Source organism: Nymphaea colorata, chromosome 8, assembly GCF_008831285.2.
Source record: "Nymphaea colorata isolate Beijing-Zhang1983 chromosome 8, ASM883128v2, whole genome shotgun sequence".
Classification (NCBI taxonomy): Eukaryota; Viridiplantae; Streptophyta; class Magnoliopsida; order Nymphaeales; family Nymphaeaceae; genus Nymphaea; species Nymphaea colorata.
The window spans coordinates 5596456-5660177 of NC_045145.1; the positions used below are offsets into that span (position 1 = coordinate 5596456).

Genomic DNA, 63722 nt, shown 5'->3' on the forward strand with positions numbered 1-63722 from the left:
CATGTGATCGCAAAGGATGAAGTTTTCGTCGATCCGGCTAAGGTGTCGGTTGTACAGGACTGAAGGACCTCTTGCAGTGTAACTGAGGTTAGAAGCATTTTAGGATTGGCAGGATACTATGCAGGTTTATACAAGACTTTTCAAAAATAGCATCCCCATGACTAAGCCATTGAGAAAATGAGTGAAGTTTATTTGAAATAAATAGTGCGAAAAGAGTTTCCAAACTTTGAAGGACAAGCTTACCACCACTCTTATTTTGACGCTTCCATCGGGTCATTCTGAGATTTGTGGTGTACACGGATGCATCGGGAATCAGGTATGGTTGTGTATTGATGCAACATGGTCGTGTAGTGGCTTATGCATCAAAACAATTGAAGACATATGAAAAACACTATCCCACTCATGATTTAGAATTGGGAACGGTAGCGTTTGCACTTAAGATATTGAGACACTATCTCTATGGGGCAATATTTGATGTGTTTACAGACCACAAGTTATTGAAGTACATATTCTCCTAAAATGATCTCAATCTGAGGCAAAGAAGATGGATTGAGTACTTAAAGGATTATGATTTCAAAATATCATATCATCTAGGAAAAGTGAATGTGGGGGTTGATGCTTTGATCAGACATGCTAAGGCAACGATATGCAGTATGGTAATCACTCTTGGACTTTGTTGCAAGATGTGATACATGGCAGTCTCACTTATGTGGTGAGAACAAAGCAACAATGACTGCTTTGATACGATATCCTTTGTTGGAGGAGCTTATTTTGAAGGAAAATGAGGATTCTAATTTTGCTAAAAATATGAAAGAAAGTAAGAAGGCAGATTATCTTTGGTATCAAGATAAAGATGATTCATTGTGGTTTCGATAAAGATTGTGGGTCCCTAGAGATGAAGGGGTAAAGGGTCAATTACTTGATCAAGCTCACAAATCTAAATTTTTCATACTCCTTGGTAGTACAAAGATATTTCAGGATATGAAACGACATTTCTAGTGGCCTGGAATGAAGAGTGAAATTACAGAATATGTGGAAAAATGCATGTCAGCTGGTCAAAGCAGAGCATCAACAGCTAGGAGACTTGTTGCAAAGAATTGATATTCCAATGTGGAAATGGGTGGACATTACGATGGATTTCATGGTTGGTTTGCCACGCACTAGAAGACAACATGATGCCATATGGGAGATTGTTGATCAACTTATGGAGTCACTTGTTGATAGACTTTTCAGTCTGGAAGAAATTCAAAGCAGCCTTAGTGACATCAAGTCCTATACCTCACATATGATATGCCGCCCATTGAATCCATCAGGCTCAGGGGCCTTGTCAGCATTGATAGTCAATCATTGGAAAGTCTTGCAGAGTTATATATTGGCGAGATAGTGAGATGGCATGGAGTGCCAAAGTCTATTATTGCAGATCGAGATCCACGTTTTACTTCTACGTTTTGGTGGCAATTACAAAAGACATTAGATACCAAGCTTAAGTTGAGCACAACGTTTCACCCCCAAACTGATGGACAATCCGAGAGGACCATTCAGACCTTAGAGGACATGTTACGTGCTTGTGTTTTGGACTGGAAGGGAGAATGAGAATAAACATGTGAAATTGATAGAGTTCGCATATAACAACAATTACCACTCTAATATGGGAGATGGCACCTTTTGAGGCCTTGTATGGAAGACCACGCAGATCGCCAGCTTGTTGAATTGAAATAGATGATGGCAAGTTTCAAAACCTTTTGGTATTGCAATATTACACCGATCAAGTACAATTGAGAAGGAAAAAGTTATTGATGGCATAGAGTAGGCAAAAGAGTTATGGCCGACATTCGACGTAGAGTTGGCTTTTGAGGTTGGTGATCATGTGCTTTTGAAAATTTCTCCTATTGAAGGCATTTTTCAATTTGGCATTAAAGGAATGTTGAGCTCAAGGTTCAATGGACCTTTTGAGATATTAGAGAAGATCAGAGAGGTGACGTATAGATTGGCACTACCACCTAATTTGAGTCATGTTCATGATGTTTTTCATGTTTCCATACTTTAAAAGTATGTACCAAATCCTGCACATGTGATTGACTTTCAAGGTATTTAAGTGCAAGATGATTTGACAATGAAAAAAAAAACTATTAAAATTGTGGATCAAAGGGGGCAAGTACTTCGTACTAAGTGAATTCCTTTAATAAAATGAGAATGGCAACACCATAGGTTGAAAGAGAGCACACGGGAACTCGAGGATGATATGCAAAGGAATTATCCACACCTGTTCTCACATTGATGTATGATCTAAACTTCAAGGAGAAAATTTTATTTAAGGAAGGTAGGATGTAAAATTTTATTACAAGTCGGATTTGGATCAGGGTCCAAACCCGGACCCAAACCTCACCCGCATGAGGAGCGCGACGCAGGGCCCTTCTTCTCCATCTTTCTCTCTGCCTCCCTCTTCGTTGCCCTCTTAGCCCGCAAGTGACCACCTGACATAGAAAAGAAGAAGGTGGATGATAGTGCAGCGGTGAAGGAAGGAAACAGCAACGGCGACGGCACGTAGGTGAGCCGCCACTATCTTCCTCTGTCTCTTCTTTCTTCATCTTCTTCTCCCTCGCCCTCCACCGTACCTTTCACTCTATTTATTGTTGTTTGATCGATTTGCAACTTGGGAATGCATCTTTTCCCTCATACCATTGAAGTGAAGGTATTGGTGGCGAAGGCAGCGAGCAATCATTGGTGTTGGCACTTAGTCGAACACTTAAGGTGGCAGCCGGGAACACTACGACAGTTTGGACTCTAAGATTGGGGTGAGCGAGGCCTAATCGAGCGTAAATTATTTAATATTTTATGTTAGTTCATGTATAATTATTGATTGAGAATGCTATATTTAAAATTGGAAGAATTAGAATGCATATTAGCAATGTTGCTATTTTGGGGAAAGTCTAAGACTATTTTGAGAAGGATGAGGATCTCCATGTATAATTATTGGAACAATTGAAAAGAAAACTCCGAGCAATCTGGTTATGTACGCTATATGGTTAATGACTAAAATGCCTCAGGAAAAAAAAAATCTTGTGAAGACGTAAAGGACGTAGAAGAAAATTGAAAAAAGTAAAAATATATGCTTTTGGTATGCTGTGTGCACGGAGCGGCACAAGCAACACCCTAAGCGGGTAGCCTTAACCATATGTGGTAACGGAAAGTGTACACTTAACATCATTTTCTTATGAGGCAAAATTTGTTACTCTAATTCAAAATCTTCTGCATAAAGTCAAATAGGTTTTACTAATATATTGATCATATTGCTTGTTAGCAATGTCTTGAATGTACCTCTTTCTGCATCAGACTCAAATTCTCAATGACACACTACTTGGGCCACCTCCTTTTGGTCAATGGTCCATGTTGCTTATGTGAATAGGTCATACTAAAAGATCTCAGCCACTCATTCTCTCCATATGATTGATAAACTTTTAGTAGTTATGACAACATGGGAGCACTGAAGTTTAGTCTCTACTTTAATTGTATATGGACGCGTGCATATATGTATTCCTTAAGGCCTTGTTTGGATACACCTCTTCAAAAACTGGTTTTTAACAAAACTTGGCTTTGTAAAACCTTTTTTTTTAAGATAGAGAAAACCAGGGTTTCACTTTATAAAACCTAGTTTTTGTTTAGATGACCAAAAATTAGCTTTTGGAAGTGCCTTTGAAAAAATACTTCACCGTAATGGTAGTTTACAAACAGTTATCTTATCATAGGCAATATATTAGTACTTCTAATGGATGCACCCATTATGTCCCTCAACTATAGCAAAACAAGCAGTTCGTAAGTTGACATTGGCCAATATTCGGGTGTTCCAAAGATTTTCAACTGAGGGAAGTCTGTACCTTTTGTACTAAGAGACTCCTAATGGTCAGAACTAGAGTGCCTAGTAAGTCATTCAGCAGCAACCATGAATGAAAATCCGTTACTTGTGTTACAAAATAGAACTCTTCAAGCCACCAATCTGCTGTAACATAAGCCAGATCAGGTAATCAATTTAGCAGAAGTTGAATGCCTTAAACCTTGAGCCAGATGAAAATGGGTTGCTTTATATATGTTCGTAAACATTGTCATGAAAGATATAGATATACATCCTAAATCATGAGAAGACTCAAAATTACTCATAATTACCATTAAATTCTATTTTTAATTATCATTCAAATGTTCAAATACATGTGTTCGTCACTAACTAGCATCCAAAAAAATGATTGGAACAATTGCCTACATCTAATAATAAACTTACAAAACTGACATGGCTATGCAATTGAGGTATCAACATTTGCAATTACAGAAAATTGACTAACAAAACAGAAAAAAATTTCCTTCCCATTTCGTAGTATTAATAAACTGATTATTACATCATAAGAACATGAAAAGATCTAAAGGAATTGATGCCAAGGAAACGTTAGAAAGAAAAAAAAAACTCTCTCCACTACATACACCATAATGGCAAGTTATTCTTGAATAATTCAAGCATCAAAAGAGCAGATACTAAACCAAAGCAACTCCACCAAAGCAGACAACCATAGAAACAAATATCGTGAAGTGCACCCAAAACAGTTGAAGAAACAAATATCATGAAGTACAAAAACAATATCAAGTTCAATGGCATTTCAGTTTGCGTGTTTCAAATTGTTGCAGCTTGTGGAGCATAACTCAACATGACTTCTTGTATCCGTTTGAAAAAAAAAAAGAAGCCCGCCAAAGCATGTCATTACCATGACTACCTATCTCCTAAATTACCAACATCTCCAAATGGAAGTCAAAACAGCAAGAACAGAAAAAACAGGAACACGGCCAACCAATCTCTAAATAGCAAGAACAACAAGAACAGTGTACCATACATCCTATCTCACAATTTGTTTCCACTGACCACCTTGGTAACAACTTATAGTAGTTCCTTCATGCTTTGTTAGTTCATACTGTACTGAATAGTCATCAACAGGCACTACTAGACTGTAAATGGCAACAAGCTATGCAAGATGAGATAGACGCCTTCTTACAACATGGTACTTAGGAAAGTGTGTCATCTAAAGAAAGTAATTTATGGACTCAAACAAAGTCCTAGGGTGTGGTTCTACAAATTATCTGAAGTTGTTTCACAGTGTGGATTTGAAAGATCTCCTTTGAACCATTCTCTATTCATCAGGAAGACTTCTAAAGATATAGTTGTGTTGGCAGTATAAGTTGATGGCATTGTCCTAATAGGTGATTGTGATCAAGATATTTCGGTCACAAAAACTTTCCTTAAGAAGTACTTTGTCACAAAAAATCTTGGTCACTTACAATATTTCTTGGGATTGAGGTTGCTCATAACAAAGAAGGTGTAGTTTCGTCTCAGAGGAAATATGTACTTCACCTACTGCAGGATATAGGGATGTTAGGAGCCAAGCCGGCTAATCTTCCTATGAACTCATGTTTTCATCTTCATGATAATCAATCAGAGCTAGTGGATTCGTTATCTTACAGGTCTTTCATTAGCAAACATCTTTATGTCACTATGACTCGACCAGACATTATCTTTGTTGTTAGCATGATAAGTCAACTTATGAAAAAGCCTAGAAAAGTCCACTAGGATGTTGCATTGATGGTTTTAAAATATATAAAGTCATCCCCAAGTAGAGGCCTCATATTCAAGAAAGGTGAATCTCTAGAAATTGTTGCTTACAGTGACGTTGACTATACAGAGTTTGTTGACGACAAAAAATCCACCACATGCTTCTGTATCTTTGTTGGAGGAAACCTTATATCATGGAGAAGCAAGAAACAAAATGTAGTTTTTAGGTAAAGTACAGAATATAAGTATAGAGCAATGGCTCAAACTGTTGCTAAGATGATTTGGGTTAAATCTACGCGGACAAATATGAAGGTTCATGTTCCACTTCTTGTGAAAATGTATTGGGATAACAAGACTGTCACTTACATTGCAAATAATCCACTATTTTATGAGACAACAAAGCACATCGAGGTGGATTGTCATTATGTTTGGGATCTTATACAAGGAGGTGTTGTGTCTATGATTCATGTAGCTTCTAAGATATGTCTATGAAGGCCCTTCTTATTGGTGATTTACCTAGATGTTGTAACAAGCTGAGCATGGTTGATATCTATGCTCCAACTTGAGGGGAAGTGTTGAAATTAGAAAGTTTACATTTAAGTGTGGTAGCTTTCCAATTTTAAAAGAATTAGAGTCTTCTTTGGTCATTTTAAATATTCATGTGTGTCTCATATGTAAGGAGATATATCAACCCCTAATCTCTCTTAAATTAGAGATTAGGGTTAGCAAAGATAATACAAAGACTCTCTCTCTCTCTCTCTCTCTCATTCTCTCTCTTTTCTCCATCGTGTTCAACACCTGGTATAATTGGCATGACAATTATTTTGATGTTTCTCAATAGAAACTTCAGGAAGAACTATGATCTCTCTAATTTTTTTGACTTTTTGCAAATCATCTTGAACCTAAACTGGGTATACATCCAAGAAAGATAGTTCACTTTCACATGCACACATATATATATATATATCTGCATGTGTGTCTGCATGTGTGTGTGATTGGTCTACTTGATCAGTTGATTAGTAATATTGATGATGATGCTGATGTTAATAGGACGGGAATCTACTAAAGGCACAGAAGATTCATATTGAGTACTAGAATATGCTTAGCTAATAAAATGAAAAACTTGCTATCCTTGATTAAGTAAATCTATAAATGATGAAATGACTAGAACCAGCTTTTTTACTTGGAAAAGATCCTTCTTGTGAAAATCTAGTATTTCAAGCAAGGGAATTTCGGATATGTTCTGATAATCCAGATATGGAATCTTAAGCCTGATTTGGTGTGTTGAGAAAGCTCATGATGATGACATTATAGGACTCAAGTTCTCTTCAGATGGACAGACAATTCTTTCAAGAAGCATGGATCGTACATTAAAGGTAGTTCTTGCTCCCTCATGCACGTGTTACACTGTTCTTTAGCAAGTTGGAACTAGCAAATGCCTAGTTATTTCTTTTTGCTGCTTGCTAATTTTCTTTTATCCAAGTGCAGTAATTATAATCTCAGTTTCTTGTGATATCAATGTACTCAGGTTTGGGATCTGCAGCAAAGTTGGAAGCCTCTCCATGTTTTTGAAGAATCGCCAAATCATTATCCAGCCCTGATGAGCAGCTAATTTTCATGAGGACTTCCACTGAAAAAGGTGGAAATGTTGAAATCATGTTATGCTTTTATGACATAAAAGGGTTGGAGCTTGTTTCAAAAGTTGGAATATGTCCAACATGCAGTTTTGTGCGTTGTGCATGGTAATCAAGGCTTAATCATGTTAATTGTCTCTCTTGGGAATAATGATTCTTGTTGCTTCAGCCTGGTACTCTCTAGTTCACCTGTTCTCATTTTTTGAGGTGTTCTACAAAACTTCTCTAATTGTTTAATTGATATGTCCTGAAGGTTTTTTCCACTATTGGCACAAAAAGCAAGGTGGGACACGCGTTCTCTATGATCCCACCCAAGTTTGTTGGTGGCAAAAAGCTAGGGAAGCCCTACTTTGTGTTGCACGTGTACTTAGGAAAAAGTCTGTTGATGACTTTGAAACCAAACCTGTCATACACAATCCTCTTGCACTACCCTTGTTGCAAGACCAGCTAAGTCACAAACCGTTAGTGCGAGAATATATATTGAACCCCATGAAATCACACAACCCAGGCCTACCTATCACTGATGCAGGCTCTGATGGGAGAGTTGGTTGAACTATAGGAAGCCTATTAGTGCAATATCTTCTCAAGGTCTGTTTAACGGACCCCTATCTTTGCTCTTTGTAGCTTAGATGTTAGTGATTTATGGAGATAACTTGGAGCTTCTTTCTCATTAACCTTGCAGTGCACTTGTGGAAAGGTTGTACACTTTGTAGCTTTGCTTGCTTTGTTGATTTGGATTTTCATTTTACTTTGTTTTTTTGTGTGCAATATTTTATATCTGGTAGTGTTAGTATCATAAAGTTCAACTTAGTTAGTAAATATAGGTTCCCTTCTTCATTTTCTTTGTGTCTTTTTATTCCAATTTTTTTGTTTTGAATTGTTGAATTATTGAGCTTAAAGTGCAAGGAAGGAGAGATTAAATAGGTGGGGATAGAGTAGAATAGTCTACTTATGTTTGATTTTTGTTTTTGTTTAATTGAGTGTTTGTTTCAGTGTTTTTGAGCTATTAGCTTTCTTTTGGGGGAGCATACTTTTTTTTTATTTTAGGATCAATTTGGAAGTAGTGTAGGAATTGTAGTTGTTATTCTCTTTTTCTTGATAGAAGTTTCACCACATAGAGAACCACTAAAAATCATTTTAAAATATAAGACCACCTTCAAAATTTTGTTTTCTTATCTAGAACCAATTTTTGGATGGGTTGGTTTTATTTTAAAATTTCTAGTTCTAGTCTATTTTCCTGAAATTGTGTTCAATTTGCTTTAGAGAAAGGATGGATAAAATTGAAGATCATATTCATACAGTGAAGGATGTGTGTTCATTTTGTTTTGCTCACTGCACATTTTTACACCTCATGCTATGGGGGCCATTATGAAGGACAATCTTAGAAGGCACAAGGGTTTGAGAAATGGCAAACAAGACATGTGAGAGATAGGTATGGTGAATTCGTTGTCTTTTGGTTGCTTTGTTGCTATGGCGCCATTATGAAGAACAAGCTTATGCGGATCAAGGATTTGAGAAATGACAGGCCTGCCACGAGCATGGTGAAGTCCCACATTCCTTGCGTTTTATTGGTGAGGTGAACCCAAATAATTTGGATGCTTAGTGAAGAGAACACTCTCTAAAGAAAGAGAGTTGAGATTAGGGTTTGTGTGTGTGAGTTTCTTGATAGAATTCGGCTACCATTGAGCCCTGCCATCAAAGAGGTCAAACACTATAGAACATCAGGACATCCTCACTACACTCAAGGCTTGCAATAAGCAGGTCAATGACCAACAACATGCTATACATGTGTGTGTTGAACCTATGGAACTTCAAAAATGCCGATATGTTCTCTCTATAATAGCAGAATTGGCTCGGGTAGGTAGTGGACAAGCACTTGGATGCTTAATGAAGAGGGCACTCTCTAAAGAAAGAGAGTTGAGATTGGGGTTTGTGTGCATAGAGTTTCTTGTTAGAATTGGGCTGCCATTGAACCGTGCCACTAAAGAGGTCAAACACTTTAGAACATCAGGACACCCTCACTACACTCAAGGCTTACAATAAGCAGGTCGATGACCAACAACATGTTATATTTGCGTGTTGTTGAATCTATGGAACTTCAAAATGCCAATGTGAACCAAAAAGTCCAAGAGGTTGATCTTATGTGCATACTATTTGTTCATAGCAGCAGAATTAGCTCGGTTGGTAGTCGACAACCTAGTGATGGGAGCTCGTTATCTTGAAACCAACAAGCATGCGACCGCACATTAACAAGTACATGTCCCTCCACCTCTTCCACCTTAGTCACAAGCTCAACAAACGCCTAGCCAGCAAGCCTATGTCAATCACCCCAATGATACTCCCTACATTAAGACAACCAAGGAGGGATTTCACTTAGCTGGATCTTTTAGGCGGAGCGGTACCCTGACTGCCTGGAAATTTTAGTTTGGAAGGGCCGACTTATTAAATGGAATATCATACAGCGGCAACAGTGTTTGCAGCAGTGGCCAATACCGGAAGGTGGCAGCAAGGGGCCAATTGAAGGAGGATGAACGTTTGGAGCCTTTCCATGTCGGTTGCCCCATATCACCTTGTTGGCATAGGCATCCGTGACGTTGTTGGCATCCTTGGAAGGAATCTTTCATTTTTCAACTTCTTGTTTGGATTCATCATGTTTCGTTTCTTTGTTCTGGCTTTTTGAATTTCCATTTATACTTGTATATTATTATTATTTATTATTTTCTTCGATTTTTAACTTTTTTTCCTCTTTTGGATTCTGATTTTTTTTCTTGTTTGAGCAGCGGTTCAAAATAATTTTCTCTTTCTCAATTCTAGTACTTGATCGGATTGGAAGTTATGGTTTACCCCACTCTTTCGTGTTAGATTATATTGTTCTTTGTATTTTTGTCGGGAATTAATGTAGGCAAGGTACGTGAAGTTCCAAGGCCTTCTAGATGTGGAATGAATTTATTCTTTATTTACGTTTCTTATAATTTAGCACCCAAGTTGGTTATGCTTCATGTTTTCCGCTACAATCTTCTACAGTTTGAGGTAGTATTGGGGAGGATGAGATACTGCCAAACAATGATGTTAAGCACTTTTGTCTCAACGTGCTGGATTTTGTTGTTTCTCACATAGAAATTCAGGTTCGCCTGAATATTTTGGGGAATTATGAGTTCAAAGCCTGTGTTCTGCCTTTATATGTCCCAACAACAGGTGGCTCCTTTCAATTTGGCATCGATTTCAGGTTACAGTAGCTTTGCTTTGGTCGGCGGCTGGTTTGAGGGTGTTGTAGGGACAAATGAATGGCTCGTTTCCATTAGGCACCTGATTTTCAAATTTGGCATTGATTTCAGTCATAGGTGCAGCATTTTGCTGCTATCGGTGTCATTTCAATTCGAAAAATGCGATAAAAATAGAAATAGAATAAGATATGTGATTAAAAATAGAAAAATATACAAACTAATCAGACAGGGAGAGAGAGTTGACCGCACCTAATGCGTCAAATAACAATGGTAGTGTCTGCCGCTAAAGGCGTTTGATTAAAGTCAATATGCCGGTGGTAAAATGCATCGTTATAAAGAAATTGCAACATAAAAAAAAATTACAAAAAAATACCGGTGTATATACCTTGTCTTTAAATTAATTGCAAAATACAAAAAAAAAAAAAAAAGTTGCCATTCAAGTTCTTCATTAAAATATTTGGCAGTTGGCGTGAAAGCCAGTAACATAGTGAAATTGGAATTGTATAAAAAAATCTATTCGTGTCCTACTTTAATGTGTGCCATTCTTTAGCAAAGTCTATTTGGCTTACGAAATATGTGTCAAACTTGATGATATTATGTGATAATTAAACAAACATATATCCGTCGACATCTAGAAACTCAGTTTCTCCATTTTTGTTGCTGCTGCCGTTCGTTCAAGTGGTGATCTCTCAGTTCTTCCCACAATTTGATGTTCTTGGTTTTTGCTTGTACGTGACCGTGGGATTAACATTTGGTTGGTTGTATGCCCGTTTCTTGGAAACCTATGGAAGCAAACAAAAGTGGACTTGCAGAAATAGAGAATGTGGATGAGTTTGTCGAATCTCGATCCCATGAGACAACATGGAGCATCGGTTGCTTCTCAATTCCACTTTATTTTTGGATTATGTTGGGGATATCAACGTCACCATGGATTCGAGTGGATTGCCGTGGAAGCAGATTGATGATTTGGCAAATTTGTCTTATTTTGTTTTCATTTGTACAAAAATGTTCCTAATCTTTTCTTTTAATCTATGTTCTTCTATCTCATGCCTTTTCTAATTCTAGATTTCTTTCTCTCTATTTGTCAGGATAGAAATTATATCAAGGTTGTTCAATTTCCTATAAAATTTCTTTTGTAAATTCACGTGAGTTGCAGTGATGAACTAGTGGACTACAAACTAGAGAATGGGGCACTCTCTTGTTCACAGACAATGATAAGAGTTGTAGTCAGCTGAAAACATAGCTGTGTAGGTGATAATAACTCAGAGGGCAGGTCATGCATTGGACACCATGCTACCTCGTAAGATGAGAAACTCAGGGCCTATGATGGTGTTGTTTCTGCAGCAAGTTCCTTAATGTGATTCTGGACAGGTTTTTTCCTTTCAAAGAAAGCATGCTCTTAGATCTGGTTCTATATCCAGATTATTAAAACAAATACTCTATATGAATGAATATCATGAATATTTTATCCTATGTCACACAGGCAGTGCATTTTCAGTGCAGTACCCAAGTCGACATGACTTGGTGCGGCTCCGACACTCCCAAAGCCAGTCAACTAGAATCAGGTGCGGTTGACCGCACTCGATCAAGATTGTCTGATTTTGGTGTGCACCTGACTCAGGTCAAATGTGGGTCAGGTGCGGTCAACCATGTCAAGTCTACATTTGTATGTTTTTTATCACAAAACAAAAGGGAATTAGGGCTTTGACTTAGTTGAAAGTCTTTCGTTCGCCCTTGAGGTGCCTTGCTGTTGTGTTGTGTGTGTGTCCTGGTGATCCTCACAGTTTTCCGGCAACATGAGACCGGCATGTTAGCTTCCAACAACCAGCAGCAACCTTCAACACATCTCTAGCACATGGCAGTCGGTGCAAGACCATCTGGTCCATCTCCATTTGGCATTTAGAAGCGTTGGTAGCCGGGTCTCCACCCAAATGTGTCATAAATCAGCTGCGAATCTGCGATCCATCTAGTCGATTTCTTACTGCCGCTTGTGTGTTTGTCTTTCATTGTTGTTTCTCTTTAATTTGCTTATTGTTTTGTAGCCTTTATCTTTTGGGAATGATGGCTGCAACTCTTGGCATTTGCTCATATTTGCAGCGTGTTTTACTGTTTTTCAGTTTTTCTTTTTGTAATGTTCAGAATTTAATGATTATTTTCTGAAATGTGAAATTGTTTGGTGATTGTTTTCATGGTATACACTATGCATGCTTGAGTTTGACTATTAAAGTGTTAATGTTTTTCACCTAGATCAGTTTTTTTGTTTTGCTTCAATGATGGTTATATTGTTGTTTAATGTTTACTTGCCTAGCATGTTTTTCTTATTAATTGTTGTTGGGTTTTGTTGTTTGTTATAGGGTCCATAATTTGATTTGTTTTGCTGCAATGACTGTTAGCACCGAATGTTTGAAGCGTATTGTAAGCATTTACTCATTTACCATTTACTGATTTAGATTTTAATATTTTACTAACAACCAAATGTAATAGTGTAAATTTGCATTTTTTTGTTTATAGACAATTTTTTGTTGTATGTGTGTATATATAATAGTAATAATAATAATAATAAATTACCTTCACCATACCAACGCACCTAATTTTTTTGAAATGTGCCACTCCATCATTCGCACCTGCACCCCGCACCTATGTGACATAGGTTTTATCTAATGGCAGAATAATATGGCAGAATAATATGATTGGTCAATTTTATCTGAATATTCATATCATGAATTCTGTCTGAACAAATAAAATAGGGTAATATGGTCCAATTTTCTGGTGTTGATCTTTCAAGTAATAAGGTAGATTCCTAATCTGACGCAACCACGGATCTCTACAGAAGATCAATATGATCAGCTTCTCCAGATACACAAGGTTTGTCTATCTTATTACCTAAATACTCGGCACCTGAAAACTAGAAAAATAACCCATACTACCTTATTTCAGATTACCAAAATTTGGATCTTGATCTGATCGTTTTAACCCATTGTCTAGATGGTAAACTTCAAAAAAATAAAGAAACTAAAAATAAAGAGAAAATAAAACAAGTGAGAAACTAATGACACAAACTTCAAAAAATAAGTAGAAGCAAATAAAAATTAGTAAATGAAAACAAGCAATTCAGAATTAATGAAAAAAGGAATAAAATGAAAAAACACAAAAAGTGCATTTTTTGTTGCAGCATTTTTAAAAAAAAACAGTTTTTTCGTTTTTTGTGTTTTTTGGAAAAAAACCAATTTTTGTGATTTATATATATATATAGTATTTGTGTGTGTCTGTGTACATGTGTAGGTCTTTTTATATCAATATTTATTTGGCATAATTGAATATATGGAAATTAATTAAAATAAAAAACACATTTCCAGCTAATATTTTGTGGATAATATTACCATTTTTTTAGTAGGTGTTTGGGTATATATATATATATACAAAGTACTACCATCTGAAATGCGATATTATGCCTTAGAACCCAAGAGAATAAATTTAAACAAGATACTTATGAGAGTACCTATTTAATCCAATAGCTACAAGTTCAACAAATTTGCTAAATTATGTGATTTTATCCAACTTTTACTAAATTCCAGGTTCATTCTTCGAAGAAACAAAGTATTTGAAAAACGTTTCTAAATTAATAAGAGTTCACTTATAAACTAATCTACGGATTAAGTAACCTCGATAACCAGCCAACCAAAGTTACAAGTAATCGAAAAAAGTTAAATTTCCATTGAGAATATGAATTCAAATTTCAAAGGACGGATAAGATGAAGTTGAAAAAAACCCAAAAATATGTTATGTTTTTGATTGAGTAAATAACAACGCTTTCTTTTGAAGATCAATTTGATTTGATATTTCTTGAGTGGTCAAGAATAACGCACAGATCTTCATTAGCAATACTAATACATCGCAAGGTCACATACTTTAGTTTTCTGCCAAAGAATTGTTAGGTATCTTTTTTCCTTGTTACCTGTAGTTTACATAGAATGGATCGCTGAAGTCCATTCCTGAGATTGGATGAAAGTGCTGGACCTTAAATATAATTTCCCTGGGAAAAGGTTCGCAGTCAACGAGTTACTGCAAATATATGAAGCCATTCTTCCTCTGCGGTCTAAAATTAGGGATTCATATTTTTTTTTTCTACATGAAATGGGCACGAATTATTTGAGGATTGTCGTGCTCGTTCAAGGTGTTATGGTTGTGACTATTGGCGATTCCTCTGGTTCCGTCTTAAAGGTTTGTGCGGAAGCGTAAGGGAAAGCCGGATGGCGGCGGCGGCGGCGGCTGCGGCAAGTGTTTGTGGCCAATTGAGGGGGGACGAACGTTTGGCACCCGTCGTAACCTCGTTCTCATGGCATCCTTGGAAGGTATGTTTCATTCTTGAACTTTCTTCGTTGTTTGGGTCCATTTGCATATTAGGTTTCTTCGTTCTTCGGGCTTTTCGTTCGTCGAATTTCCATGCATTTTTTTTTCCGTTTCTAACTCATTGATTTTTAACTTTCCTTCGCCTTGGGTTCAGATTTTTTGGTTTGAGCAGCGGCTTTGAATAGTTTTCTTTTTCTCAATTTCAGTACTTGATTGGAATTTATGGTTTACCCCACTATTGTGTTAAAGCTTCGTGTTAAATTACTCTGATCTTTGTTTTCCTGTCGGGAATTAATGTGGACAAGGTACGGGGAGTTTGAAGTCGGTCTTTTAGATGCGGAATGAATTTGTTTTGTATTTATGTTTCTTATAATTTAGCACCTATACGGAATGCAAGTTGTTATGCTTCTTGTTTTCTGCTACAATCTTCTTCACTTTGAATTGAGGTAGTGTACTCTATAATTTGGTGGGAAAGATGAGATTGCAAAGCAATGACGTTCTATCTCTGGATTCCATTGTTTCTCACTTGAAATTCACGAGTCACCTGAATTGTATTTTGGATAATTATCTATAGTGTGATCGAGCATCAAGAGTTCGATGCCTTGTTGTGCTTTCTTTGCTGCAAGACAGGTGCCAACAGAAACTTGGAGTGTGGTTACCTACTGAAAACAGGGTAATTATCAATGTGTGACCTTTATGTCCTAGCAACGGGTGGCTCCTTCCAATTGCACATTCAATTTCAAATTTGGCATCGATTTCAAGTTACAGAAGATGCGGCATTGATTTCATCGGTGTCAATCAACCGCTAATTGTGAACAATGAAAAACTATCGTTCGTCTCACTGCATGGTTGCCGAGTACTGGAAACAAGGTAACGATCAATATGTAAGTCAAAAGGTGCAGCATCGCTGCCATCAGTGTCAATCGATGAACAAAAATTTAAATATAACCATAGAAAAGGATACAAGCGTATCACAACAGAGAGAGACCTGAGCGATGCCTGGGGCACTTGAGGCTGGGTGAGCCTCAAATTTGAGTAGTCCAAGCGTAAGTTCAGTTATAGTAGAATATAGCGGTGGTTAACCACCGTTATAGATTTAGATGACTTCCACCAATGGCGAATAAAATCATCGCTATACTGTATAGCGGTTTAGATATCCTCGGTATAAACTGGTGTATATGCAATGATGTGCTGGCGGCAGTCTCAGATTCAGTACCTCTAACATGTCTTAGGGCTCATTTCTGCCTTGATTTTTTTTTTATTGATTGCATTGTTTAAATTTTGCTTACCTTATTTTTTGTTTAATTTGATTCATCAAATGAGTTAAGATCGAGAATCCTATTTTGCTGCTTGAAAAACCATATAGAAAAAACGATTATCAAGAAAACGAGCAGGTCTTTAAGTATACCATGGTAGTGCTTTCTTCTTCTTAATTAATTCACAACGCTATTTCTTCTAATTGCTTTGCATTTGAATTTGGTTTTGAACAAAAAACTATGAAGTAAAGGTTGTTCATTTCCTGAAATTCATCCGCAAATGGGCCACTTCCTATTTCGTATATATAAGGATGAATATGGTAAAAAGCTTTCACCAATGTTCGGTTCATTTATTAATCCAACAGGTATATTTTAGTAAATAAAAGATGATGTGCCCCCTTTTCTATCAAGTGATGTGCTTTGCAAACTGTCTATGGGATCTGCTTTAATTTGAAGCACTTCACTCCAAATCATCAGCTGCCAACTCAACAGAAAGTTCAACCATTTCCATAAGGAAGCTCGTATTCGGGTTGGATACGTAAGTCTCGTTAATTGGTTCCTTTCTATACATATCCCCTCCTCCGGTCTTGGAATATTGTACAGTTAACTTCTAGATAGCATACAAGCACCTTATCTTTAAATTAAAATAGCAAAATACAAAGAAAAAATTGCCATCTAAATTCTTTATGAAAATATTTGGTAGCTGGCTGCGCAAGCTAGTAACATAGAGAAAATGGAAGGCTTACAAAATATGTGCCAAACTTGATGATCTTATGTGATAATTAAACAAACATATATAAAGCAGTTTTTGTCAAATTTTATTTAAATGCATATACATTGAAATACCAAAAACGGAGCGTCATTATATATCTGTTAAATCTGGGTTTGTTTGGATCATAAAAAATGTAAAGCAGAAAAAATGAAAACTCAATGGTTCGACTTGCTAAGAGTCTGCATCCACAGCCTTCAAATTTCTCGCTCACTATCGTCACTCATCAACGAGGTTGGAGGTTCCCTTCACATTGTTATTTCCAAGTTTTCTTGCACTTGTTGTCGTTCATTGTGGGATAAATAAGACTTTTCAATATTTTACTTTGGGAAATAAGAGGCGCAGAGAGATTTGGCCATTTTTGTCTGCTCATTTAATCTAAGTAGCTAGTCTTTGAAAGGGGTACGGAATAGACATATACATGCACTTGACGATTTCTATTGACTTTGTCAATGTTCGATAACTTCATGACTTATTTTACGGTGAAATAAGGGAGTACATTTTTTAAAAGAAATATTTTAGACATAATCCTGACATATATGAATCCTTATTTGGACAAGAAGCTTTAATTCAAATTGGTTTCGAAAATGTTTTTTTTATTATTATTTTCGGCCGTTTACATTTTATAATTTTAAAAACACATATAGACTAAGATTAGTTTAAGATATGTTGCCTATATATCAAGAAAAGATAATTGCGTGTACATAGATGGTGGCCAGTCATTTTATTGACGATAATTTTTACAAGAAAATGTAATTTTGGATCTTGTTTCCACAAGGAGTTCCGTGCGCATCGATCTTGTTTTTTCTCTCTCCATGCTTGTTCAAGAGAAATTTGATATTGGTGGCAGGAAGTGTGGTGGTTGATATATGGCCAGGCGGCATATGACTTGTAGTTGTTGATGAAACACACTAAAGCGTACCGTTTAGAAAATATCCTTTTAAAAAATTAAATAGAAAATATCCTTTTAAAAAATTAAAAGGCAAAGCTCCACCTTCTTTGCACGCTTCAGTATGGCGAAGGCCCTTCCTTCTGGGGGAATGATTAAAAGAGAGGAAGAAGGACAATCAAGGAACCATCTTTGATTATAAAACCTATGGTTTCAATTGTTTAAGTAAGTATTGTACCTTAAATTGTAGTTGAATGAAAGAAAACGCCACATCCCCATTAAGAGAACTTTAAAAAAAAAAACACCTACCTTTAACAATTAAGCTTTTTTATTGTTAATTACGAAAATCCGTAAGTTTTTTAACTAACTAATTATACAATTGGAAAAAAGTTATAATTTGACCACCATAGTAGACTTTAAACAAAAACAAGTTAGTTTTGATTATGAGCTAGGAATAATAAAATCACAGTGCATGCTCTAGTGGGAAAGAGAAAGAAGCACGCTCTTCTACCTTGAAAAGGAATAGAAAAGTAGTCGTATATGAGTAGGCAAGAGGCGAAGCCACTACCCTTCCCCACCACCAGGGTTGAGGATTGTTTAAGAATTTAGGTGGTTCTATGATATACTCTTCGATTGTTGTATTGTCATCATTTAATGCCTATGGAAATGTTCTATGATATACTCTTCAATTTGATTGTTGTATTGTTATCATTTAATGCTTATGGAAATAACGCACACAAATATAGAAAAAAAAAAAAAAGTGATGATGCATTATCGGTGTGTTCATCAAACCAACCAGCTATCCTCACACCCTCAAGGTAATTGCATATGCCTCTGAACGACTAGTTGCCTTTGGGTCCGGTTCTCTTTGTTCATATATAAAGAATTTGTCTAACCGAAAAACCATGCGCCTTCTAAAATAACAGGAGAAATAGGATGCAGGAATTGTGTTAGGAGTTGAAAAGCGCTCATTTATTTTTCTTATTCACTCTGCACCGTTTTTTATTGGGCAAATCAACTATTTAATCATCTTGTCCAATTGTTTGATCTATAGGATACGGCGTCTCCCAATAGAGATCGTTTCTCAACGATCTCCACCCAACGAGGAGGTAAGAGGGGATGGAATAGTTGGGGGGGGGGGGGGGGGGGGGGGGGGGGGGTAAGAGAGAATTGGTGCTCTCATTTTTCATTTTATGTCATTTATATAGTAAAAAGTTGAATTAAGGGGCCTTGATCGTCATAGATTTCCCTCTTTCTGTACGTAGCAGTTGAAATCTTCAAATTTCCTAGTTTCTCTTTCAGTTTCTCCTGTGACTGTGGGAGAAGATGGGCTTAATCCTTCCCAAGGGCTCCCCACCATCAAAAATGCCTTCACAATAAGGTTGAATCAATGTGTAGGCCGACATCTAGCAACTCAGTTTCTCCATTTTTGTTGCTACTGCCATTCGTTCAAGTGGGCGGTCTCTCAGTTCTTCCCACAATTTGATGTTCTCGGTTTTTGCTTGTACGTGACCGTGGGATTAACATTTGGTTGGTTGTATGCCCGTTTCTTGGAAACCCATGGAGCTAAACAGAGGTGGGTTTGCAGAAATAGAGAATGTGGATGAGTTTGTCGAATCTCGATCCCATGAGACAACTCACGACCGTCCGCCGGAGGAGCATCGGTTGCTTCTCAATTCCACTTTATTTTGGATTATGTTGGGGAGATCAACGTTACCATGGATTTGAGTGGATTGTCATGGAAGCGGATTGATGATTCGGTAAATTTGGTTTCTTCGATTTTCATTTTACATTACCTTTTCTTTTGATCTATGTTCTTCTGTCTCCTGCCTTTTCTGATTCTGGATTTCTTTCTCTCTATTTGTTATGATAGAATTTATCCATGTCAAGGTTGTTCAATTTCTTATAAAATTTCTTTTATGAATTCACGTAACCCGCTTGGAGAACGGGGTACCGGCTTCAGGTATATGTATTTGTCGAATTCTCATCATAATTTTCAGTAATTCACATAGCAGAAAGGAAATTCACGTAAAACAGATAGTGTGTTTATAGACACAAACGTGCACATCATTATCTGTGAATTAATGATTCATGTGTATGCCATAGCATGTGTTACTTTCACCTTAAATGTGTATTAATGATTGTTGCGGGTTACTTTCACCTTTAGCCCACAAGTATCGAAGTGATGAACTGCATATATTAAACCACTCTTCCGAATGCAATTGCTTACGCTGATTCCCCTATATGTTCATGGCAGCTGGACACTTCTACTTGTCTCGAGATTCAGTTATTGTACAGGGGACTGTCAGAGATCAAATTTTCAGAGATACATGATATTGAACTTGCTAATTGGAGCTTGATTCATGAATGTCGCCTACTAGATGTTGGAAGGTAGCTCTTGAACTGTGACTCAGAAGTACCAATATGTTTATTGTCCTTCATTATGTTGCAGTAATTTATCGATCTTTTACATTCTGTCCTTTTTTGAAGATGCACCGATTTGTGGTACATGCATTCATCAGAACAAAGACAGAGCCTTCTCTTTGGGTTCTAGCAACGTATATGTTTCGACAGCCGTCTTTTGGTGTTTAAGAGATGCAACAATGGCCTCTCCGAGGCAACTTTTTTGTGTCTTCAGGTTTTTGTTCATCCATTTAGTGGAAAGGAAAAGGACGTCTGATATGAGAAAGTGTCTCTCCCATATTCACCCGTGCTAAACTGGTCTCAAAGTTATGAATATGACTAAATGTCACTTAAAACATTTTCACGCTTGACTGCGTGCCGGCAGTGCATTGAACTTAAAAGTATTTCTTAATATGCATTGGACTGGTGGACTACAAACTAGTGAATGGGGCACTCTCTTGTTCACAGACAATGATAAGAGTTGTAATCAGCTAAAAACATTGTTGTGTAGGTAGGTGATAATAACTCAGAGGGCAGGTCATGCATTGGACACCATGCTATCTCGTATAGATGAGGAACTCAAGGCCTATGATGGTGTTGTTTCTATAGTAAGTTCCTTGATGTGAGTCTGAACAGGTTTTTTCTTTTCAAAGAAAGCATGCTACGGCCCTGCTGATGAGAAATTTGTCAGCCTTCTAAGATGACATTAGGCTGCTCTTAGATCTGGTCTATATCTAGATTATTAAAGCAAATACTCCAAATGAATGAATATCATGAATGTTTTATCTGACGGCAGAACAGTACGATTGGTCAATTTTATCTGAATGAATATCATGAATTCCATCTGAAAAAAAAAAATAAGGTAATATGGTTCAATTTTCTAGTTTTCAGGTGTTGATCTTTCAGGTAATATGGTAGATTCCTAATCTGATGCAACACGTTTAGAAAATTTAGACTGTTGTAGTGACAAGGTGTGTAACTTAAAATATTATATAGAGTTAACCTTTTAGGGTGTTTTTGAAGTTCAAGTTGATTCAATTTATTTCCTTTGATCATTTAGCTATTTTTATCTAAATGGTTGTGGGCAGGTTTGGAGCTGGAACTATTATAGAGGCTATTTATTGGGCCTGCTGCAGCAATTGATAATCTCTCCAGATTGGTGTGCAAAGAGTTCAAACTATGAGTACAAGAAATCTGTGAATTTTTTTTTTTAATTTCTACATTTCTGTTCATTTCAGTTAGAGCTGGCTCATCTCTAACACAGCCTTCACCCTGTCCCGAACATTGACGTATATGGCCTTGTTCCTTCAGAAACTATCGAGCTCGATGAAGAAAACTTTCTTTACGCAGAGTTTGGGATTGGATTTGTCTGAGATGGTTGTTCATTTCCCAGTGGACGGCGTGCCATGAACTATAGGCTCAAGCCATTCACATTGCTTGGTGGCCAGTTGCCTAATCAAATGAGGCTGATGCCTTCTGGGTGCACGAATTTGTGCTCAGTGAGCATGGGATATGATTTGAAGGATTTCATAATACCCTTGTTGGGAGCTGTGTTCTAGTAAAGTTTTGCAGCGCTTGCAAACACGGGAAGTGGGCTCATTCACCCTCAAGACCCAAGTATAGGAAAGTATGAGGGTGCCAAAGTGCCATTGGGTCTTATTGCCTTTCAATCAATGAGGCAAACTCTTACGTGATCATCTCGATTGACCAGACCTCCATGAAGTTCTTAAATTTAATTTCAATTCGTGGGCATTTGACCATTTTCATCACCGTGAAGGAGAGAAATCGTGAGCTTACGGGCATCGACAGGCAACGAAGGGAGAGTTGAAGGAGATTCTTGCAGATCTCGACGATCCCAATGGCGTGGTGCCGATCCATATCATCACGCATGTATCGAGATGGTAACCCATGCCTGTTAGTTTCTGCATTTTATTTACGATCACGGTATCTCTCTCTTGATTGAAAAACCGAGTGCTTAGGTTCATAGGGACATTTTCGTTGACCACCATGGAGAAGTTCCCCTGTTAATTTGTGTCGATTCAACGCCGAAGCGTTACTATCCTGACCTTGATTCTGCTGCAAATTTTCGTGAAATTTTCACTAGTCTATGCGGAAACCGCTTGCAAATTAAGGGCATAGGCATCCTTGGAAGGTATCTTTCATTTTTCAACTTCTTTCTTGTTTAGGTTCATCGTCTTTCGTTTCTTCGTTTTGGCTTTCCGAATTTCCATTTCTTGTATATTTATTAGTTGTTTTCTTTTCTTAGCTTTTTAACTCATTTTCAACTTTCCTTCGCCTTTTTGGTTCCCAATTGTTTTTTTTTTTTTTTGAGCAGCGCTTCTGAATAGTTTTTTTCTCAATTCTAATATTGATCGGATCCGAAGCTATGGTTTACCCCACTATTGTGTTAAAGCTTGGTGTCAGATTATTTTATTCTTCGTTTTTTTGTTGGGAATTAATGTACGGATGGTACCGTGAAGTTCGAATGTCTCCTAGATGCGGACTGAAATTATTATTTTCCTACGTTTCTTATAATTTAGCACCCAAGTTTGTTATGCTTCGTGTTTTCTGCTACAATCTTCTTCAGTTTGAGGTAGTATTGGGGAGGATGAGATACTGTCAAGCAATGATGTTAAGCGCTTATGTCCTTAAGTGCGGGATTCTATTGTTTCTCACATAAAAATTCAGGTTCACCTGAATATTTTGGGGAATTATCAAGTGCGAGTTTGATGCCTGTGTTCTGCCTCCATCACTCTGCTTGTCGCTTGTATGTCCTAACAACGGGTGGCGCCTTTCAATTACACGTCAAATTTCAAATTTGGCATTGATTTCAGATGGCCGTATGGTAGGCTTGTTCTGGTTTAACCTTTCATTGATTTCGAGAAGGTAATAGGAATCTATTATTCAAGTACAGTACTTATGGTCTTGAAGGTTTTATGCCAAAGGCGCTTTGTCCTAAGTAAATAATAAAAGTACAGTACATTTTCCTTTTCAAGTGCAGTGGAGGATTTGGTAACTAGGGGGAACTAATTGCCTCTTAACAAGGCTACGGACCTGGGGTACCCAGTACCCTTTTGTTGGATATGGAAACTTAATTTATAACTTGCGCACTTTCGCCGGTCAGATCGCCCAACATGAGTAATTAGTTCTTGACTTCTAGCAAGACAACCTCGTTTATTGTGTTCATCTCTTTATTTATGGGCACACTTTCTTAGATGCTACAAATAAAGGCATAAAAGTCGCTTTTAGATGCACGCGAAAATGACTGTTTGAAGCCCAATTATTTTTCCTTCAAAATGTCATTTTCAACATGTTTGGGCGCGCTAGAAAGAATTTTGGCCAGCCACTGGTACAAACCGACTTTGATTGGTATCAACCACGAGCCAGCATCATTTGCAATGTATACGAAACTCTCTCTCTAAGTGATGGTAGGGTAGTGCAATTGGTCGGGTTAGATGGTGTGTTATAGTCATGTCCTCAGTTCGAACCTTGAAGGGTGCCATCCTCATGGAATTCAGCAGTGTTTATCTTGAGATTAAGAGTGCCAATATAAGTTCAAGTGGATTGGTTCTTGTCCTCTCTCTCTCTCTCTCTCTCTCTCTCTCTCTCTCTTTCCCTAAGTCGAGCCACCAAACTCCCTAAAAGAGAGGGTTTTAGAAGAATCGATGGCATTAGGGCCCTCGAGGGAATCCCCTTTAGTCGAGGATTCTGGTGTTGAAACCCTCAACCAAGTGTTTTTAGTCGGTTCAAATGAGAATGAGAAACCTTTAGTAGGGTTTGTTGAGAAACCTTTGACCGAAGGATTCAAAAAAGCTTGGCCGAGGGCGAAAAGCCTCAATGGAGTGTCATAACCACATTCCCAGCTATCATCTGCCTCCATGGTAGGAAGGAGCCTCAAGCAAGAGAAATGTTGCATTTAAACAAGTTCGAACTCCAACATAGTCTATCAAGTCAAGCTCAAGGAGACTTTGTAAAGCTTGACTGGAGTTCAAGTCAAGCTAGTGCTGGTTGATCTCAAGCTTGGCTCATGTACATCCCCATCTCTCTCTGATTGTGGAAGTGTTGCTCTCGCTCTCTCAATTTGTGGCGGACGTGCTAGGTCAAGGGTAGGGCGTGGCTCACCAAACCCCACCTTCCTTAAAATGTCATAAGCCACAGAAAAGGTACCCAATACAATGATCTTCCTCCTTGATCCCCTCCCACACTAGAGAAAAGGTATCCAGTCGTCTTTTACCAACTGGTAGTGATGGATCCGGCGTTGCCTCGCTGGCTGACTTCAATTAGTCCCAGTTCGACAGGCCGGTGAGTCAAGTAACAAGGTTTATTGCAAGTAATTTATCTTGCCCGGCTCATCTTCATAAATTTTATCCTCTTTCCCATATTCTAGTGGTTCCAATGTTTCGTTATCACCGTGCAGGAACTTTAGACAACTTTTGTGCTTTCACTGAGACATATATGCAAAATACAGAAACATGTAAAATTACCAAGGACGGGAAGGTAGAAAAACACAGAATGAATAGAAAGAAACTACAGTTTTTTTATCTTCCTAATAGCATTACATATATGTACGAGCGTGAAGATAAATCTTCATGAGAATATGAGCTGGGCTTCATTGTAGAATTGCAAGTGGGACAGAATACAAGGTGCTCGTCCATTTCTTAGTTTTTAAGCTTCGATAAGCTATTAGAATGGCTTCCAATAATTGCAAAACGTTAGAAGCAACATGTACCATTTTAGTAGTATGTTATAATCAGCTGCGAAAAGGCCCACAGTAATCCAACGGTAACAATTAGGTTTGGAATTTTAATGCTTTCATCAAATAAGTCATTTTAAAATCTGGAATCAAAATTTCAGGCTGTCAAACGAGGAAACTGACACTTGGAATTTTCATTCCAGTTCCAGTTTCAGGTGATGTAATTCTCGAATTTTGATTCCAGAATCAAAATTCCAGGTTACCAAATGCCCCCAAATTATTATTTGGTTTGACCTCTGGAAATATATATACGCGTATATGGTTCATTGGAAAAAAACATCTCATGCAAATATTATTAAAGAGCGCATTATCATGTCCAATGTTTCCGGAAACCTGCATAGACACTGAGGGTGGTAACCCCTGTATGCTCGCCAGGCATTGTCGACCCTCACTAGCACTTGAAGCAAATGCTTCTTGTGACAGCCGCTTGTTAATTAAATGACCTCCAATGCCTGAAGAATGTCAGCCTCCACATCTTCATAATCTTCGACTCCCATACTAAATCGAACCAGTGAGTCCTTGATCCCATATTCAGCTCTCTCAGGCGGAGTAAGATCCCTGTTCATTAGAGCAAACATAATCACTCAAACGAAGAACCGAAGAGGCAGTACATGCCACTAAATAAATCTCAACCAAAAGCTGGTGTCGATAATAGCTCGTTCAATCAAGAAATGGCCAAATAATGTAGCTCACTGAATCAGAAAAGGCTGAGATATCGGAAAAATGTTTCCTTGATTTATCCGGCAAACCTGGCCTGCAGTTCCATTGCATGTCTTGCAATAGTCGGGTAAAAACTATTCATTTCAAGCTGTGGTCTATCCGCTATCATTTTCTATTGGAAACTTAAGACCTTTATTTACGAGCAAATTTATGCTTAAAAAAGACAGGACGCATGCGTGTGTGCAGGTGAGAGAGAGAGAGATTGAGATACCAATAGGACATGATAGTGGGTGGATCCACAATGCTTTCACAGCCTCCAAATGATGGAGCAAGATAAGGAATCCTCAAGGAGTCAACGAATTTCCTCGTAGTATTCAGATCCCCAGACACCTGCCGAAGAATGAAATAATCAATAAGTATTCTAGGAGAGCCAGCTGTTGCATCCAAAGGCAAATGAAAAAAGAATATTAATACACACCTCAAAACTGACAACACCACCAAAGCCTTTCATCTGTTTAACAGCTATGTGGTGCTCTGGGTGGCTGGGCAGGCCCGGGTAATGGACACGTGAAACCTGAAAATTTTTAGACATCATAACCAAGTAGCAGAGACACCTAACGGACAGGAATACTTGTCTTTAAATTTAGAATTGTGCTTGTGAGCTATGAAGTTAGAACTAAAGCAGCAGACTATTGTTGTCTGAGAACAGTATCATACCTTTTCTGAACATCGTCCATTATTAAGGAACCATGTATATATATATATATATATATATATATATATATATATATATATATATATATATATATATATATATATATATATCACGAATATGGATAATTGTTTCAAAATAACTAAATAAAAATGCCAAAAAACAAGTGAAAACATGATGCTTTGAAAATATAGCCAGATGAAAATATTGAAAAAAAATTTATCTTTCAAAAATCACTTTTAACATATTTTAAATCTTTTTAATAATTTACAAATGCACTAAACCATTTACAGATGCATGCTTAGCCTTTAAAACATCATATCCAACTGCCTGTAATTCACAAAGAGGCACTTGTGCTTAATGTCCACCTTTTAACTGCAACTATGTATAAGCTAGTGGAACAAAGTTATCCACAGATTTTATTAATTCCCGCTCGTTTCCCTTTGTTCAAGACCTAGAAGGATAATTGTTTTGACGCTAGTGCAGTTAAACTTTGTTTAATCTCCATGTTCAAGATCTTCCCATTTACAATTTTCAATTATTTGGAGCTCCTTGCAGACCAATAGATTCCACCACTTGGTATATTGTTTGAATCAATAGTATCTCTCTCTCTCTCCCTCCCTTCCCACTTTGCTGAAGCACAAAATTATTCCAGTCTTTCAGAAATATCTATTCTTATTCATTGGAGCTCAAAAACGTGCCAGTTTTAGACATCTAACTTTGTCTGGTTTGCAATAGATTGAAGCACATTTGAAACGCAACTATCACTTTTTTTTTGTCCCGAACTTCACTTCAGAACAAATCTTGATGCACAATCATGGCCACTTCACATTCAGAAACCATGAGAGAGGAGAGATGCTGGAGGCCTCCAGAAGCTTCGGAGGTCAATATTCATAGCCCTTCGCACATAGGGGGATGGAGTTGTCCTTTGGTTTAATGCAAAGGACAACTATGTGACATGCTTGAAAACAGCATCCACACCCATGTCGCTGTCGGTGTGGTTGTGCGTGCTGGTGTGGCTCTAACATGGCATTTAACACGGTCAACACACATCAGCTGCAGTCAACTGCACCTGACCAAATTTGTCCTATTTTTGACATGCACTCGACTCATGTCAACAGTGAGTCAGGTGCTGTCAACCTGCACAAAGACATGCTTGTCCTTTTTCTCAAAAAAAAAACTTGAAGTAAAAAGGGTTTTCTTCAATTGAAGCCTTAGTTTTTGGTTTTTATACATGTGTTGGTGCCCTATTGGCCTGTTCTTATCAACTCCAGCCCAAGCTGTCCAACCGTTAATATTTAGCCTGGTCAGATACTAGTCTTATTAATAAAGTTCATTATTTGATTTACTTGCATTAATGTCAATACTTTGTAGACTTCATGACTCCTTAGATACCAATCAATACAATTATTTTAGTAAATTGTTCAACAATTCTGTGTGTGTGTGTGTGCCTTCATGTGTGTTTTTCCATACTGTTAACACCCCAAATTTTTTCCATCTCAGTCGATATGGATGCAATTTCAAAATCTTACAAAAGAATTTCACAAAACAATTGTTTAACTTCATAGAAAATTTCGAATCTAAACATAATTTAGGTTCAAGTCATGAATTCAACTCGTAGCACAAACCCCAAGGCAGGATTACGAGTCCAAATCCTAATCCAATATTCAAAATTGGATCCACATTCGGTTTTGAAATTCAAATCCAATTAGAAAACTTAAATCCGAAGACTATATCTAATTCAAGATATAAATTGCCAAATGGGACCCACATGTGGGCCCACCTACTATGCATGGCCAAGAGCCCACCCATGATGTTAAAATATAAATCCTTCACCAGCACGTTGAAGAGGAGTCTCTTAGGATTCCACCTCCTTGTAGAATGTGTTAAAATATTTAATGTCCTTGTAACATGTGAAGAGTCTCCTAGGATTCCATGTTATAGTTAATATCCTTGTTATATGGGAAGTCTCCTAGGATTCTATGTTGTAATTAATATCCTTGTAATATGTGAAGTCTCTTAGGTTTCTATGATGTAATTAATGTCCTTGGAGCTTGTGAAATCTCCTAGGATTCTAGGATTGGAGACTCTTAGAATTCTGAAAATGAGATTATAAATAGAGGCCGTGCAAACCATTTTGGCTACGGCTTCTTCTCCTCAGTTTCTTCTTGTTTTCATTCTCTCTCTCTCTCTCTCTGCGTGAGTGCTGTTTTCGGGTTACAGATATTGGTGCTACATTTCTATCATGGTATCAGAGCGCCAGGTTACGTTATCTCTACCAAACGAAATGCCCAAACAGGTCTGATCTGGTTAGAACTCTTTTCTCATCTTGTCTCTATCCTGAATTTACTTTTCCCTTGCGCAATTCTTGTTCCTTTTTCTTCTTGCTTACCAAGGACACATCTTGTTATATCGTGTCTTCTTTCCCTCTCATCTTCTACCTATATACCATTCCTTTCTGCTGTCATGGAAAACCTTTCGCATTCTGGCATGTCCTCAAGTTTTCTTCCTCACCTTATTACCGAAAAACTCAACCATGAGAATTATCTGATCTGGAAAAGGCAAATCATGCCTTTCATAAGAAGTCAAGGCCTCTTTGGACATCTCGATGGTTCAACAAAGGCTCCACCAATATCCGTCTTACAGGAAATAAAAAATGAGGCAGGAGAAGTTATTGCTGTTCATGAAGACAACAATCCTGAACATGCTATGTGGATGAGACGTGATCAAAGTCTGGTTGCGTATATTTTGTCCACTTTATCTCAACAAGTGTTACTTTCAGTTTCTGATGATTGTACTGCAGAAGAATTATGGGAAACCCTTGCTGATACCTTTTCCCAAATATCAGAAGCTCGAATTATGTACTTAAAGAAAGAATTTCAGAATTTGAGCAAAGGTTCAACGTCTATCATGGATTATTTGGGGCGTATTAAGGCCGTCGCAGACCAACTTGCTGCCTCAGGGAATAACATTTCTGATAAGGAAAAGGTGCAGCAAACCTTGAATGGACTTGGGCATGATTATCATGCTTTTATTACAGCTCTTGAGGTCCTTCCTGTTCTGCCTTCCTTCAACGAACTACAAGGTAAACTTCTCCAACATGAAATGAATATGAAAAGAGTCATTGAAAGGACTGATCAAGAGAACTCCCAAAATGTGTTGGCTATGAATGTAAAGTTTGGTAAGAGCCATGGGAACTCCAACCATGGTGGTCGTGGCATTCTACCAACACCACATAACCAAGGTATGTCTCCTTTGGATACTTCAAGAAAAATACCAATTTGTTTTCAGTGCAACAAGAAAGGACACATGAAGGCACAATGTTGGTTTAATCCTCAAAATAAAAACAAAGGGGTAAGACATGATTATAAACAAGGAGGACAAAGTTCTAAATCCACCGCTGAAGATATGCAACAGCTATTGATGGCCGCATTCTCAAAGATGACTATAAAGCAAAATGAGCAGGGAGAATGGTTCTTGGATTCAGGTGCAGCTACCCATGTGACAGGAAATGCAGGTAAATTGACTAACTTATCCCCTCATTACGGTAGAAGTTGCATTATAACAGGTGATGGAAAATCTCATCCTATTACACATATTGGAAATGCACATATTCCATTGTCATCCTCGTCTCTATCACTGTCTAATGTTGTTCTTGCTCCCAATATCAAAAAGAACATCATATCCATTTCTAAACTCATTGATGATACAAGCTCTTCTGTTGAATTCACACCTTCTTCTGTCTATGTCAAGGACCTCCAAACGAAGAAAATGTTCGCTAGAGGGGAGCGTCAAGGGAATATGTACGTCCTCAAGGAATGTCTACCCAAGGATTCATCCACTTTTGATATAGGATTGAAGACATTTTCTCTTTCCCATAATGCGTCATCAGTGCCAAGTTCTTGCCATTTTCAATCAAAAGTAAGGGGTCCTAACCAATTTTTGGAGTCTGATTTGTGGCATAGTCGGCTAGGACATTGTGGTCGACATTTCATTGAAAAACTTGTCACAGATAGTCTCATTCCAAGATCAAGTTTACCTCTTACTTCAAGTGTCAAAAAATGTTCAAGTTGTGGACTTTGTAAGAGTCATGTTTTACCTTTCCATAATATAAATCAAAGGGCTTCCAAACCTTTTGAAACTATTTTTTCTGATGTATGGGGGCCAGCCCCTATTGATTCCATGTCTGGGTCAAGATATTATGTCTTATTCATTGACTCTTACTCACGTTTCACCTGGATTTACTTCATGAAACACAAATCAGAAGTACCTCACATATTTCGAAACTTCTATGCCATGATTCAAACTAAATTTTCATCCAATGTGGTGCATTTTCAATGTGATGGAGGGGGAGAATATTCCTCGCTTGATTTTATTGAATTTCTACGTGAAAAAGGGATAACTAGACAAATTTCCTGCCCTTACACACCACAACAAAATGGTGTAGTTGAGCGGAAACATCGACATATAGTTGAAAGCGCCATGAGCATGATGCATGATACTAATGTGCCCATTTCCTTGTGGACTGAAGCCTTCCATACTGCTGTATACATAATAAATTGTTTGCCTATGACACTCTTGATGTCTAAATCGCCATATTTTACACTCTTAGGCAAACAACCTGATTACAAGAACTTGAAGGTTTTTGGTTGTGTATGCTATGTTCACGTTGATGCTGCCTTGAGGAACAAGTTTCAAGACAAAGCTATTCAATGTAGATTCGTTGGATATGCTGATGAATATAAAGGTTTTCGATGCTATGATCCAACAACTAAACGTATCAAAACTTCAAGAAATGTCATTTTTGATGAACATAGTTTTGATAATACAAATGAAATGCCTATGACCATTGAATCTTATGATCCCTGGACCAGTACACAGTTATTCAATGCAGATCCTGTTATAGAAAATGATGTGCCTCAAAGTGAAGATTCAGAGAGAGCAATACAACCGTCGGATATGGCTCAAAGTGAAAATCAAGAAGATCCAACACAGTCATCAAGTCATCACGAAAACAATAATGAACAGAGCAACGATGCACATCGGTATTCGGGTCTTATCTACAGTCGACGACTAAGGGACAGAGATGCTCACAATGAAGAAGACAACATGCCCCACCTTAGAAGATCCCAACGCATTCGTCATCCCATTCACAGGTGGGTTAGCTATGATTCTTTATCACTTGATTTTCAGTTATTCATGGCAAAAGTTGGTAAGGAGGAAGAACCTACTTCATTTGATCAAGCATCAAAATCACATCATTGGAGAAAGGCTATGAAAGAAGAAATGGATGCCTTGCATGAATGTGGAACATGGGAGATCGTTCCGAGGCCACACGAAAAGAACGTAGTGGGCTCCAAATGGGTATACAAAATTAAATACAAACCTGACGGCAGCATAGAAAGACACAAAGCAAGGTTAGTAGCAAAAGGGTTTACACAACAATATGGAGAAGATTATGATGAGACATTCAGCCCTGTGATCAAAATGGGAACAATTCGCGTGATTATATCATTGGCAGTTGAATATGGATGGAGACTACATCAAATGGACGTGAAGAATGCTTTTCTTCATGGTGATTTAAGGGAGGAAGTATATATGGAACAACCTCCAGGATACACGAAAGGAGACTCTCATGCATGGGTTTGCAAACTAAGAAAATCTATTTATGGACTTAAAGAGGCCTCACGTTCGTGGTTTGACAGTTTCTCTTGCAAGATTCAAGAATGTGGTTTTCGGAGATGTCCTCTAGATCACTCTCCATCAACTTATGACATTCACAGATGCAGATTGGGCTGGAGATCCCGATCAAAGAAAGTCCATTTCTGGTTTTTGTATTTTCATTGGACGTAATCTTGTGTCTTGGAGTTGTCGAAAGCAAAAGGCAGTAGCAAGATCCAGCACTGAAGCTGAATACAGATGCATGGCTGCAAGTACTGCTGAAGTTACATGGGTTAGACATTTGTTAGAAAACATTGGAGAAAAGATTAAAACATCAATGTTAATGTGCGATAATCAAAGCGCTATTAACATTGCCTTTAATCCCGTACAACATGGTCGAACAAAGCACATTGAGATTGATCAACACTTTGTTAGACAAAAGGTGGAAGACAAGGAAATTCAGCCTATTTATGTTCGTACAGATGAACAAGTTGCAGACTTATTTACAAAAGGATTAACAAAGGAACGATTCTGGTTTCTAAAAGGCAAGTTGTACATGGTGCAAAACCATGCACAACTTGAGGGAGGGTGTTAAAATATAAATCCTTCACCAGCACGTTGAAGAGGAGTCTCTTAGGATTCCACCTCCTTGTAGAATGTGTTAAAATATTTAATGTCCTTGTAACATGTGAAGAGTCTCCTAGGATTCCATGTTATAGTTAATATCCTTGTTATATGGGAAGTCTCCTAGGATTCTATGTTGTAGTTAATATCCTTGTAATATGTGAAGTCTCTTAGGTTTCTATGATGTAATTAATGTCCTTGGAGCTTGTGAAATCTCCTAGGATTCTAGGATTGGAGACTCTTAGAATTCTGAAAATGAGATTATAAATAGAGGCCGTGCAAACCATTTTGGCTACGGCTTCTTCTCCTCAGTTTCTTCTTGTTTTCATTCTCTCTCTCTCTCTCTCTCTCTCTCTCTCTCTCTCTCTATCTATCTTCCTGCGTGAGTGCTGTTTTCGGGTTACAGATATTGGTGCTACATTTCTATCACATGAGGCCACGCACCCCATCTTTTTCAAAAGATCTCTCATTAAAAATCTCCAGTTTCAATAAGAGGTAGATAAGATCGTCATTGAACTCCATGGAAAAAGAGAGATATTTATCTCTCTTCCTCTATTAATTAAAAAGGAACTCTCTAATTAAAGAGAGGCCTTAGATCCAAAGAAGCAATAATTGCTTCTAAGCAACCTACTCAAGGCAAGTAGGCTCACCTAGCTGCACCTAGATGTGGCGCCAACCTCACTAAGCTTAGTCAACTTAACCTTAGCTAGTCAAAACTAGTCAAAAGTTGGCTACCCCATGATCCACCTACTGGATAGAGATAGACCTTGACTAGATCAAGTTTACATTGACTAAACTTAGTCAAAATGAAAATCAAAATTGAGCTCAATCAAAGCATAACCAAGTACTTTCCAAGCTCAAATTCGTCCAGTCTACTCAAACCAAGTCAACATAAGCTCACAAAATGAGCTTTGACGTTGGTCAATTGGTCAAATTTGACCAAATTTGGACAACTTTGTCCTCTCATGGTCAAATTAATTCATAGAACCCAAATTCGTTTTTCTATGTAAATCAAATACACATTTGAGTTTGTCAAATGCACAAATCAAATACCAAATTGAAAATCAATATTTCAAATTGAAATTTGATTCAATTAAATCCATTTTCAAATTGAATTGCAGATATAAAATGTCCTTTTTAAAACCAAATTTGACAAGATTTTCACAATCATGAAAAGAATTTACAATTCAATAACATTTAGAGCTTAGTCACTAGGTTTGAACTTTCAACCCTAGTTACAAATACTGTTAACAGCTTTTAAACGGCGAAGTTTTTTTTTTAGTATTTTTCGGCAAAAAATGTCTTGGGAAAATCTCAGAATTTTTTTTTCAATTTTTAAGAAAAAAATCCTGAAAATTAGGAAAAAGTAAAATAAATAAATGACTAAGAAGCAAACATAAAAATAACTTGCCAAAATAATAAAAAATGATTTTTTAGTAATGATAGAAATGAAGATAAATAATTTAACTTAAGCCTTAAACTTTAAAGCAAAAATAACGTGAAAGTAATGAGAAAATAATGTGATAAAAGCACGAAAAACTGTGAAAACTTCATTTAAGGTTTTTAAAAAAAAAATGGAAAAGATATAGGTTTTTTGTTTTCATTATTTTTAACATTTTTTATCAGATCTTTTTTGAAAAAACTGTTTTTTGTGACTATGATTGTAAATTCTTTAACCCTAGCAAGCTCAATTTGAAAAATAAAACCCGAGTCAAGGGTATTTTCATCAAGGTTTTCAATCAAACTAGGTGTTTAAAAACCTAAACCTTGACCCAAATTAGACTTGACTAGGTATGGATCATGGTTGACCAAGCCTAGCCGAGCACCACCAGCTCATGTTGTGGGCTAGTTGTGCTTGGTTGAAATCATTTAAGAAGATTAAAGGTAATTTAATCTTCATTTGTCAAGTCATCAATCCATGCATCATGGATTAAGCCACTAAAAAATGACTCCTCTAATCCATTGGACGAATTAGAGGCTGGCTGAGGTGGCAGCCAACTCATTTCCCAAATTTTAAATTAAATCAAAATCCAGCTTGTTATAGAGATGGACCACCTATTCTTCTTTTCCTCCCCTTTCCAATTTAATTTCATCTTTATATAAAAACCCACCTTGAGAGCCAAGGTAGGGGGACGACAACTTGAGATTTTTCCTAACATTTTTCTCTTAGTTGCAGCCAAGAGCAAGTGCAGCCAAGATCAGCAAAAGGAAGAAGGAAAAGAAGAAGAAGCCAAGGAGAGGAAGCCGTCGTCCCAAGCCTCTCTCTCTCTCTCTCTCTCTCTCTCTCTCTCTCACACACACACACACTCACTTTCTTATTTTCTAACCCTTGCTTTCGAACTTGCTAAGCTTGGGTACTTTAGTAGGCCCTTGTTTTAGGATTTTTTCGTTGTAAGGAAATCCTCTTCATCTCTGCCATTTCCACCAAGGAAGAACTCTTCTTTCAGCCTTGTTAAGCTCAAATCTTGGTCTAAATTCTTGCATAGGATTGCTGGATTTTGAGAACTAGCCAAGAGAAGCTCCAAATGCCTAGGCTGACCACAAGGCAGGGGCAATTTTAGCTTGTTTTTCATGCATTTTAGCTTCTTAATTCCATTTTAATTCCATATTTGTGGGGAGGGTTCTATTTCGATTATATTAATGGATGATGCATGCATAAACCGGTATGAATCAAATTTTGAAAAGGGCCCCAAGGCCACGTCCCTTCCAAAATAGCTAGCCTAAACAAATTCAATCTCCCCACCATGACTGAATTCCACTGTGAGCGAGCAATTTATATTTGCTACAATATATATAATTTAAATGCCTATTAGGGACGGATGCATTCTCATGAATGTGATCCACCCTTGCATGGCAAAATCATAGACAAACAAGCTTGAGCATTCTTCATTTTCTTCCATTTCGAGTCATTTTGATTCATGCATCCATGATTCAATTGATCAGGTGGTAGTGAAGATTAGAAAATAATTTTCCATCTTCCTACGTAAAAACTCAACTATGAACCATCATGGTTCATAAGCTAAGTAGTCCCTCTTTAATTTATCCATTTTAAAAGGCAAGATGCGTACGTATACATATATTATATATATATACACGTGCAAACCTATTATAAAACTAATTTTCCTCTTTAAAATCAGGTTGAAACGTGTTTTCAAACTGGTCCTCAGGGAAGGGAATCTTTATTTTGATCTTCATAGTTCAAAACTACAAGATCACTCAACATTTCATTTCAAAATTTTGTCTATTCCAGCAACACATGCGTACAATACATGCATATTGCTGAAACCAAACCATGATTTCATAAAATTTAACTTAAAATTTAAAGCTTCTACAATGATAGTTTTCAGCCAGTGGCTATTTTTCATAGAACTAGAAAAAGTTCTAATTTTATTTAAATTGGCACCCTAAGAATATTTTTAGTAGCTACTGATTTCATTTACCAATTTCCAGATTAGAATGGAATTAATCAATGTCCCAAAAATGCTGCAAAATCATAATTAATAATCTAACTTTTATTTCTCCAAAAGAGAAAATCCAATATGCTGAAATCATCCAAAGAATGGATGAATTCCTTGATGTGAAATTTGAAATTAAACTTGGTTTAAGAAAAGCAAGTTTCTAAAATTCAGAGTGTATATCTAACGCTAATGGGAACATGTTCTCAAGAGGAACATTCCTCTTGCTGATTTAGATGTTTAACTAGGGAGAAGTTAACAAATTTGCAATAATTTTATTATCATTTTCTAAGAATCAAACTTCCTTTGAATCAACATTTCTGATTTTCAGCCATTTAAATCACTATAAAATATGATTTTATAGCAATTTTGATACAAAGTGGATGGTATCCACGTCTCCATACATTTTGAAGATTGATTTTAACATCATTTACATGATTTTCTATTATTTTGAGATTTTAATTCAAGTCTCAAGTTTATGGACTGCATCTCTACCTCGTGTTTAATAATATGTTAAGTATACATAGAGAGAGTCCTACATTAGAGAGAGTCCTGCATTTCAATTAAAAAAAAAAAATCAATCTTTGTGTGTATGGATCATGAATTGAATTTTTTTTATGTTGAATGAATGTGGAGAGATTATGAGAGTGGGAAGAATGAATATATCATATAATTTCCTTTCTTTTCATGCATTCAACATAAACTCACTCAAATTGCACCACAAGCACCTTCTCTCGAAATTAAGTGATTCAATTTTGAGTTGCAAAAAGTGACCACGTCATATTGCAACAAGAATTTGGAGATCTCACTTAGTTTCAAAAGAAAACCCAAGTATGTTACTTAATTTGGCCAAAATACATTTGAAAGCAATATGTTTTCCAACATTTAGAAACCTTCATTTTTTTTTTTTTGGTACATTAGAAACCTTCATTTCTTCAAAAAATAAAGGGCAACTTACACTTAACTATAAGAGAATCAATTTGAGATCCAATTTGTGTCCCTCAGACCTGATCATGTGATATGGCAAAAAGAGACTTCAAAAATCAATTCAATTTGCTAAGTTCACTTAGCCATTTTTTTTAAATTCGATCACAAGTTGATCTCAATTTCAATGCAAAATCATGAGATGATCTTAAGTTCACAACAAAGAACTAGATCTCAATCTACAATTTTTAAACTAAATTTACAATCTAAGTTGTCAAATTGACAATTCAATTTTAAAAAAAAAACATGGATCAAAGCCACAATGACCATTCATTTCAAAATTCAAACAAATCCCATTCAACTCAAGCTGAAACATTTTCGACCAAAACAAAGGCTATCAATTCAAACCATTCGCACATCTTTGCCGATCTTGAAGTTCAATTCAAATGGCACACAATTCCAACCAAAACAATGGTCTTCAAACCAAATCAAATTGAAAATTTTTCAAAAAATAATTATTCAAATTCTCTTAAACAAGTTAAATTTTCAAATAACTTGTCAAAACCAGTTAATTCTCCAAACAACTGGCCCTAATTTTACTCCAATTTATTCAAAACAAGTTCAAATCACTTATTCAAAATTAAATTGGAAAAGAACTTTTAATTTCAAATCTAAAGCTTCTATGCACAAGCATATAAGTTTTGCATTCAATCAAATAACTTACACATGATCCGAAAAATCCTTGGTCCGATTACTCATGGTTGGCCTTCATACAGATGGGTGGATCCCTTTCTCTCGAAATTTTTCCAAAATCCAATTTGAAATTTTGTTGCTTTGCATAACTTCCCAATCGACACTCTCAAAGATGGGGAGGAGTGCGAACACACACATAAGTAAGAGTGTGTGTGTATACCCTTGCTGCATCTGCAGCTAAGTTTTTTTGAAAAATGCCGCACCCCATGCCCACATCCACATTTAGACACCCACACTTCACACCCATGTGACACAGATCGCCACAATGGACCTTCAAAATGGATTTGTATAAACAGAATGTTGTCATAAACTTTATGAATAGAAAAACCCAAAGTGCTTGAGCAATACAAAATCTAATTGGAGAAAACAGGAGGCCCTCTATGTAAAAAATGAAAACAATAAAACAGAACCATTGTCACAACCCACCTAACACATGAAAACCCTTAAGAAATTTGAAAGAGAAATCATACCTTATTTGAAGCATCCAGAGAGACAAACACTGGGTCACCTGAGTGCGAGGTGCGGTTGCAGGTGTGGGATGCGGTAAATCCCAAAAAAATTTCAGTGCGGGAGCGGATATATATATATATATATATATAGTCACAAATAACGTTTCGGAATTTTAAACAACGAGGTTTTTTTCGGGTATAATACAGCGAACTTGAAAAAAAAGGGGGAAAACGGAAAAAATACGGTAAACTTTTAAAAATTTTAAAAAACTAAAAATAGGGAAAAAATAAAATAAGTGAGAAACTAATAACACAAACATCAAAAGGTATGTAGATTTACAACAACAAAACATAGAAAATATAAAAAAAAACTGTTTGGCATTAAAAAAACTAAAAAAAGGAAAAAAAAAAGTGAAAAAACGAATTTTTTTAACGTTTTTTTTCAAAAAAACGTGTTTTTTTAAGTTTTAAACGGCCATTTAATTTATCACGTTTTTTTCGTGTTTTTTTTTTTTAAAACACGTTTTCTGTGATATATGATATATATTAGCAGCACATATAGGAAACTAATATATCTTAGCTGCACATGTAGGAAACTAATATATAACTCAAAAGTAGCATATCACATGACTTTCTTAGCTGCACAGCTGCCAGATAAAATTCATACACGCACAAACAAAAAAGCTAAGAACTAATATATAACTAAGCTATAACTAATAACTAATATATAACTAAGAACACCAATCCTCAACAGAAAAAGCATGGCTCAGACAGAACAGAAATACTAAAATAAATTAACAAATAACATTATAACAACTTAACAACATAAAGAAGCAAAATAAGATAAAATATCTGAATGAAAAAAAAAATAACAAAAATGAAAAAGTGAAAAACAGCAGAACAGCATGCACAAATTGGGGCAAATGAGTAGGAAATAGGCCAACACATGAAAAAACGAAATAAACAAGATATTAAGCATGAAAACATTTGGAAGAAACAAAAAATGAAAGATTTGTAAAATCATGTCATTATTGCAGATTTATAAGCCCACCATCGCTGTCTGTCTCTATCACTGATTCAATCACCGTCATGGATGGAGGGGGGGCCGTCGAAAAAATTAGATTCTCGCCGGAGGATTGGTCGGAAGTCTGATTGGAAGTCAGGAGGGAGGTAGAGGGAGGTGGGCGGCTAAGTCACACGGGTGCTGTGTTTTTGGCAATAGGCCCGCATCGCGAAGCGAAGTGATGCGGGTGCCAGTGCGACCAGGATTCGCACCCATACATAGTCAAGGTGAGTCGGGTGCGGTCAGCCGCACTCAACCATTTTCGTCAAATCTGGACGCACACCTGACTCTCGTCAAACGCGAGTCAGGTGCGGTCAAACCACATCATGGACATTTTGGTCGATTTTTTGGTTTTTTTAATTTATGTAAAACTCGATTTAGGGCTCGATTGATCATGCCCTTCCTGCTGCTCTCTCTCTATCCATTGCTTTCTCTCCGCCTTTTACCTCCACCGGCGGCATCCGCTGCTTTCTCTCCGTCTTCTTCCTCCACCGGCAGCATCCGCTGCTCTCTCTCCGTCTTCTCCCTCCACCGGTGGCATCCGCTCCTCTCTTTCTATCTTCTCCCTCCACCGGCAGTCCTTATCTTCGACACTGTCTTTGAGATCAGGTCGGATCCTCTTGTCCCTTCCTAACTTTATGCTAAAAAAATTATTGATTATCTTGCTTTTGCTAAGCATTGTCGGAAAAATTGGGGACCCTGGGTAGCTTCATCACATAGAAATTTTGGTTTCCTTTTTTTTTACACTTGATTATTTCTCTGAGCTCAAAACAATGGACATTCAAGCAGAACTCTATCAAATGCAATAAAATCTTCTCTTATTTCCATTGATCAAATTGCCATACAGTAGGTACTTGGTTACTGCTGGTCATACTTAGCAACTATGTGACAACTGCAGCCTGCAGCTCATTTTGAGGTATAAGCCCTCAACTTGTTTGATGAAATGTTTGTTTGTGTTTTTTTTTTTTACTCTTCTATTATCTTCTTTGCCTTTTAGTACTACTTGGATGTACTTGGCATGAACAGATTACTGTTTGTTAGCTTGACGTTTTATGAAAATGTTTTTCATAATAAATTTTTAATAAGGGCTTACATTGGCTATGATATATAGCTGGCTAGTTGTTGATGATGTGCCGCTAGGTGCTTTTCTCACAACTACAGTATATTTCTTGTTGAATTGATGATTGATAATGATATCATGATTTGCAATTGCAATTTTGATTTTGTTATTTGATAATTTTGTGGTTTATAGACAATTTTGTCATATATATACATATATATATATATATACCCTCACCGCACCACCGCACCTAAATTTTTTGAGATGTACCGCTCCAGCATCCGCACCTGTACTTATGTGACATAGGTGAGCGGCACACAAGTTCACGCGTGAAAGGGTTAATGATATATATATATAGTATGTACCAGACAACAAATAGTGACAAGGTATAAAAATAAAAAATGTAAAATAACTTAAAGATATCATTTGTAGCAAACATAATTGTTCTGGAATGAGTTCACATATGTCAGATGAGCTGATGGAAATATACACAGAATTAGCATGACAAAATGGATTTAGGCATTTGCCATGTATCTATGACATTAAACACATATTTCATAATAAAAAAAATCAAAATTAAATGTGCAAGTGCTATTTTTATGGAAAAATATACACAAAAATGAGTTTCGGGCAAACTAAATGAACTATAATTCATCCATTCATATGGCACATTTGCATTGAAGGCTTGCAGGATGAGGCAAAGTAGCAAGAAATGAACACAGTAGAAGATATAGAGATTCCACATATGAGCTGGTTGTCACCAGTTAGATGTCCCAGAGAGCTGCTGCTGGCTAGGCAGCAAAGAGGATGGCCACAAAGACAGAGAGAACGAGAAAGCAACTCAAGGAAGAGAGCAATTGTACACCCTAAACCTCTTTTCATGCATGAAAAATAGACCTAGTCAATGTTGAACAAGTCTGGCTTTTGGACAAAAACAACCAAGTGTACACCTAACCATATTTGACTGCGTCAGTCTGACCTGCATAAACTGCACACTGGATGTTGGACGAAAGTAAGCAGCTCTAGCTGACCACATGTCACAGTTGACTTCCTTTATTATTGAACCTGCACTCACTTGGACAATGACATGGGTATTGGGCAAGGATGTTGAAATAAGTTAGGAATAGTGATAGTAAAAAAAAAATTGCTTAGAAATTTGCAACCTAAGGCCCCGTTTGATGCACAGTGATTTTACTGTGCATCGGGGAAAACTTGCCATTTTTGTACAGCTTTTCATTTTCAAATCAAACACAAGGAAAATTATCCTGCCGAATTCGATGAATCAGGGTAATTTTACCCTGGAAAAAAGTCAGAACCCCCAAGGTCCGACTTTTTACCATCAACTTTTTCCCATGCTAAATTTACCCCTCAAAATTTTACCCTGCCATCAAATGGGACCTAAAGGTCAGAATGGTGCCGTAATCAGAAATATAGGGGGAACTATACTATTAATGCATATTAAAATGAAAAAATTTTAATAAAGTTTAAATCTAAAAACAAATTAAATTACTGAATTGAGTTCATTTCTTTTGAATTTTCACCTGATCCATCCTACCAACCTTTCCACTGTAGCAGATAATATTTGAAAGAAAATTGAACCAGTAAAATAACAGGAAAGCCATAACTGCAAGTTTAGTTACTTATCAAGTTATTATTTATTTTTGCAAGCAATGACAATTTGTTGCAAAATAGAAAGAAAAGCTTCTTATGGTGGAAAATTGCATGCATCATTTGTAGTGGTTTCGATTAATAAATCATAGTGTTTCTATGTAAAGGGTCTAATCCATGAAACCCTCAATGGATTCATAAAGAAATGTAAAATATATCAAAAGATGATCAATGGTTATGACCTTCTCAAAACTTTTATCAGGGCTTGATCGTTTGATTAATGTGATATATCTAGAAAAAACTTGAGCTTTCTTGTGGCTGGGCACTTTATTTGAATGACCCAAATTGACAGGGGTTCTATAGTTCTAGCCCAATTAAGGAGGGGCAGTACACGTCCTTAGACTCAACTTCCATTCAATTCTGGCAGGTCAGGGTAGCAACTGCCCACAATGGCCCAAATGCATCTTTTCCACTGGTGTCATCACTGATCATCAGTTTGTTCTTCGGGCTCAATCCCCATGACCACATCTTGTAAAAAACAGTAGAAAAACCATATTCTTTCGCAATCGCAAACAGTACGCAGTAGCACATAGGCATGCAAGATTGAAGGAGATGAATTATTTACTTCTATACCTTAGGATGCACCTCTAGAAGTTGTGCTATTCTCAATGCTGTTGAGTTTTGTCGCTGCACACGAAGATGCAGTGTCTTCATGCCTCTGATGATCAAGTATGCCGCATTCTGATTGCACAAGAAATGCCCGTCAATGAAATGATAGACTATCACATAAGAGTGATCAGCATATAAAGTTCAAGTGACATGTACAACAGATAATATCTCAGCTGCAATAGATCACATCATTCAGAAAATAGCATTAGATGTTTCAAAGGCTCAATATTGGTTGGTGACTACAAAGAGTTCACCCATTAAGCATCCACAAATGACAATTTGGAAAAGCTAACTGATCCTTATGAAACGCACATATCCAGTGATTAACACAAGTAGACAATATAGTTTGTGTTATCTAACAAGACACCGTAGCTTACGGGGTTGAGAACACCGCCTAAAATGTGATGCAGGGTACGAATTTCACCCAGCAGTTTCTCTGAACCACTGATACAACCACCAATGACCTGCCACAATTAACAAATGCCATTAGTATGCTTCAGAAAGCAAATTCAAGAAGACAGCAGATTTCAGCTCCTTTAACTCACATCATTATGGCCTGCAAGATATTTTGTTACAGACTGCAGAACAAGGTCTGCACCCAGCTCTAAGGCCTTTTGATTGATAGGTGTTGCAAAAGTACCATCTATACAGACCAACGCTCCTTTGCTATGGCATAATTTTGAAACCAACTCAATGTCAACGCATCGGAGATAAGGATTAGTTGGAGACTCTGTGAAGAAAAGAGATACCTGCATAATTAAGGACATCTTCAGTTACCCAGTGTAGTATTCATGAAGCCATGACATGAATTCTGTTTACCAACATTGTTTTTGTCTAAAGCAGATTTCAGGGCTTCAATATCAGCGGGATCAATGACAGTGGCCTGCAGTTAAGAAACAAAATTAGCAGCAGGAGAAACAAGCATGGGAACTAATTCTTGTTCCAAACTTCACCAACCTAAAAGAAAGGAGACGAAAAACTAGAGATCAAGTAATTAGAATATCAGAAGAAAAAAAGACAATAAAAATCTAGATCCAAAATTAAAGCAAATCCATAACATTATATATATACAATAAGACTGCTAACCATAACAAGAAACCAACAAATCTTCTCCAAAGGGTATAAAATGAACCACACCAATATGGCAAGTCATAATGCCTTGTACAAGTAAAACCAACAAACTATCAATGACCAATTATAAGCTCAGAATAAATTAGCAGCAAACTTTCAGAGAATCAAAGAAACAGAAAGCCAGGCCCTATTTTTGGAATGCAGATGTGAAGAAAGCCACTCTATATGACAAAATCATGCTGTTAAAATTTTTGGTGTTAACACATGCCCAACCATGCTTTAAGACATGAAACTTAATAGGCACAAAAGGACTCGAATTTTTGTCCAACTGCATGATGGGAAGATTCTCTGCTCATATTATTCAGTAAGCTTTGGATGATTTGCAACCTTTTTCATTCCAAGATGAAAAAATCCACTCAAGCATAGAGAAGTACTGGAACCACAGAACCATGCTTTTACAATTTTTGATGTTAACACAAGCATGCTTTACGACATGAAACTTAATAGGCAGAGTAGGACTCGAATTTTTCCAACTGCATGATGGGAAGATGCTCTGCTCATATTATTCAGTAAGCTTTTGATGCAAGAAGAATTAAGATTAACCGATCTTAATCCAAGTGCATTCAAGACTAAACTAAAATCCAAACAAAGATCCAACGAACAAGAAGAAAACTAACAAACACTTGCTTTTCATTTATCTCAATCGATTGACTTACAAAATGACCCAATGTCCCCTTTTATAGTGAAAGAGGTAGGTTGTGGATCTGGATCCATTTACAAGTACTGAAAATCTAACTAGATCTAATTACAAGATTTGGTTATGCTTTCATCTTGCATCAGGTCCCCCTAGTTGGAGAAATGTCACCCTCGACGAGTTTAAATCTTTCATTCTGCCAAAATGATTCTTCACCTTAGAGGGTTTGGATAAGGTTTGGATCTGCTGAGCAAAAGGTGTCACCGCTGGACTCAAACCAGGTTCAAAAGGGACACCTAAGTAGTTTGGATCCGGGTTCGAACCCATGTGACCCTGAATCGGGCAGTATGGGCTCGAACCAGGTCTGTGGCCCGAATCGGTCTCGAAAGAGACCGGCCCAATCCGTCGGGCCCCCCGTATCGTACATTTACGATACAGGCACTGTATCGTACGATACGATTACGATACGGCAACGATACGGTTACGATACGGCACGATACGATTACGATATGGCACGGTATAGGTACGATACGGTAATTTTTATTGATTTTTTATTATTTTTTGAGAATTTTTTATATTTTTTCTGATTATTTAAAAAAAATGATACAGTTACGATACATTACGATGTTTTACGATACAACGTATCTTCAAACCAGACCGATACGGCTTACGATATGCCTTTTACAACATTGCTTCCTGTGCACTGGAAGGACCCGATGCCGACGACGGTCCCTTCGCTGGACATGGTGCCTTCATCTGCCCACCAATGAGCAGAGACCCAGGAAGATCGGGACTTCTGCTTGACGATGGGAAGAGGATGCGGCAAGTTCTCCACCTCCACCAGTTGCAAACAAGGGAGCTTCGGCGGGGAGATTTGACGCCGGATTTGGTATGCCTGCCAGCGATGGAGCTCCAGCGGAAATCCCTTCCATTGTTGCACATTATTGATTCCCGATTCCGCCCAAAGCTCCAACATCACTCGCAGAGTAGTTGAGAGTACCGTTTGCAGCAAGTAACGCCTGGAAATTTTCTGTTTTACTCTGGGCTTTCTGCAAAATCGAATAGAACGCCCCTATGAACTTGTCCCTAAACTCATCCAACATCTGAGCGATGGAGTCTAACTTCTTGTTCATAACAGCAACATCTTGTCTGATACAAGTCAAAACAGGAACACGCGTTGCTAAGATCTATTGTACTCCTTCCTCCATTAACGGCAGAATTTGTTTCTCTTAAAACCTTGCTCTGATACCAATTGATGCAAGAAGAATTAAGATTAACGAATCTTAATCCTACTGCATTCCCAACTAAACTAAAAATAAACTAAAACTCAAACAAAGATCAAACCAAGAAGAAGAACAGAAGAAAACTAGCAAACACTTGCTTTTCATTTCTTTCAACTGATTGATTCCTTACAAAATGACCCAATGTCCCCTTTTATAGTGAAAGGGGTGGATTGTGGATCTGGATCCATTTACAAGTATTGAAAATCTAACTAGAACCAATTACAAGATTTGGTTATGCTTTCATCTTGCATCAGCTTTGGACGATTTGCAACTTTTTTCATTCCAAGATGAAAAGATCCACTCAAGCATAGAGAAGTGCTGGGACCATCATTGGACTGTGTTCTCCACAATATGGTTGGTTTGCATGGTTCAGATTAGCTAACCATCAGTCCAAATGCTTAGCCCCTGGAAGTATTTATCGAAATCTATGCCCAGATTGCTTCTTCTTGACAGATGCATGGAGCTTGATAGACATATATAATGAAAAGTTCCTAAAGGTGAGCATGTCCATGTACTGTTGGAGCTTTCATGGTTGATTGTAGCTTAATTTGTTGTCTACTAACACAGGGCCTATGGAATATGGATCTGGACAGTACTACTCTCCTTAGACTCACTATTTCTAGAAACCCATGTGCTTGAAGCTATGTCACGGGCATGCTGCAAATAGGCTGCCACCAGCACAGCGGGTGCATTGTTGGTGCAGCAGCTAATAATTGATGGTATTACTCTCTCTCTCTCTCTCTCTATATATATATATATATATATATCTATATATATATATATATATATATATATATATACATATACTTGGAGCCTTGGATCTTTTGTAATTAATTGTAGCCTTGTAGGTGAACTCATTGTCTACTAACAATAGGGAAGAAGGAGCATGGATGTGGTGAGGCAATGTTATCAAAGGCATAGCTTATCGCGTATCGGTCGGGCCGACCTATACGCTATATCGTAATGTATCGTAAAATTAATTTTAAAAATTTTTAAAAATATTAAAAATCATAAAAATAGAAAAAAATCATAAAAAATCCAAAAAAATCAGAAAAAAAAAAAGCAAAAAACAGAAAAAATCAAGAAAAATGTATTTAAAGGAACATTGATGTATATGAATTATGAAGTATGAAGAACACATTCCAAAATAAGAAATGAGACATTCAAAATAACATAATAAGCAGTCGAAGAGAATTTGATTACATCACAATTCATAAGTTCGAAAGTCAAAACGTATAGTTATCATCTTTCATAATTCAACAATAATCCTCGTCAATCGTCCTCACAACGAGAAAGAGAGCTTCTTCACCGGCAAAGCTTGATGCAAATGAAGAAAATCTCTCCCTCCCAAGTCTCTTGCAGTGTTTAGAAACCAGAAAAGAGAGAGAGAGGAGCGTAGCTTTTAAAACAACACGCAAAAAAGGGGCCGTCGAGCCCCTTTTTAATTTTTCTCCCGTATCGTACGATACGGGGGTGTATCGCCCGTATCGTGCGATACGGCCCTCGTATCGCATGATACGGGCGATACGCGTACGATACGCACGCGTAGTGAATGCATATCGTATAGGTTTCTTCGACCTATACGATACGTATCGTATGATACGGATAACACTGAGGTAAGGTCTCACTTACTTAGGACAGAGTTAAGCAACCAGAATCTGTCACAAACTAATCCCTACTTAGCTGTCTCTAAGCTTTCTGATAGTCTGATGCGCAGGAAAAAAAATATCAGCAATATTTTCAAAACATGATAATAATACCACTAAAAAATCATAAAACAAGAAAAGGGAATTTATCGTGATATATTGAAATATTGTCAGTTAGAATTTCTTGTACAAATGTCGCATTATTAATGTACTTTAACTTTTTTGTTTCTTTACAAAGTAATAATATGTCAATTGTAAACATTTTTTAAAGAAAATTAGTAGAAAACTCATATTTGCATAATTTTCTATTTTCTGTATATCTTTAACTTTTCCCCCATATTTTCATCAGAAAAAAGAAAATTTCCAAATAATACCTGAGCAGAACTTGAGATGTTTCTACACGGATTTGCAGTATTTAACTCGTATGGCCATGTCCTAATTTTGTGATTATGGCCTAACATAACTAGCTAACATATTCAACTGACCACGAGGCTGCTCTTTTATCTGATTGATCCAGTGATTTCCCTCATAAGTTGGCCCTATGCAGAGATAGAGCTTTGGACTTGAGCAGGGGAATGGGGATTATAAAAAAGAGAGATTTTATTGTGAAGCTAGAAGCCTAGAACAATGAATTTCCAACAATGAACTTCTGTTAATTTGTTTACCATCAATGAAAACAGATATACAGCTGCAAACATAATTCACATTTCCAACTATTAAAACACTCATAGGTGCTGCAGTAATTTTCCATGTGAACTTAGAAGGTGAGGAAAAAGGAAGTAAACTCTCAGTGCATCAATCAATGGCTTTGAGCGAAAATAAAATAAAATAAAATGTTAAAAGACAAAAAAGATATTGAATACAATCTTATTACCGTTATTCCCATCTTAGGAAGTACTGTTTGGATAAATATCCGAGTTTTCCTGTAGCAGTCAGTGGTTGTCACTAGATGCCCACCAGCTGGTACTAATGCCATCATCATAACAGTACTAGCACACATGCCAGATGCCATCAACAACGTTGATTCAGCCCCCTCTAGTGCACTGATGAATGCCAAAGTTCAGACAGGACACTGACAGCAGAAAAAATATATTCCCTACTAGACATGGAGAATGGTGGTCAGGAAACATTCTAGAAGGAAACGCTACCTGATCTTTTGCTCTGCTACCTCAGTTGTCGGATTCCCATAGCGACCATACTCAAAACTTGGATGGCGCCCTTCCTGTCAAGATAATCAACATAAAGGTCAGTTTAGAAGTTTACTGAGATTGGACACTCAAGAGACTAATTGAGATTGGACAGGAGACTATGTGACAGCTCCAACTCTACCCAAAACCAGTCTCTCAAAATAAATTTTGTTCCAAGAACTAACTAAAAAATGGATGAATGAGTATATATATACATATATATATGTATATATATATATATATATACATAAGAGATTACACCTGCAGTCAAAGATTGATAGCTGCATACCTTGAAGTCAATCAATTCAGCAGTATTTCTGAACGTATAAGCAGTAGTATTAACAACTGGGGTAGTCACTGCATCAGTATTTAGACGACGCCCCAACCTTTCTCCTGTAAAGCAAATGAGCACAAGAGATGTCGAATGGACAACTAAAACTTACTATGAAACAATGTTGTAAAAGACATATTGTATCACATAATAATCAGGCCAACCTATACACTGTGTCATAATCTATCATAACATATCATAAATGACTATAAAATTACTTTTAATTCATAAAAAAATAAAAAAAAAAGTAGAGAAAAACATGTAAAATCATGAAAAATGTGTTCTATTTAAAAACTCATCACAAATAATGAACATTCATTCATGATTCTTCATTCATAAGCCATAATGTATTAACAACACATTAAGAACAACCTAATAAGCATAAAATGTTTTATGTTCTATGCCAAGGCATTGCCTAGGCACGGACTAGGCATGAGTCTGCACCCCAAGCCTAAGTCCAGCACGTGTAGTCCATTTGGAAGGTGACTTATCACCTTCCATTCAAAATTCGAATTAAGTATTAAAGATAACTGCTTTAGTAACTGAAATGGTTTCTATAACTAATTAATATAAAACTGGAAACTGTTTTTAGAAACTGAACAGGTAAGTTTCTCCACAAACTAGTATATTTAGCATATGAAGGGGCTGCACAATGAGCAACCCTTTCATTGTGGAGATACTGCTGCTGCCTCCTGCCGCCACCAGAAAAACCGGCATGTACAATATGTCGCCTAATCTTGTCTCCTCTAATCTGATGAACTGCGTTATAAGATTAGAAGGACAGAACACAATAGAAGTTTTAATCTGATGAAATGTTCTGCAACCCTTCAAGCAAAGCAATGAATGCACACTCTTTTCCTAAAGATATTCTCATTTTTCTTCTGAGGTATTAATCAGAAAGTCTGTGTAAAAAATGTTTAAACAGGAAAAACATGAGCATGCATGATAAACGGCCAGTTTATATTATCTGTTATTTTATTTTTGTATGTGCTTTATTCTCTGATGTTGATTATGTTATTGTTTTTACTAGATGACGGCATAAACAAAATCTTATAGCTGCCACGAAAAATGACATCTTACGAAAATGTAAACCATGAATCTCTTGTAGCTGCCACAAAAAAATAAAATCTTACGTTGAGTAAACCACGAGAAATAATATCTTACGTTTACATTCTAGTTAATATCTCTTGTATATGATCTTGTTTATTTCAATAATGCTGTTCTTACGTTCTGTTGATGTTCTAGTTAATATCTCTTGTTGATGAACATTCACGAAAAATATGAACGAACATTCATGAAAAAAAATATTTTCTTTATCGTCTTGCAAAAGTTTAAGATTTTGAGGAAGCAAGTCATGTTGTTTTATATCAGTGTCCAAAAAATAATATCTTAGAAAACGTAAACCATGAATCTCTTGTAGCTGCCACGGAAAAATAATATTGCACATTGAGTAAACCACGAAAAATAATATCTTACATTTATATTCTAGAATCTCTGGAAAAATGGTTTGCAGCACTGAGGACCAAAATGTTCAAACTTTACCAGAGATTGTTTGTAATATGGAAAAGCAAGACGTTATTCCGGAGATTGTTCCAGACATAGAAGCACAAAACCATGTACCAGATATTGTTCCTGAGACAAAAGAACAAGAATTTGTCTTCGCTTGTAGTCCCAAACTCTGAGGAAGAAGACGATTATCAACCACTAAGGAAGTTGCTGAAGCCACAACAAGACAAATTGCAACTTCAAGTCGAAGATCCTAGCGAAATAATTAAAGCCTTCTTGTGGATTTACATTCCTTTGTATCGAGATTAGATTTAATTTGTTTTTTTGTTTCTTCTATTAGATTACATTTAATGAGAAATGTTAAGCTTCTGCTATTGATTTTGCATATTCAATTATTGTATTGACTTTCAATCACCAACAGATTGTTTAAGTTGATTATGCTTGTTAAATTTCTATCATATACATTTCAAATATTAGTAACACTGTAATAGTTAACATAACTACAAAAACTAAAAAAAAAAAAAGCAGAAAAACAAGGCTGCCTTTATGGCCGAGGCACCCCTGGGCACCAGGCAGAGCTCCTAAACGCCTTGACATAGTTTATATCACATCACAGCATATATTGTTCATTGCCAAATGAGAATTGATAATACTTATCAGGATTATCAGTTAACACAATAAACATTGTCTTATTCATGGACGGTTGTTTATTTCTCAAATTGACGAGTATCGCTCAAGTCGGTCATTTCTCTCAAGGACCCGCAGAGACTCTCCCTTCCAAAGCTTCTAGAAGTATCTAGAATGAGGGGGTGGCAGATTTTAAAACAAAACTTGAAACAAAAGGGTGCTGCAATATTAAAAACACCCTAGCCTTGTATCATACAATACAAGGCACATCAGTCATATCGTAGGTGTAATACAATAGCCATATCGTACGACACAAAAGATACATCACCCATACACTGGTGCTGTATTATATAGGTCCCTTTGACCCATATGATTTGTATCGTATGACATGGGTCCGCATTGTAGAATATGGATACAATTGCTATGAACATTTACAACAAATTTTAAACAACAGACAGCCAAAGCTATTTATAAAGCTCAAGCTGAAACAGGTGAAATTAAAAACAACAATTTCCCTTTGTTATCTTGCTAGAAGATGTAAAATAGGAAGTAAAGATCATAAAAGCAGTTAAGCACAAAATGGACACAAAAAATCATGACATAACAGCTGGAAATTATCAGTTGCTATGTAATGCTAATGTTTGGATATCTAAATCTCTATTTATGATGCATATAAGCATATATACTGCAGGATAGGAGGAAAAGATTTACAATCCATATACACTTCTTGTTAATGGTTGGCATCCTGAAAATCTGTTGATAATGAATACAACCAAATTGGGATAAGGTGCCATGAAGCACAAGAAATGCAGAGGAGAGGAAAGCAGGAAACATGCTTCAGAATTGTCAAGGAGAATGTTTTAAACTTGAGTTTCTAAGAACACAACAAATTAGAAATTACTCTCCACAAACAGTGGCAAACCTATGTTTGGGCAGGGCGGGCACTTACCAACCCTGACCTGCCAATACCCAACAGCAAAATCAGGTCTAGAACATCGCCTGTCCCCTTGGACCTTATTCATCGAACCATACGGCCTGCCAAAAGAAAAATTATTATCTCCAGATGCCTTTCCCACTGTGATGCACTTGTTAGGCTGCCCAAACTTTTCCCTTCCCTCCTTATGTGCACTTATTAAGCTGTTTCTTTTACTTGAAAGTTCAAACTGACAAACCCTCATGAACAAGAATGTTGCTGCCCATTTCAATGGGCAACAGAATTTGCTGCAGCCTCTCTCTCTCTCTCTCTCTCTCTCTCTCTTTTTCTCACAGATACACATACAAACAGAAACCTGATCTTCTTGATTGTCATGATATCCTCATTTCATAATTCCAAGAATCTGATAAGGCCTTTGAACCAAAGCCACAAATACGTTTCAGAGTTTTAAACGGCGAGGGTTTTCTCGGGTATAATGCGGCGAGCTTGAGAAAAACAGGAAAAATATGGTGAACCTTTAAAATTTAAAAAAAAAAAAACCAAAAATGAGGGAAAATAAAATAAGTGAGAAATCAATAACACAAACATCAAAAATAAGTAGATTTGCAACAAATAAAAAATAGAAAATGAAAAAAAAAAACTGTTTAACAATAAAAAAACATGAAGAAAGCAAAAAACACGTTTTTAACGTTTTTTTTCAAAAAAAACCATTTTTTTAAGTTTTAAATGGCAATTTTGTTTATCGCTTTTTTTTGTGTTTTTTGTGACACTGCTTTGAACATATTAAAAGCTAGTCCCAGGGTTGTACATTAGTCCTTCTAATTTGATGACTTATTTTCTCACACATTTTAGTTATTAGTTTCCTTTTTCTTCTTATTACTGGTTTATCAAATAACTTAGGTGCAGAGAGATGGCCAACTGCACGCATACATATATAACAAATTAAATACACAATATAATTTTAAATTCGTATAGAAGCAGAATAACAAGCAATACATTGATGAATCATCATAAACTGATAACCAAATCAAGAAGTGTACCAAACTATGTAAATTAATTCAAATTAAACCCAAAAAAAAGACAAAAATAGACTCAGCCAAAGTTTGGTCAACTTTGACTGAGTCAAGAGTGCAACGACTGCAACCAACATGCCATTTGACTGTCTGCATTTGCACCTGTGGCTGGCCATGTCAACACTTGTGCAGCACCTTCCCACCAGAATCTGTGTAACATAGATTCCTGCTTTTTCTTCATGCCTTCATTGTTCTGAGGTTCTTACAGCAAGGCTTTTCTCGAGTTCTGATCAAGAAGCTTAATTTTCATGGAAACTGAAGAACTTAAACAGTATAAGAAGATAATATTAAATACATGGAAACTTGAGTGTTCTATTAATTTTCTTACAAAAACTTTTGCTTATATTTTTTTGTATTTTACATGTTTCTTTTATGATTTTTTAACATTAAATTTTTTACATTTTTTACTTTTTATGTTACGTATTTACCGTTGGACCTGATTGACATGTGCTATGTTACACATTTTAGAAAATTGATTAGAACCTTTCTTCGTGAACTAAACTCTTTATATGTGAGTTTATGATTTATAAAACAAAACTACAATAAAACTAATATACCATAAAATTATGCATCGGTGCCCCACTTGAATTTCTATCGTGCCACTCTTTGCAAGAACTTGTCCCTCGACAATGTTATGGATGATTACCAAAAGCATTCAAAGATGTACCCTTTTTAAGTTTTTCACTGGTAAAAGCACAGTCGCAGCAAAAGATATAGTTTTCAAAGAAAAATTTCAAGAATTTGGATGGATTCACATGAAGGTCTATATTATGGCAACTTAGTCGTACCCCGTAAGACAAGTCGTCCGCCAGAGACCTTCAAGGTGCTAGTCCAGACTAACAGGATAAACGGAACATTGCGTTTTGTTCCACCGGCCATATTCCTGTGCGTCCAGTCACACCATTCCTTTCTGTTTAGACGCACATCTATTGAAAGAAAACAATAGAGCCTTCTATGGAAATAGACGACAAGCAAGTGTTGCGGTGCCGCACGAATGCACCCATCCGTGTGTCCTGCCAGATCAAGTGGGAAATCCAACTCTATCTCCTTCATTTGGACAAATATGTTAATGGCCCGACTGGAGCAGCTGACTTAATCAGAAGAAAAAGATGAAAAATGAAGCACAAGGAAGGAAGACATCGGAAAGCCTCACAAAAACAAGAGGAGACAAGACCCAATCAACAGAGACACAAGAACTGCCCTAGAGCGAGTTCATCAAAAAGGAAAGCAGCGGATTCAAGTACTACTCGCATGTCATTAGTTCATTTATTTACTTTCGGTAAGGTGTTCCAGCAGCAATACTTCGTATTTTGTTCATCAGCAAGCAATCTCGAGTCGCTCTCGCCGCTCATGTACCGCACCACCAATCCCAACAACCCCATTTCCACCACCCTACCCCCACAACGAAAAGAGGAAAAAGAAGAGCACAGACATTGAGCCTCCACATTGAGAAGAAATGTAACAGATCCGGTCGTTTCTGTGATGGCACAAGAAATGCGCAGGGGAAGGAAAAGAAGGCATCGATTCTTGTAATCCTTACCGGCATGAACCGCAACGGAACCGTCGGAGCTGAAGAATTGGGCCTGTGAGACAGCCGAACCACCAATCTGTACACCGCTAATGTTACAAGGAGAAGGATCGAGGATCTTCTCCTCGTCCTTCGGGCTGACGACGGGGCCACCGTTGTTGGACCATGCAGACGCCACGATCTGGGCGACGCCGATGTTGCTGCAGTTGCGCCTAGACTTGACGCTCAGCTGCCTCACGAAGTTGGGAGGGAATCTGAAGATGAGCGACGACGACATCCCTGCTGCCATCAAGAGCGGTGATGATGACAAAGAGGAGCTGATTCGCTTTCTTTGAGTCCTCTGGAAGGAGGATGAGCCGGACAGTAGTTCAGGGTCGGATCGACACTCGAAGGAGGAGGAGCCGGACGAAGTGGAGGAGGAGGAGGAGGAAGGAGGAAGAAGACATGAAGGCGCAAAGCTTCCTCCCAGGAACCTGGCGCAGCAGCTGGACATGGCCATCTCACCCCTCCTCTCACTCTCTTACCCAGTAAATCCAAGCCTCACGCTTCCTTACGCAACCCTAAACACCCTTTCCTTTCTCCCTTCCCAACCTCGCTCGGCCTCGTCTGTGTTGGGACGGACGGTCGTTCATATACACAAAATAATAGAGAGAGAGAGAGAGAGAGAGAAACCAACGTGAACCTCCACCACCTGAAGCCTCCACTGTCCAAGAGAAACGGCTCCACCAGTGACGTGGGTACCAATAATTCGCCCCTCCATAACTTTTTTGTTTCAGAAAAGAACAAAGAAAAAGGAGCGCCGCGTTCACCTACCGTGGGCGCGCAGACGCCACCCCGACCGACCTTGAGGGGACCGCTGCATTGTTTCCATGCGTTGCCAAGGCAGAACGAATATATTCCGAACAGGCACAAAATAAAACAGACTTGTTAAATTCTTACAAATATTGTATGTGAAATATAAGCTTCTGAACATGCTAACAAAAACGTTACATTTTTCATCAAAAATATTAATATTTCTACTATCAGAATTTTAACGCAATAAGGACAACTTAATCTTTTATAATTAAAAATATACCTTTAAATTTTAAAAATATTAAAAAATAAATTGTATAAAAGGTGTTTTTGTTTCTAACCTAACTGCTAGCTGGTTAATGTGTGATTATGGCCATATGTATTGACCAAGAACCAAAACGGCAAGAGGTGGATAAGGTCCCTTTAAAGGCATTTGGTAGTTACCAGAATTTGTTTGATGAATCAATTTCAATGTTTGGAACACAACATTATGTTACCAAACATCTTAAAAATATTGGCCAACGAAAAGTTGGGTACAAAACAGCTCATGCTGTAAGTTGCTAGGCTGATAAAATAATGAGTAAGATCATTTTACGACTGCTAAGAATTGCTGACCTTTGCCAACTATGGTGCACTGGTTGATTTAGCAACTGAACTCAGTCAGTAGCGTATCAACAAAAACTATTACGGTATTTATTTTTAAAAAATGGCTAATATATTTATGTAACATAATATGAAGACCATTACATAAATTTGAAAATAACCTGAAAATCAATTATGAGAGGCACATCGGCCAAACAATTGAGTTGGTTGCGCACCAAATTAGATTCACTAATCCATGGTGAATTTCCCAACAGTAGGTGGTAGCCATTTAATTTTAAAGATTCCAGTACTTTTCTGAATTAGATTTTTACAAAAATGTGTGCATTGTAAGTAAGGAGATAGACTTTTGGTAATTTTATCACTTCCAATAAGACCTTTCTTCACCTAATTTCTAAACTAAGAAGAAATGTAGGTATTAGAACCTCCTTTTATCTTATGGAAAATATTATAATTGGGGATGTCAATGGAACATATTTGGATTGGATACCCGATCAAACATGATTCAAAAAAGTGAAATGAAGAAAATTTTACTTTCGACTAAGAAATTAGATTGGATTCAGTTTTTTAAATAAGTTTCCAATGTGATTTGCATTCAGTTCTCAATATATTGCAATGCAGTTCGGATTTGGTTGTGTATTTTAAAAGCCAGACTCAAGTTCGTACGTGAAAAAATAAAATTTGGATTTGGATTGGATGTAGATTCCGGTTTAAAAGTAGGATTTAAATATGATATAGGCCTCTTTTCCATTTATATTCAGCACTGAATTTCCATCTAAATATTTGGAACACTTGATAACTCAATCGAATACTATTAGGGCTACTTTGGTTACAGTAACAGTTTGCAACTGCACCATGAATTTGCCTCAAAGTTTGAAATAGATTTGTGAAATGTTGTAACAGAATGTTCTATGAATCTAGTCATGTCCTTGAGGTTGATTCATGAAATAATAACACATTGGTGTCATTATCAAACAATTCATAAAGAGTACATCTTATTCCAACCCGATACATCTACACCCGAAATTATAGATAAGCATGCCCCCACTATATTTGATCGGACTTAATTTGTGTGATATGACCTATCTTACTAAAAGCGACGGAGTTGGCAGGCATTGACCTGGCCTCTAGGTGGAGTTGATATTCATTGGCCTTTACAAGACCTTCCCCTTAACAAAACCCAGCTCCATATGTTGTTATTTATTCCAACTCTTCAGTATCGTCAATATATAATTGGCACGTCTATTGTTTCACTGGGTCAACAGCACATAACCCGAAAGTCCCTCAAGCATTACTACAATGTTTATTAGGATCCTAATTACGAGTTCACCGCTCAAAAGGGTAGAGCCAGTTCCGTTTACCGTAGCTCGACCACACCAAATAGTTTGGGTTAAAACAATAATTGTGATTGGTTCATCAAGAGTCGTTTGGCAGCAGATAAGTATCTCATGAATATGTATCAATTTTGGACACTAATTTTAGTGTTTTATGAACTACCCTAAATAGTATTGAAAAAGAAATGGGTTGTTGTTTTGATCTCGTAGTGGGAACTAAAATTCTTTAACAACAGTTAATTATACATCTGGCCAGTATGTACAATTGTGTATGAGATGCCAATTTATGAAGAAGAACCCAAGTCTTTTGGTTATATTGATTTTTAACTAACTCGTAGGAGTAATTTATGTCATAATGCAGCCACAAGACGACATCCGATGGCATGCTTAGGTTAAAGTATAATAAAAAGCCAACACGATGATTTCAAATAATATATTTTAGTCATGAGTCCTCCAATTTGGTGATTCAATCGCAATAATTGGTACTATGATCTTAATTTAACAAGAATCGAAACAAAAATTTCTAAAAAAAGTTCATGTCATGTAATATGTCATGCGGTTCAATGTTGACTTGCCAAATGTTTATAATCAATAAGAACTAGTACTAACAAAAATGATTATATCTATATGGAAAATCGTGTGTTTAATTCACGTTATCGTCTTTCATGTAGAAAAACAATGAAATAGTATAAAAAAGAAAAGGATTATCTTTTTGATCCCATGGTACCAATTAAAAATTTGTCTCCAAAACTAAACAAGTGTACCTAGTTAATGATCCCGAAGACTCTTGTGTAAGACCCACCAATTTGTATAATAGGAATCATGGGTTTTGATTATTTGCATTTTCAACTAACTAATAGAAGTAAATTATGTCATAATGCAGCCACAACATGACATCCAGTAGCTTTATTAGGTTAGAAGTATAATAAAAAGTGTAGAAATAATAGATGCACAAGAAACGAAGATCGAACACAGATGTAACGTGGAAAATCCTCAACTAGAGGGAAAAAACCACAGGTGAGGAGATCTGGTGCCCACTAGCCGCCAGACTCTCTCTCTCTCGTTTAACATGCAAGATTAGGGTTTACAATGGTATAAGTATGCCCAAACCAGGACTCACTAGATCGGGTCCAGACCCATACATCAATATTCGTCAACACTCCCCCTCAAGTTGGGCATACATATCAAACATGCCCAACTTGGATACATTTCTATCAAATGGAGTTACATGTAAAGTTTTAGTCAAAATATCAGCAGTTTGATCTTCAGACTTCATGTATGGTAATGTTAACTCCCTGGCATCAATTCTTTCTCTAATGAAGTGACGGTCAATCTCAACATGCTTTGTTCGATCATGAAGCACTGGATTGTTAGCCAAGTTAATCGCAGACTTGTTATCACAATACATCTTCATAGGCCCTTCAATCTCTATCTCAATATCAGTCAGCAAGATCTTTAACAATAACAACTCTGATACTCCAGTAGCAACAGCCATATATTCAGCCTTTGCACTTGAGCGAGAACAAACATCTTGTCTCTTGCTTCTCCAAACAACTAGATTTTCCCCCAAGTATACGCAGTACCCTGAAATAAATCTTTTGGTGTCAACACATATTGCCCACTCTGCATCAGAATACCCTTCAATTTCAATAGACATTTGTTTCACATATAGAAGTCCTTTGTCGGGATTCGTCTTCAAGTAACACAAGATTCTATCTACAGCCTTCAAGTGTGCATCCGTATGTGTATGCATAAACTGACTCATTACATTTACTGCAAAGGTGATATCTGGTCTAGTTAAAGTGAGGTATATCAATCTACCAACTAGACGTTGATATCTCCCTTTAGCTTCTTTACACAAAGGTTCTCCATCCTTGCTACTGAGCTTGTGCCCAGCATCTAGAGGAGTAGAAGCTGGTATGCATCCTAGTTTTTGTGTCTCCTTCAATAGATTCAAGGTATACATCTTTTGATTAAGCACAAGAGTCGTACCTGATATGGCAACCAAGGAAATACTTTAGCTTGCCAAGGTCATTGAAATCAAATTCAGTAGATAGTAAACCCTTTAATCTTGCTATCTTTTTTTCATCATCACCTGTAACAATCATATCATCAACATAGACCAACAATAGAGTAATTTTACCCTTCATCATCTTTATAAACAGGGTATGATCTCCATTTCCTTGTTTATAGCCATGTTTCTTCATAACAAGTCTGAGACTTTCAAACCATGCTCGGGGAGACTGTTTGAGCCCATACAAGGCCTTCTTCAGTTTATAGCATTTTCCAGGTCTCTCAAAACCTGGGGGCATACACATATACACTTTCTCTTCGAGATCTCCATTGAGAAATGCATTTTTAACATCGAGTTGGTACATCTCCCAACCCTTCAGCACCGCTAAAGAAATAATAACTCTAACGGTCTTTGTCTTCACGACAGGAGCAAACGTCTCTAAGTAGGTTATCTCATATTTTTTATTAAACCCCTTGGCCACCAGACGTGTTTTGTACCTCTCAACATTCCCATCTGGTTTGTACTTAATGGTGTAAACCCACTTTGACCAAACCAAATGAGCTGCTTCAGGAATCTCTATCATTTCTCATATCTGATTTCTGTCTAAGGCTTCCATCTCTTCTTGCATAGCATGAGTCCACTTGGGGTCACTCTGAGCCTCTGTAACATTCTTGGAAATCACAGCCACAGACAAGGAGGATACAAAACATTTGTAGTCAGTGCTCAATTTAGAGTAAGACACAAAGTTACTAATAGGGTGTTGAGTACATGACCTAACACGCTTTCTCAGGGCAATGAGAAGATCCTCCTTTTTATTTTTTGTCTGACTTTCTCTCTCAACAGGTTGCTTCTGAGCATGACTTAGGTCATCCAAGGAAGAAGTAGGGTTGAGATTCAGAGTGGACTTCTCCCCATCAATCACCTTGTCAGTACAAAATCTTCTCCTAGAATACATCTGCCCAAACAAACGATTGCATTCTCTTTCTGTCTCCATAGAACACTCTCCATCCTTTTCCTGTTCATGTATCTCAATAGACGTCTCATCTTCTTCTTTTCCAAGCACCTCAACAAATGGATTTTTTTCACGTCTGTAATCCAAAAAATCTGTAAACTGAATTTCCTGACTTGGAGAATACTCTTCCTTAGACATTGACTTCTGCCCCTGAAGAGAATTCTCATCAAAATAAGACACATGTTCCAAGAATGTGACATCCTTGGTAATGTGAACTCGACCAGTAGTGGTATCTAGACATTTATACCCCTTTTGAGTAGGAGAATACCTAATAAATATTCCCTTAATTGATTTGGGGTCAAGTTTTTTTACATTCGGGTTGTGGTCATGAATGAAACACACACATCCAAAGACACGAGGAGGAAGGTGAAAAGGTTGGCTACTCATTAGAAGCACGGAGTAGGGTGTACGACTATTTAGCACTCGACTAAGCATGTGATTAATCAAATAGGCATTAGTAATAACCGCATCTCCCCAATAATATTTTGGAAGATTCCTTTAGAACAATAAAGCTCTTGTGACATTAAGTAACTCACAGTTTTTCTTCTTAGCAACTCCATTTTGAAGGGGTATATAACTACATGATGTCTCATGAACAATTCCCCTCTTTCGAAGGAAATTCCTCAACAGTGAAATACATATACTCACGAGCATTATCGGACCAGAATGTCTTGACAGACCCACCATACTAGTTTTCTACTAGGAGGATGAATGTTTCTATAATATGAGGCACTTCGCTATGGTCTTTCAACAGATAAACAAAAGTATACCCTGAATAGTCATCTATGAAAGTCATAAAATACTGAAAACCACCACGAGAATGAATGCATGAGGGCCCCCACACATCAGAATGAATTAAGAAGAAAGCTTTATTAACACGACTATTTGAAATTGGATATGAAGCTCTAACATGCTTCACAAACTGACACACATCACAAGATAACATGGAAATGTTCAAACTGTAACATAATTCAAGGAACTATTGTTTTAAAACCCTAAAAAGGAGATGACCAAGACATTCATGCCAATACAAAAATAACTGACGACACTCTTCCTTCTTCTTTGTTCTGCTAACTGCTGACATAAGAGCTGTGGCAACACGTATAGGAAACTGATACAAACCATCAGACACCAAACCAATCCCAATCTTCTTTCCTATCACAAAGTCCTGCAAAACACAACGTTTTTTAGAAAATATAAGTTCACAATTCAGTTTCTTGGTCATCTTGCTAACAGATAAAAGATTTAATGGAAGATGGGGAACATGCAAGGCTCCATGCACTAAAAAATTATTCAACAAAGAAAGACTCTCTTTTCCTACCACAAAGGTAAAGGAACCATCAGCAAGGGATACACGTTCCTTTCCCGAGGATAGCTTGTAAGAGTTTGGAGTTGCCAGTCATGTGATGAGTGGCACCGCTATCAACAATCCACTCCTCCGTGCAATAAGTACATTTTTCACCTGAAACGGCCAGTGCCTGATTGACCTTCACCTCATCTGACGTGTCTGCCTGACCAACATCAATCTGGCTCAAATATGCTCGCAGCTCACGAATCTGTTCCGCAGAAATAGAAACTTTACCGTCACTAGGGTTCATTGCATTCGAAACAGGCTTCTTCCCACCAGAAGACCTCCCCCTACTATTCTTCTTCTCTGGATGTAGGTCCCAACAAAACTCCATAGTGTGACCTAGTTTTTTGTAGTGAGTACATTTACGGGAGGAACGGGCAGTTCTCATAGAGGCAAGGCTAACGAAGGCTGACCGTTCATTGTGAGACATGTGATCCCCCTTTCTCCAATTTATGACCGCCTTTGCTCTTCAGCTTCAACACGGGAATAAACATCTTCAATACTGAATGATTCTTCAGAGTTAAGAATCTGACTCCTTATATTTTCGCATTCATCGTTCAGTCCGGCTAAGAAAAGGAATATCCTATTCTCCTACTCCTTGGTCATATAATGCATCTGGTCTTGAGGACAACTCCAGATATCATCAGAATGGTAGTCAAGATCCTCCCACTTAGATTTTAATGCAGTATAGAAATCAGCGACCGAGAGATCCCCTTGTCGAAGAGCATACAAGTCCTTCATTAGTTGATACACACAAACTTTTCTCTTCTTTTGACCATACATCTGTTCCAAAATAATTCACATATCTCTCGTAGTCTTCTTACGAAGAATGAGAGGTTGAATGTCCGAGGATACTCAATTATCAATCCATGTTTTTACTTGGTTGTCCTCAAGAAACCAAGTATCCCAAGCCATACTATTTGCAGCAGGTTCAACCGTACTCCCATTCACATAGGCAATTCGGCCTCGACCAGCTATACCCATAGTGATGGCGGTAGATCACTTAAGATAGTTTTCCTTGGTAAGACGGATGGTAGTAACCTGAACCCGAACATTCTCAGTTCTATAAGCTCTGATTTCAGTCTGATTAGTGCTAACGGTCGAAGAGGAAGACGCTGGCATGATCACAAACCAGGCTGCAGCAACAAAAAAATGACATCGATGGCAGCACATGACACCGACGGCGGCAAGGTCACCCGTGGCAGCAAGGGCACCGGCGACAGTACAGGACTCCGGCGGCAGCAAGATGTATCGACAGTAGATAGACAGATGAAGGCAGCAACACTGGGACGACGATCAGCGATAGGGAGCTTCCGCGAGCGTCGCCAAGGCAGTCCAGCAAACAGCAGCAGCGAAAGTGGCGATGTCGGGCAGAACGTGGGAGGCGACTCTGTTGGGTGGAAGCAACAACGTCAGGTGGCGCCGGAGGAGTAGAGGGCAGCGGCAGACACAGGCGACGCAGAGGGTCTCAGGCGATGCAGCCCGGGCGGCGCGACGACAGTAGTGAGTGATAGAGAGGTTAGGGTTGGAACTTCACAACCCCAAAAAATTTCTCAAACTCGTCGGCTCTGATACCATGTAGAAATAATAGACACACAAGAAACAAAGATCGAACACAGATGTAACGTGGAAAACCCTCAACTAGAGGGAAAAAACCACAGGTGAGGAGATCTGGTGCCCACTAGCCGCCAGACTCTCTCTCTCTCGTTTAACATGCAAGATTAGGGTTTACAATAGTATAAGTATACCCAAACCAGGATTCACTAGATCGGGTCCATACCCGAACCCATACATCAAAATCTGTCAACAAAAAGCAACATGATAAAAAAAGAAATATATTTTAAGTCATGATCCCTCCAAGTTGGTGATTCAATCAGAAGGTTGTTATTATGATATTTGACAATATATATATATATATATATATATATATATATAAAGTTCATTTAACGTGTAATAAGTCTTGTAGTTCAATAAAATTAACTTAGATGTTTATAATATAACAAAAAGATTATATCTAGTAGCCTACTTTCGTCATTCATCATGTTGTTTTGTGCCACTAAGTTCGCCACATCAGGAGTAACTTTGAACCGCCCATTTGCAATTTGAAATGCAGTAGAGGCTGCGTAATATGTCTTGTAGTTCAATAAAATTAACTTAAATGTTTCTATTCTAACAAAATGAATATATACGTTCGTCATTCATCAAGTTGTTTTGTGCCATTAGGTTTGCCACGTCA

At 37.3% G+C, this 63722-nt stretch overlaps 2 protein-coding genes across 4 annotated transcripts; one reads left to right on the top strand and one right to left on the bottom strand.

Moving 5' to 3' along the window:
* The first annotated feature begins 14471 nt into the window (after positions 1–14471).
* Positions 14472–21461, top strand: LOC116258429 (ceramide kinase-like). 3 transcript variants are annotated; one of them, XM_031635577.2, is made up of 3 exons: positions 14472–14797; positions 19967–20100; positions 20200–20572. In XM_031635577.2, the coding sequence occupies exons 1-3, from the start codon at positions 14696–14698 to the stop codon at positions 20261–20263; spliced, it is 300 nt and encodes a 99-aa protein (XP_031491437.1). In that variant the 5' UTR covers positions 14472–14695; the 3' UTR covers positions 20264–20572. The 3 variants fall into 3 exon arrangements, with proteins under 3 accessions (XP_031491437.1, XP_031491438.1, XP_031491440.1); XM_031635578.2 differs by lacking the exon at positions 20200–20572 and adding an exon at positions 21201–21461 and having other exon boundaries at positions 14492–14797; XM_031635580.2 differs by lacking the exon at positions 14472–14797 and adding an exon at positions 18875–19469 and having other exon boundaries at positions 20200–20587.
* Positions 21462–25131: 3670 nt separating this feature from the next.
* Positions 25132–55066, bottom strand: LOC116259663 (cystathionine gamma-synthase 1, chloroplastic). The gene is made up of 11 exons (XM_031637528.2): positions 54396–55066; positions 48674–48777; positions 48346–48419; positions 48072–48240; positions 43327–43386; positions 43049–43252; positions 42881–42967; positions 42468–42575; positions 26004–26099; positions 25797–25915; positions 25132–25423 (listed from the first exon to the last, which is right to left on the bottom strand). Exons 1-11 carry the CDS (start codon positions 54880–54882, stop codon positions 25300–25302), a joined length of 1632 nt encoding a protein of 543 aa, XP_031493388.1. The 5' UTR covers positions 54883–55066; the 3' UTR covers positions 25132–25299.
* Positions 55067–63722: the final 8656 nt, after the last annotated feature.

Coding starts and splice junctions, on each gene's coding strand:
- LOC116258429 (XM_031635577.2), top strand. CDS start 14,696: ATGGCGGCGGCGGCGGCGGCTGCGGCAAGTGTTTGTGGCCAATTGAGG. Junction 14,798..19,966: donor TCTCATGGCATCCTTGGAAG/GTATGTTTCATT, acceptor TGTTCATGGCAG/CTGGACACTTCTACTTGTCT. Junction 20,101..20,199: donor CGCCTACTAGATGTTGGAAG/GTAGCTCTTGAA, acceptor CCTTTTTTGAAG/ATGCACCGATTTGTGGTACA.
- LOC116259663 (XM_031637528.2), bottom strand. CDS start 54,882: ATGGCCATGTCCAGCTGCTGCGCCAGGTTCCTGGGAGGAAGCTTTGCG. Junction 25,916..26,003: donor GTGGTGTTGTCAGTTTTGAG/GTGTGTATTAAT, acceptor ATTCTTCGGCAG/GTGTCTGGGGATCTGAATAC. Junction 25,424..25,796: donor CCCACTATCATGTCCTATTG/GTATCTCAATCT, acceptor TCTAATGAACAG/GGATCTTACTCCGCCTGAGA.